This window comes from Nilaparvata lugens, chromosome X (assembly GCF_014356525.2).
Source record: "Nilaparvata lugens isolate BPH chromosome X, ASM1435652v1, whole genome shotgun sequence".
NCBI lineage: Eukaryota > Metazoa > Arthropoda > Insecta > Hemiptera > Delphacidae > Nilaparvata > Nilaparvata lugens.
In genome coordinates this window covers 1,322,058-1,394,146 of record NC_052518.1, presented here as the reverse complement: position 1 = coordinate 1,394,146, position 72,089 = coordinate 1,322,058, and the positions used below count along the sequence as shown (strand labels likewise).

Here is a 72,089-nt window from a genome sequence, read left to right as displayed (position 1 = left end):
GACATAATATAGGGTGTCCCACGAAGAGGTTTACACGTTTGATTTCATATGACGTGCCCATTCATGCACCGAGCTTTTTTAAATTTTACACAGTTTACAAAGTAGATTCTAAAAATATTCTGGGAGAATTTCAACTCCCTAACCTTCGTAGAAACAAAATGGCGGCTAATTGAAAAACGATACTTCAAAAACATTGAAAAAGTGTTTTTGTTTTTATAAAATATTTCTATTGTTGCACTTTAGGATAATATGAATTTAAATGAAAAAACTAGATCATTGTCAAATTAAAAACCTTGAGGTCCAAAATTATTCAAATTGAAACCCATCCACAGCAACACACTGATAACAGCACTTAAGAAATGATTCGTAAGCTCTTACAAAGAAACTCCGCGGTAACCGGAGAAGTTCCTCTTCTATTGATAGTTTTTGTTCCTCATCATTACATCATTATTGGAGCTAAAACTATAAAGATATAAATTTTTTCCTCTAACTAATCCCATAAAAAGTAGTCACAAACAGTTAAATCTGGTGATTGGGGTGGCAAATCTAAAAAATCACTTCCACTAACGGCCATGAAGTTTGTCATTTACTAATTACTTGACATGATTCGTGAAATGAGGTGGAGCACCACTGGAAGATTGCTTGATCCATTTCTGGTACCATCAAATGAGGCAAGACTACCGCAACGTAGTAAACAAATCAGATAATAACTCATCAAAGTTGTTTTTATAGGAAGCGAATTGATAATATTTTCAATATGCCGCCATTTTGTTTCTACGAAGGTTAGGGAGCTGAAATTTCCTCAGTATACTTTCAGAACCTTCTTTGTAAACTGTGTAAAATTTAAAAACGTTCGGTGTATGAATGGGCAGGTAATATAAAATTAAACGTGTAAACCTCTTTGTGGGACACTATATTATGTCGTATGGATAAGCAGTGACAGAAAATATAAAGGAGAAAATATTATCAAACAAAAATCCTAAACCTCTTCGTGGGACACGGTGGGACACGGAGCTGAAATTTCCTCAGTATATTTTCAGAACCTTCTTTGTAAACTGTGTAAAATTTAAAAACGTTCGGTGCATGAATGGGCAGGAAATATAAAATTAAACGTGTAAACCTCTTTGTGGGACACTATATTATGTCGTATGGATAAGCAGTGACCGAAAATATAAAGGGAAAATATTATCAAACAAAAATCCTAAACCTCTTCGCGGGACACGGTGTATAGGAGAGATGCAAACAAAATATTAATAGTATCAATATGACTGTTATCATCACAGTGCAGTACGGTACCAGATTTGTTTTGGTGTCCGTCGAATTGTCGACTGCAATCTGTCAGCACTAAACCATTGTGCACGGCAACACTGTTATCGCTTCATATTGTTCGAGACCACTCTTTTCTTCCTTCTGAATATGTTTTTTCTTTGTGCATCGACAACCTGCTGTTGTGTGATGGCTCATATCAACTTCATTTTTCAAGTCAATTACTTGGCTAAATCTGGATACGCCATTAGTGGGTAGGTCACACCAGGGAGAAGAAATGTTTGTCTCTGGTCACATTCTTTTCCAGTTGTCACCTTGACAACGGAGGCTATTATCTCCTTCTCCTCACCTGTCTAGTAGGACATACACGGATTGCGCCCAGCGGTCAAAAAGGAGTGATACATGACACCTATACACACGTACACTGTTTACGTAGTGACGTCATCACTGATAGTAAAATTCTCTCTCTCTCTCTCTCTCTTTTTGGTAGAGAGTTAGTGGGGAGGATATTTTTAATATTCTTCCCAAAGAATGGACATTGATATGTCCAAAGCTCCGCCAATTTATGTAGATGCATAACAATATGATTATTATCTATAGTTATTATATTACAAATTGCTTTTTCATATCATATACAGTTCAATAGTTATTTTCTTAGTCTATATTATGTAAATTCATCTATAACTTTGTTGTATTGTAAGCTATTGTATATAAGTGTATAAGCCAGTATATATTGTAATCTACATAAATAAAGTACTCAATCAATCAATACTCAATCAATCTCTCTCAATCCCATATTGATAGTTCAACTTTAAAGTTACCTGATCAGAGAATGCTTCGTATAATCTAACTTGTTAGGGACATTTTAAAATATGGTGAACCAATCTATTTTAAAAACGATTTTAAATTTGTATCTGAAGGTAGGAGAATTGATGCCTCCCACACTAGAACAGGTGAAAATACTCTAAGAATTCCAAATCATCGAACAACTATTTATACAAAATCCTTCCTTGTTAGCGGTTGTCGTGCATGGAATGCACTCCCAAATCAAATTAGGTCCATAGAGAGTCGAGCTGGCTTCACCCGTACATTGAGACATTATCTTTTAGAAAAAATGGCTGAAACTGTCCAACCCTAGAGCAGCATGACATTCAATTAAACCTTCCTTAATACCTATTCTTTCCTCTATAATAATTTCCCTCCACTCCAAAGTAAAAAGTATGTGTTTTCTCTTTTTTATTTATTTCATGTAAATTAGCATAAAAAGTGTATAGGCTACATTTAAGATTGTTTCTTATTCTAACTCTTCCTCGAGTGGATTTTAGCAACCTTATACTATATCCCTTCCCTCTTTTTTGTATTATAATTTCCCCTCATAATTCCCAATTAGAATTATTATTATTCTCCATGAACTTTCATAATCATATTATCTTGATACTTACATGAACTAATCTCTTTTGTACAATAATTTCCCTTTCCATCAACATTATTTTTGGATTTAAATCTACAAATCTTTTTTCTAATAATAAATTTCACTCCCTCATTATTCCAATTATTATATCATAGTGATTTTCTAATTATTGTGAATTAACTTTTTCTTTATTTTTCCCCTTATTATTATTTACTCTTTTCTGTTAATTGATTTAACTAAATGATTTATCGTTTCTATGATTTGGTTTTTACTTATTGATATTTTTTTCGCTTAGACATAATATTTCGTTTGAATTTTCAACTTTCTTTTTTCACGGTCAAGTGCTGAAGGGGAGGGTATCCTTTATACCCTCTCTGAGAATGGACTTCTTAAGGTCCAAACTTCACCGTTTCATGTGAAAACATTACAGTAGTATCTTAACTTTTGCATTTTTCATCATTATTCTTGCTCAATATTATTGTAGAACTCATCAGTTTAATATGATTCACCATGTCATTTTACCACTACTGGTATTTATTTTTAACGCTAGAACGTAAGTTGAATTATGTTTTGTTAAACACATGAATAAAGGAATCTGAATCTGAATCTGAATCTGAATCTCTCTCTCTAAAAGATGATCTTCAATAATTATTATGATCATATCACCCCATTTTTCCAGCAACTACATGTGCCAAAGCTCAAGCAAATGAGGGAGTATCACATTCTGATGCTGCTTCATGACCTGTTGCATGTAAAAACCCCAGGTTATTTAGCTCATAAATTCGTTTTTATTGGGGATCGTAGTGTGAGAGGTACCAGGCAGGACTCCCAACTATTGGTTATTCCAAACCATAGAACATCTATGTATAATAAATCATTCCATGTATCAGCTTGCCGGATCTGGAATCTGTTGCCTCCAGCTGTGAAGAGTATTGGCGATCGAGCTCTGTTTGGCGTGGCAGTATTGAATTGGCTGGGATCTGGTGGCACAGATTAGGCTTGGGTCGGGTTCAGCTTTATTATTTTTATTGTCTATTTACATTGTATCAATCTACATAAATTTAACTCATTTTTACCTTTTATGCAACTAATGATACAGTATATTTCATCTTATATTATTTTATGATAATTATTATACTTTGTAATAACTTTGTTTTCAGGGTTGTTTTGTGTGATGTGTGAGTGAATGGCAACTTGATTAGATCTCATTTCTTCATTTCTGATAGGTTTTCCTATATGATTTATCTAGTGAAAATTGAAATATTGTTTCCAATTGTATTAATAAATTAAGTTTAAAATTCTCTTTTATTATAATTATGTAATTGTATCTTGATTAAGAGTTTTATTTACTTATATTAATCTTATGTAATAAGATTACATAATATGCAATCTATTTTTTCTGTTTTCTTATGTGAATTTTTCTTCTATTGTAAAGGGTTGTGTGGTAGAGAGAACCAGGAGTCCTAACTACGCCCTAATAAAGACATATAATCAATCAATCAATCTCTCTCTCTCTCACTCTCTCTCTATTTAGTACTCAATCAATCAATCAATCTCTCTCTCTCGTTTGGTAGAGAGTTAGTGGGGAGAATATTTTAATATTCTTTCCTAAGAATGGACATTGATATGTCCAAAGCTATGCCAATTAATGTAGTTGCATAACAATATAATTATCTATAGTTATTATATTACAAATTGCTTTTTATATCATATACATTTCAGTAATATTTTCTTAGCCTATATTATGTCAATTCATCTATAATTCTGCTGTAATGTGAGCTATTGTATATTAATGTATGAGCCAGTATATATTGTAATCTACATAAATAAAGTACTCAATCAATCAATCAATTTTACCCGGTCGTGTGTTAATGGGGAGGATATTTTATATCCTTCTTAGAGAATAGACAATTATTTGTTGAAACACCGCCGATTTATGAAGTTAAATTACAATTTTATATTATCGTTATTCTAATTTCATTTAATATTATTATTCCCATTGATTGATTATCTACACTTTGTAAAATTCGTTGAATAATTAGCATTACCGTCATTTAATGTAAATTAGTGTATAAGCCAGTAAATATTGTAACATACATAAATAAAGAAATCTAATCTCTCTCTCACTCACTCACTCTTTCTCTGTTGGAGTGCTGCTATGCTGAGTGACAGTGATTCAAATTTATTAGTAATTGAAGGCTTTAAGTTTTAAAAATTATATATCTACTAGCCGTCAGGCTCGCTTCGCTCGCCATATCCGTCTAGCCAAACCCCCGACTGGATCGACCAAAAATGACATCAGCGGGCTCGATTCGCTCGCATGCATTTTTCATTCCATCAGAAAGTCAAAGTACTGAGAAAACGCAGAAAAGCTGAGAAAAAGGTTGGAGAACGCTGATTTTGGGCGTATATTTGATGAAATATTAAAGTCACCTCATCACAAAATTTTTATACCCTAGCTAAACCTCTGTACCAAATTTGAACATTTTCTGTCTATTACTTGATGAAAGAACTGAGAAAACGCAAAAACCGCTAATTTTGGGCGTATCTTTGGCGTTATTTCAAATTTCTTCTAACATAACATTATTACACCCCAGCTGAGCTTCTGAGAAAAACCAAAAGAAAAAAAACGCTGGAGAAACGTCAATTTTGGGGCGTATCTTTGACGTTATTGCAAATTCCTTCTAACACAACATTATTACACCTCAGCTGAGCTTCTGTACTAAATTTGAACAATTTCTGTTAATTTGTTCTCGATAAATCTGAGAAGAAGCAAAAAAAAAACGCTGGGAAAACGGTAATTTTGGGCGTTTCTCTGGCGTTAATCCAAATTCCTTCTAGCACAACATTATTACACCCTAGCTGAGCTCCTGTAGTAAATTTGAACATTTTCTGTTCATTTGTTCTCGATAAAGCTGAGAAAACGCTAAAAAACGCTGGAAAAACGCAGACTTGCGCCTATCTTTGGAAATTTTTTCAAATCCGTCTTAGTGCGCCTCTAAAGGCCAACTGAACATACCTACCAAAATTGAACGTTTTTGGTCCGATAGATTTTCAGTTCAGATGTCTGTACTGTCCATCAAAGTCAAAGTACTGAGAAAACGCAGAAGAAAAACCATGGAAAAACGCTGATTTGGGCGTATCTTCGACGTTATTGCAAATTCCTTCTAACACAACATTATTACACCTCAGCTGAGCTTCTGTACTAAATTTGAACAATTTCTGTTAATTTGTTCTCGATAAATCTGAGAAGAAGCAAAAAAAAACGCTGGGAAAACGGTAATTTTGGGCGTTCTCTGGCGTTAATCCAAATTCCTTCTAGCACAACATTATTACACCCTAGCTGAGCTCCTGTAGTAAATTTGAACATTTTCTGTTCATTTGTTCTCGATAAAGCTGAGAAAACGCTAAAAAACGCTGGAAAAACGCAGACTTGCGCCTATCTTTGGAAATTTTTTCAAATCCGTCTTAGTGCGCCTCTAAAGGCCAACTGAACATACCTACCAAAATTGAACGTTTTTGGTCCGATAGATTTTCAGTTCAGATGTCTGTACTGTCCATCAAAGTCAAAGTACTGAGAAAACGCAGAAGAAAAACCATGGAAAAACGCTGATTTGGGCGTATCTTCGACGTTATTGCAAATTCCTTCTAACAAAACATTATTACACCTCAGCTGAGCTTCTGTACTAAATTTGAACAATTTCTGTTAATTTGTTCTCGATAAATCTGAGAAGAAGCAAAAAAAAAACGCTGGGAAAACGCTAATTTTGGGCGTTTCTCTGGCGTTAATCCAAATTCCTTCTAGCACAACATTATTACACCCTAGCTGAGCTCCTGTAGTAAATTTGAACATTTTCTGTTCATTTGTTCTCGATAAAGCTGAGAAAACGCTAAAAAACGCTGGAAAAACGCAGACTTTGGGCCTATCTTTGGAAATTTTTTCAAATCCGTTCTTAGTGCGCCTCTAAAGGGCCAACTGAACATACCTACCAAAATTGAACGTTTTTGGTCCGATAGATTTTCAGTTCAGATGTCTGTACTGTCCATCAAAGTCAAAGTACTGAGAAAACGCAGAAGAAAAACCATGGAAAAACGCTGATTTTGGGCGTATCTTCGACGTTATTGCAAATTCCTTCCAACACAACATTATTACACCCTAGCTGAGCTTCTGTACTAAATTTGAACAATTTCTGTTCATTTGTTCTCGATAAATCTGAGAAAAAGCAAAAAAACGCTGGAAAAACGCATATTTTTGACGTATCTTTGGAATTTTTTTCAAATCCGTTCTTAGTGCGCCTCTAAAGGGCCAACTGAACATACCTACTGGATTTGAACGTTTTTCGTCCGGTAGATTTTTAGTTCTGCGAGTGAGTGAGTGAGTCAGTCAGTCAGTGAATGAGTGCCATTTCGCTTTTATATATATAGATAGATATCTATCACCCACAATGTCTTTGTCATTTGAACAAATTCAGAAATGAAAAGCCAAAACAATAGAATGATCGATTGAGACGATGTGTTTGCTAGAACCAATTTGACAGAGATCAAAGATGACTGTATCTTAATGAATGATTGATTGTACAATCATGGTTCCAGCCCAATATTTTAACATCAATTAGAATGGAATTATAGGATAGAAATCTGTATCTCATTAACTTGGCTGTATGATATATCATAATACATTAGTGTTTTGCTTGAAGTTTCCTTAGGATACTGTAGTGAATTTGTATCTCAATGGAGTCAATTTGTAGTGAAATCTGTATTTCATTAACTTGGCTAATATGTTGTCATAATACAGTAGTGTTTTGCTTGAAGCTTCCTTAGGATACTGTAGTGAATTTGTATCTCAATGGAGTCAATTTGTATCTGAATTTGTAGTGAAATATGTATCTCATTAAGTTGGCTGATATGTTATCATAATACATTAGTGTTTTGCTTGAAGCTTCCTTAAGAAACTGGAGTGAATTTGAATTTTGCTCCTTCAGTCGGGGAACATAATGTCAGCTGCTAGTGAGAACAAAATGACGTCACGGAGGTTCACTTTGTTACGTTCAATATGTGAGTGGCTAAACACATTCTGACCGCTGGGCCCAATCTGCAGATTCCCGTCTAGGACACCGGTATTGTTAAACACATACTGACCGCTGGGCGCAGTCTGCACTAGGACACCGGTAGTGTTCAATCACTAACTTCTATTCAAAAGTTATTTAGGCTGGTGAAGTGCTGACACATTTTATGTGCTCACCTAACTGTGATCTAGTTGGCATAGCCTCCTCACATTGTGTTCCGCCAATTTTCTATAAACCTCACGCCACACAAGCGTGCGAGAATTATGATGCTAGTCCTTTACAATCTTGCTAAACACGTGCAGTGTATTCAATACATGGATAACTGATTTCTATTATAGAAAATCCTACACCAATAACAGTCCATTTTGGGAATCTATCGAATATCAATTTACTTTTTTCCATATAATGTTAGACAGATTGCTTACTCTGCAAATTGAGTTTCAAGAGCAATATAGGGGACCGAGCTTTGCTCTGGAGTGTAAAAGCATAGAAAATTTGTAACGAAAGATTGAATTTATAGTTTATATTATTTTATTTATTCATTATCTCAGTCGTAAAATTATATTTTCGCCCCACTTGGATGTAATGAGCTGGTTTTCGTGCGTCATATGGAGGCCGAAAATGATTGTTTTCTGACCAGGCCGGTAAAAGTTTTACGGCCCTAGGGCTGTAAAATAACCTTGAAGTCAGCTGATTCTGATTTGATGTGAACGTGTTTACAAAATGGATTATGAAACGGAATCAGTTTATGCTTCTAGAATTGAATAAGTATTCTGCAATAAGATACTATCATTTTATTTGGATGAATAAAATACGGATAAGATATATATTATAAACTATTCAAATTCCATTTTCAGAGTAGGAAAGAACTTCTAACTTAAACTTCCGAAGTCAACGACAACAAGCATTGTTGACGTTGACATTTAGATTTGCCAAATTTCAAGTGTGCTAAAACAGCTGATCAAAAAACTTTTCATTATTTGTGTTTATTATTCAAGAATCAAAACATTTAATAATATATCTTATTGTCATTTGGAAGAATAAAAAGTATAAACTCATCCTTTTACATAATTGAACATAATCTTTTAGGTTATTTAGACGAATCAGAATAAAAAATAAACATATTTGGACAATTTCCTGATATTCAGATTACCTCAGATTTGCTAGAGCTATGACTTTCCTGTTTTGCTTTTGGAAGTGCCTAATAAACAATTATTCTCACATTGTTTATTTTTCTGTGTGGCGAAAAATAACGTTCTCACCATGGGCAAAAATGTTTTTCCGGCTCTCAATCTTTTCTAGTCCTCGGCCTACGGCCTCGGACTTGAAAACCGATTTCGAGCCGGAAAAGTCTCATTTTCGGCCCTAGGTGCGAAATATACTATTACACTTATATGAGGAGGCACAACAGGCTTATGCCCAAAACTGTCCCTTTTCAAATTCATACTACAGTCCAAATCAAAATCTAGGTTAAGCTACTATCACTCATCGAAATAACCATATAAACATATAACCAGATATAAAAATATAAACACATTTATACAGAAATTGCTCGCTTAATATAATAGGATATACCATAAGACTTAGGACCGAACACACGAGGTGTTTTCAAATGAGTCGGCACGTCACGACAGGATATAAAGCTTAAACAATAAGCTTCCAATCAATAATCATTATGCTTTTTCAAATCAATATTGACATCCACCTTTAGGTGGGTTCCAAACCACCAGGAAGCAATTCATATACTTATAAATGGTATGTAGAGTAGTTTATTAATTTATTGACCGAGCGAAGTGAGGTCTAAGATTCAAGTCGACGGTTTTGCATTCCTCTTTATGTTTAAATGTTTATATGTTGCGCATTTACAGCAAAACGCAGCAATAGATTTTTATGAAATTTGGCAGGTATGTTCCTTTTTGAATTTCGCGTCGACGTATACATAAGGTTTTTTAAAATTTTGCATTTTAAGGATAATACAAAAGGAAAAGGAGTTTCCTTCGAACTCCAATATTACCGTAAAATCAGACTGTAGAATTATTCATCATAAATCAGCTGACTAGTGGACTATAATACTACCCGTTCAAAAACATAGAACATCTTGAAAATGTATCTTTCCATCAACGTTAGTAGACAGTTTTCTAGTTGGGTTGATTGGATTGGCGTATCGACGGCAGCCAGACCTGATAACAGCACTCACACTCACATTCCGGGACAAAACGTCACGGTACGATAGGACAGAAAGCTCTATGTTTATTTGGGATTTTTTCTAGACATTTTAAATTGATAAATTATTTATTAATTTTTGAGAAAACATAACAACAGGTCAATGTAATTTACTGAGCGCGAGGTCTACTGTTCACAGAACTAGTAGTTTATTCAATGATCACACAAAAATCATTAAATGATTAGGGAAGGATTAACAAGCAGTTCGGCTCTTAAAGTGGTCACCCTTACAATGGTAAAAGCAGACACATGGAGCTTAACTTGTCGATAGAGCGACCACGAAACCAAATCGCTCCCAGTTTTAGTTTTTTACTTTCCTTGCCCTATTACCATAGGTAAGGAAAGTATTGCTTTCCGAAAAAATTAAGGTACCCCAATTTCCAAATTTCTATACGTTTCAAGGTCCCCTGAGTCCAAAAAAGTGGTTTTTGGGTATTGGTCTGAGTGTGTGTGTGTGTGTGTGTGCGTGTGTGTGTTTGTGTGTGTGTGTGTGTGTGTGTGTGTGGTGTGTGTGTGTGTGTGTGTGTGTGTGTGTGTGTGTGTGTGTGTATGTGCGTCTGTGTACACGATATCTCATCTCCCAATTAACGGAATGACTTGAAATTTGGAACATAAGGTCCTTCCACTATAAGGATCCGACACGAACAATTTCGATCAATTGAGATTGAATCAATTCAAGATGGTGGCTAAAATGGCGAAAATGTTGCCAAAAACAGAGTTTTTCGAGATTTTCTCGAAAACGGCTCCAACGATTTTGATTAAACCTGAAATAGTCATCGATAAGCTCTATCAACTGCCACAAGTCCCATATCTGTAAAAATTTCAGGAGCTCCACCCCATCTATGCAAAGTTTATTTCAGATTCTCAATTATCAGGCTTCAGATACAATTCAAACAAGAAAATTCAAGTGGAAAAGATTGAGCATGAGAATGAATCTCTACAATTAATGTTCAGTAACATTTTCACCTAAAATTGAAAATAAGCTCGAATTTCGAGAAAATGTGATTATCCAATTGCAAACTGTTGGCAATTGTTGATTCTATTAAATGATTCACTATGAAGAGATAGCAGACCTCGTATGTCTCCAGCGTTATTGTCATGTCACCAGCTGACTCAGATCTTTGTTTATAAGTAGACTTGAGATGCGCGGGAACACTAGCGTCAGGTGATCAATTCTCATAACGGCAAGGAAAGTTGTGTGAGTGCGCCACACCAGATTTTCTACTAAAAGGTGCAGTACTACCTAAAGCATGAAGCGGACAGGTTTAAAAACTGAATAATTGGTAAACAAAGATCAAGGTAAATTGAGCAGTTGTTGAAAGCTCCACCGTTTGGTGATTTCCAGTTGCCGCAAGTTCCGTCGTTTTCATTTGTCTTGAGAAACAATAATTTGTGCTCTTAGTCGATACTGAAGGAAGTCGAAGCTAAGACAGATGGAAGTGGCAATAGGCCTCTTTGTTTACAATGTCTAGCGCAGTCAACTGATCTGTGCATAAAGTTTTTCGGAGTCGTATATTTTTGACGAAAATCGATGTGGAGATCTGGGTTCCGGTGACTGGAGGCCTCTACAGTGATGGGGCGGCAGCTTCACAAAAGATAAGAGTTATGACAGGCTGTTCTACGGGAGATTGATGCTCTTATCTAATCCAATCTGAAGTTTATTGAAACACGCGATCTAATTTGCATGTTTCGAAGGCTGATCAGTGAGATCAGTTTCGGCCCGGTTTGCCTTGAATCATGTACTGTTTTGCCGAACAACAGTACTCCTGGATTCGTAAACAACAGTGAAAATATAATTCCCTTAAGTTGCAATGGTATTATTCATACTCACTCGGCCGGCTCAGTATGAATACTCCAATTAAAACCTATGTAAATTATATTATCACTGACGTGTGTGAATCCAACTTGAGCCTAAAATTGGTCTGTTTTGTATGAGTGGCAAAAAGCTTGTATTAGAAAACGAATAAACTAGAATTGATGAGATATTGGGATAAGTATTGTTAATTCTGGCTATAGTATCCTTTATCTGGAGTTTACTAAAACACGCTACATTATTGAAACATAGAGTGGACATATAGGAAGAGAAGAGAGAAAAAAATTTTATTCGTAGACCAATTCAATTCAAAAGTTGTTTATTTCATAAGTTATACAAGCGATTACCGTGGTAAAGCATAAAAATAAGAATACACTTTACAATATACTTACAGCACCACAGAAATGACAGCAGATATCTTTAAAAGCGAAATATCACTCACTCACTGACTAACTGACTGACTGACTCACTCACTCACTCGCAGAACTAAAAATCTACCGGACCAAAAACGTTCAAATTTGGTAGGTATGTTCAGTTGGCCCTTTAGAGGCACACTAAGAACGGATTTGGAAAAATTTCCAAAGATACGCCCAAAATATGCGTTTTCCCAGCGTTTTTTTAGTGTTTTCTCAGCTCTATCGACAACAAATGAAACATAAATTGTTCAAATCTAGTAAAGAAGCTAAGCTAGGGTGTAATAATGTTGTGTTAGAAGGAATTTGAAATAACGTCAAAGATACGCCCAAAATCTGCGTTTTCCAGCGTTTTTTTTATTTTTCTCAGATTTATCGAGAACAAATGAACAGAAATTGTTCAAATTTAGTACAGAAGCTCAGCTAGGGTGTAATAATGTTGTGTTAGAAGGGATTCGCAATAACGTCATAGATACGCCCAAAATCTGCGTTTTTCCAGCGTTTATTTTGCGCTTTCTCAGCTTTATCGAGAACAAATGAACAGAAAATGTTCAAATTTACTACAGAAGCTCAGCTGGGATGTAATTATGTTGTGTTAGAAGGAATTTGAAATAACGCCAAAGATACGCCCAAAATTAGCGTTTTTTGCGTTTTATCAGTTCTTTCATCAAGTAATAGACAGAAAATGTTCAAATGTGGTACAGAGGTTTAGCTAGGGTCTAAACATTTTGTGATTAGGTGACTTTAATATTTCATCAAAGATACGCCCAAAATCAGCATTTTTCCAACGTTTTTCTCAGCTTTTCTGCGTTTTCTCAGTACTTTGACTTTCTGATGGAATGAAGCATGCCCAAATGAAAAATGCAGGCGAGCGAAGCGAGCCCGCTGATCTCATTTTTGGACGATTCAGTCGGGGGTCCAGGGGGCGGAGCCGCCCCCTAGCTCGACGGATATGGCGAGCGAAGCGAGCCTGACGGCTAGTCCAAATATATTTTAAGAAATATATACTCTCGCAGAGGCATTACTGCCTGTGTGCGAGAATGAGTCTAAGGACATATATATATATATATATATATATATATATATATATATTATATATATATATATTTTGCAGTACTTTCATAGATCGGTTAATTCAGCTATTCATTGAAAAAATTATAAATTCTCCATGCTTACCATGAAGACCAAGTGGCTTTATCATTGAGTGAACCATTATTTTAGTGAATAGTTGCTTCATCTACCAGCAATATCAGTATTCAATTATTTATTTATCCACCAGTGGATTTACCAGTATCAATATCTATCAGAATATAATAAAATAGTTTGAACAGAACTTTGTAATTATTGCAGTTCAACAGAGCACCTCCAAATGATAATTCCAACAATTGGTTGGAATTAAACACTCCTTTCCAGTGTAACACTTCATCACTATTGGTATTTTTTGTTTAGACAGTCTAACCAAAAATGGGTAAATTCAAGAGAATTCTAATTCAAAAACATTATAATTAAAGATAATTTTAATTAAAAAGACAGTCTAACTAAAAATGCCACTGATGATGATGATGATACCTTAAGAACATTGAATTCAAAAACATTCCAATTAACGAGAATTTTTATTCAAAAGACAGTCTGACCAAAAAATACCACTGATGATGATGATACCTTAAGTGCATTGAATTCAAAAGAATTTTAATTCAAAAACATTCTAATTAAAGAGAATTCGTTTCCTTTGTTCCAATCACTGGGTATTTTCCCACTTCGGCATTTATTTGCTTTTAAAGTATTAAGAATTTTCTTTTTGCGTAGTGGTAATGATGGGTTTCTTAGACCCTGCTTTTCTGAAAGACGAAGAGAGGATTCCATCTCACGACTACCTAGAATAAACTTCAGCTTTTTTGCGAAATCATTTGTTTATCTAGGTCCGAAACTGTATAACATTATACCTAATGATGGCAGGAGGAAAACCTCCCTTACGAATTTAACGAAAATTATAAAACCTTGGTTGTTTCAACAACATGATTTAGACTGTTTACTTCAAGTGTTATCTTAACATGTCAGATGTAGTTTTAACCCCTTTGTAATCTCTTCATGAATATATTAGTGCTTTATAAATTTTCTGAATTGTATTTTGAACTGTTTCTATGTTTCTGAATTTTTTAGTTTTGTTATTCGACATAAAATTTTTAACTCTAAATTTTGACTCTAAGTTTCGTTCTCTGTAAACAGTATTTTTCTTATAAAATGATTATCATTGTACCGCAATGGCCGCAGATAATAATTGTTATTTATTTTATTTAGCAACTCTTACCTCTTTATTATGAAATTTATATATAGAATGAATGTAAACTGGCAGCGTATATAAAAAATTGCTGCTAGTATAATTCTGAAACTATTATTGTTTTTAAATGTTGTATTACTCAAAGGCAGAATAAAGTTCATTTTTATTTTCATTTTCATTTTCAATTTTAATTCAAAAGACAGTCTAACCAAAAAATACCATTCATGATAATGATACCTTAAGTGCATTGAAAAATGTTTGGTTCAAATAAATTATGTGGAAGTTACATCTCTTTTATTTCACCTCAAAAACTTTACTTTTGAAACAGCTACCTCTATACTTTATTTTGCGCTTTTGTATTTCCCAGAGAAAATGTATTTCTATATTTATTTATTGAAGATTTCATTTCAAAATTGAGTTTATTCTATAATTGCTATTGATTTGTTGTGGTAGGGTAGGACTCAGGTTGATGGGTTGGGCGTCGTACTCACTGTAGTTCGTTGACTGTGAGAATGATTGGCCAGTCAGCAGTAGATTGAATTGTATCACCCCCTACCCCTCTTCATCATCCCCCTCACCCCCCTACACCTCATTCCCATCTCCATTGGTGGAACCCTTGCAATTGCCAACTGTATTGTATTGTACCGCACTGGAAGTTGATACCCGTATTCATGGTACCAACCTATATGCATTTACAACGCACATAAAAAATATATATTCTATTGAATAAGAGAGAGAGCGCCGAAAAGCCAACGACTTCTACCTTGACAAGTAACGCTGGAATATTGTGGGAATACCACACACCGAAATGAGATTTCCACACACTCTAACATGCATGCATTTGCTTCCAAATCTGCCTCTTTTGTGAGGAAACTAATTCCTGATTTCAATCGAATGTGTCTCGTTTCGTTTCTAATCCAAGAACTCAGTCACAATGAGTTTGTTACAAAGTGATGGAATCAGAAATTATACCACCCACTGTGTGTGAAAGAGGATGGACAATATATCACTTGTACAGTAGAAACTTTTCAAGGCAATGTCTTTTTCGAAATAGGTTTTCCTCTAACCGACCTATTCAAAAAATGGAAGAAGCCTTTCAAAAACCTATATTCATAACTACATCCAAATTACTAGCTTCATTTATATCCGACACAATTTATTGTTCAACCTTAACTTCCCCATTTGAATTAAAGAATTCAATCACTTGAGTATTTGTGAAAGAGGATGGACGATATATCACTTTATCTTGTTTTGTAGAAACTCTTCAAGACAATGACTTTTTCGAAATAGGTTTTCCTCTAACAAACCTTTTCTAAAATTCGAAGAAGCTTTCAACATCTTATATTCATATCTAAATCCTAGTATAGTGAGGTCCACATTATAATGGCAGTGTTTGATTAGCAATGGTATTGCTATCCTTGTCTATCATTTAACAAAGCGGATTACGCTATCTCTTTCTTGCTTTGCTCTGTTGCCAGATCGTTATTTCACAATGTAGAAATATAATTAGTCAACAAAATATTTAATCTTAATTATGAAAATATAATTCCTTGCTTAATAAAATATAATTTATTTTTTTAAACGAGAATGAACAGTTATTAATACATCAATAAACCTCTATCAGCTACCGTCTATAGAAGGCATTGACAAGACAGAAGATCGACAACGTTATCTCCTATCTTTCTCCCTGCCATTATAACGTGGACCTCACCTTAGCTTCATATTTATATCCTACACAATTTATCGTTAACTTTTACTTCCTCATTTGAATTAAAGAATACATTCTTTTCAGATTTTGTTAAAGATGGTAGTAGGCCTATTCGTGAAATAAGTGGAATTAATTCAGTTATAGTCAAAAATTGAAGATTTTCATTTCCACTCCAACGTTTTCCAATTGAAGCTTCAACTGTTCTTCATTGTAAAAAAGAATAAATAAATAAAATAATATTTTGTATCAGGACTCATTTCAAGGGATTGATCCCCTCCCTCAGTGACTACATGATATAATGAATAATGAATTATTTAATCTCCACAAAAAAAAACGAGGAAATAAGATATATTCGGTCAATATTATCAATAAAACAAGCAAAAAAAGGTAGGCTACTCGCTACGATGAACTTGGGGTTCATTGCTTTAAAAAGCCTCCCGAATCTATAAAATTAAAATCGTGTTACATAAAAGTTGTAATTGATGAAGAAGTGGCTGAGATAGTGCCCACGCCTCTAAAACCAAGGAGCTGTCTGATTGGTCAATGGGTTGATGAGTCGCCATTTTACCTTCACAGCCCTCCACCAATAGGAAGCAAGTGGCTTGAGAATGTCACAAGTCATTGTCCAATGAGATAGCTCGTTGAATTTGGAGCGTGGCTTACATTAGAATAGCTACTATCATTATTTTTTGGTGTCTTGAGTTAGTAAGTTTCTTCACTATCTCTTCACTAATTAATGGCATTATTTATTATTTTAAAACTAGAATTATTTTCCTCTAGAATTCTTGAAGTGACCAATTCAGAATATTTTTCAATTATTATGAAGATGCATCGTGATATGGTTTGAAATTAACATAATAAGCCTGATATACATTTTGAAAATATCTTTCAGGAGAGTAACTAGAGTTGGGACGGAGAAATACTGGGCCTAGGGGTACCAAATTGCTAAATCCAGCTCTATATGTAGACCAATGAATAGCCTAAATAAGTGAAGATGTTGGAAAATAATCAATATTCTTTTCAGTTATGGTTCTGAAATACATTTCCAATGCTCCCTCCTGCAGTTCACTCCCGAAATACTGTACCTCCTCACACCGCTTCTTCAACACAAATCTCTTGTTCATACAGTTCCTCCCCACCCCTCTACATCAACACAAACCTCTTCTCCATTCAATACTCCCTCCTGCATTTTTTTAAATATTATACATTTATTTATTTATACATTGATACATTCAATATCATTCTCAATAATTATGAATGATTGGGAAAGAAACAACAGATATAATCTAATTATAATAAGATTTACAATAGTACTGTTTTACTGGATGTGTCGAGCGTATTGCAGACTATACTTACTGTATTTACAGTTTTGAGTACAAAGAAGAAGGAATTTTGTTATCAGTTCGGATCTCAATCTGTCTAAATTTAAAAATTAATTGTTTCAAGTGTTTGTGTTTTGCTTCAATGTGGAAATTAGTGAAGAATTGGAAAGTCGCACATAACCTTTATTTGGACAGTAAAATTTTTTTATGAAATTGGGATGAAAAGAAGTTTTGGACTGTAGTCTGTTTCTTTGTCCTTAAATTGATTGTAAATGATAAATATATAGATATATCTAGTCTACTATTAGCATTGAATGTTGTGGTTTGTATTCTATTTTATTAAATTTTTGGTTTGTATTTCTAATTAGTTCCAATCATTCAAATCAAGGTACATCTTATTCTATTCTCTTTAAAGGAAACAATTAACAAAATAATGTAAAATATACAGCAAAGTAAATAATAGTAATATAAGTTATTCAGTTTCAATAGGCGTACACTAAGTGCCGGTTGCACAGAAGCCGGTTAAATGTCAATCGTGATTAATTCACGAGAACCAATCAGAGAAGCCGTCTTTTCTAAAAAGCCTTCTCTGATTGGTCCTCGTAGAATTAATCACGGTTAAATTTAACCGGCTTTTGTGCAACCGGGCCAAATATTACATGTTCATTCATTTCCATGTTTTGAGCACTAGTTCAACTCTTCAGATCTGAATGCAGTTTTCAAGTACAAGGTGAGTACCGTATCTTGTTTTTATCTCTCAATGTCAGTTTTAATATCAATACCTGAAGTTGGGTAGCAATCACCTGCCGATAAACATCAAAAATCTTTGCGAATTTAGAAGGCCGTAGTCATACATTAATTTTGAATATTAGGGTTGTACGGCATGCTGTGCTGTCGAGTGTATAAACCTTGAGAAATCATTTAAGATCGGCTGAAAATTGTTAGTGGGTTGAGAGATAGCTTTTTAAACGTTGGTTATCTAGTATTAGTAGGCTATATTACTGCTTTAAACGTTGGTTACCTACTGTAGCTGGAGTTTGCCCACATAAGACACTCAGAATGAAACATAGCTGTGAAGGTTGTCTCCTGATTGAGGTAATGTCAGCTGATAAGAGATAATTTCGCCCTCCGCTGAAGCTACAAGGTTCGATGCTATTGATAGGCGGCATTCATAACTCATCTTTACTTCACGCCATTCAGTCAAATCGACATCGTTTCCGAAATTCTATATAATTTCAGCTTATATCATTTCCTGGAGCAGCTTAATTCATAGATATCATGGCTACTGTTCTAAAGCAATTAATCAATCAAATAGCAATCAAGATAATACAAACAAAACAATCTACTGTAGTTTGCAAAATAGAAGTTCAATGATGAAACATTTTCAACTAAAGATTAACAAGATTCGACTACGTGAAATAGTTTCATTCTCTCTCATCTCATTTTATTTTTAAGTCTTCAAAAACCATAGTTTGGAATCTAATGTTTATAGTACGTATGTTTAATTGCTTATTCATTTTCACATGTGCCTATTTGTCCATATCATATCTCAGCATTATTACTTTCCTTGCCCTATTACCATAGGTAAGGAAAGTATTGCTTTCCAAAAAAATTGAAGGTACCCTTCATGTTTTCTATACGTTTCAAGAGTCCAAAAACATGATTTTTGGGTGTTGGTCTGTGTGTGTGTGTGTGTGTGTGTGTCGTGTGTGTGTGTGTGTGTGTGTGTGTGTGTGTGTGTGTGTGTGTGTGTGTGTGTGTGTGTGTGTGTGTATGTGTGTGTGTCTGTGAACACGATAACTCCATTCCTAATTAACCGATTGACTTGAAATTTTAAACTTAAGGTCCTTATACCATGAGGAGCCGACAATAAGAAATTCAATGAAATGCTATTCAAAATGGCGGAGAAAACGGTGGATAATAGCTAAAAAACCATGTTTTTCACGGTTTACTCGAAAACGGCTCTAACGATTTTCTTCAAATTCATACCCTAGATAGCTAATTATAAGCCCTATCAACTGACATGAGTCTCATTTCTGGGAAAATTGCAGGAGCTCCGTAATATTCCTGAGAAGAATGAATTTTGTTAAATTTCTATCACGATTTTCTCAAAAATGACTTGACCGATTTTTTTCAAATTCATACCCTGTATAGTTATATGTCCGCTCTTTTAACTGGCATGAGTCTCCTCCCTGAGAAACTAACAGAGGATCCACCCCATCCTTTAGAAATTTACTTTGTAACCTCCTTCTCGTGCGTGAGGTAGGTAGGTAGAGCAGTTAATTCAAAAGAACACATGTCGATATTTTTCTTGTTGAACAGCTGTTTTGACAACTTTTAAAAATCCTCAAATTTCATAATTCAAACAAAGGAAAATGTACTCTGAAAACAATAACAATAGTATAATCGTAGTTTTAATTATTTAGCCGCCAATCAGCATAATGTTATTCCCCTAAATTATCCTCGTTTAAGAATGAGGAGGCTTATAGATCAATGAGCAAGGAAAGTTGTGTGACTGTACCACACCAGATTTTTTTTACATGTTATTTATTCAAAACTTACTTCTATCATAGAGAAAAGATCACATGAGAAGATTTTCCATGATATACGTCGTTTATGTTCCAAATTTCAAGCAGATTACTATTGGCTACTGTCTATTAGCACTGTTTTAGCCGGGTGTGAGTGTAAGAATGGCACAGTATGAGAGATTATCAGCGTCACATAGCTTCACGAAAAAGACGTAAGTCTATCGGCTTGAGTTTACAGTGAAATTTGGAACATAGGTGTTCCTTCTTTACCTTTACATATTACATTTTACGGGTAAACGAAAGGAGCCGGGGCCGCGCTACCTGTGCACTGGACTATTGTTCCAAAAAAGTGCATCCTCTAACTCTCGACTAGCATACTTCATTGTCCTCTGATTCTGCTTCATTACCCTTTTAATGGCCATTAGTGGCTCCGTGTGCTTTCTTGAAGGCAATTCTAGCTGGTAGCACCAACTTATCTATTACTTTGCACCTTACTTACATCTGTTACTTGTATTTTCTGCAATTATTGAATGTAAATCAGTAATCAAGTACTTGTATATTATTTCATTATTGCCAATGGTTCATTTGATGAAACTCAACTTGCTCACAAACTAACTTGAGTTACATACAATACGATACTTATTGAACTTATTTTATTGACGCGATTTTTTGGCGTCCTTTCAAATTCTATTAGATTAAACACAACTTCACAAACATATGTATACGTGTATTATGTGTATGTCAAGTCCCATTCTATATCGTAGAATTTATAAGGATGGCAAACAAATGTACGCCAAAAAATCGATGTGGGCTTTACTTACACACCACGAACGTTTGTCTAAATTTGTACTTATCATCGAAAGTAATATGTGTGTGTTTATCCAATCACTGTATCCTACCACTGATTTACAGCTGAAAGTGCCTTCAAGTAATCACACTGGTCCACCAATACAATGTCGAAAATAGACCAAGAAAATGTCGAAATTCAATAACTCGATGTTACTCGGGTCACTCGATGCTTGTGTCTCGGGTCACTAGAACTTCTACCTGTCCATCCCTTGTTTTCGGCGGCCCTGTCACATTTCTTTCACCCCATTTTACATTATCATATACCATGAAGATGCATAATGAAGGCTATGTAGAGAATTCTTTTCAAATTCCTCTAGGAAATAAACAACATTTTCAACTTCTGAAATTATTTATTCTATCACAAATTCTAATCATGTGTTCATCCTGAAACGTCGTGGACTGAAATTATTACTTATTTGTTCATGGTATCACTTTGAATGATTTCGTAAACATGTTCTTATAAATATAAAGAAAATAAAAATCTCAGTACCCATTTTTTGAAATATTTTATCACAACATGTCTCGGACATTTATGCCATTTTCTTTATATTTATATTACAAGTAGCCCTATACAGAAAAGAGATAAAAAAGATGTTCTTAAAAACATGTATATGAAATAAAGGCTAATCATATGCCACACAATTCCAATATATTATCATTTTTAAATATTAAACAACTTATACGAGTATGATACGGTTTTGACAGATAAAATTGGAGGTTAAGCTTGATATAATTCTTTGAATAATTATTCCTTGTCCATTCAATGTGTGAATCACAAATTTATGCATATTATTACTATTAAACGAAAATCCAAATTAAATGCTGTAATTCACCTCGAAGACTTCTGCTACTGCAAATATTGACAACAGGGTTGACAAATAATTTTTGAATAGTAGCGCTCATCGAATTTCCATGAAGCTGTTTACCCTGTTGTCAATATTTGCAGTAGCAGAAGTCTTCGGGGTGAATTACAGCATTTAATTTGGATTTTCGTTTAATAGTAATAATTAATTCATTAGCATTTGAATAATTGCAATGTATCAGTAATTTCCATCTTTATACATATTAATCTGTATCATCCATATGCCGAAAAACTTAAATTCTAAACTGTATCATTTCTCCCTATCTCTCACTCAATCTGATGCCAACCTTGGAGTTCCAAATATCCTTTTTGCTTTCAGTTTGCTCCCAGGAATAAGTGAATCAATAACACAACAGTCTAAGCCGTCTCTATGGTGAGGTCCACGTTATAATGGCAGTGGAGAAAGATAGGAGAACAACGTTGCCGATCCTCACGGTCTTGTCAATGCCTTATTGACGGTAGCTGATACAGGTCTATTAATGTAATATTTATTGTTCATTCTCGTTTAAAATAATCAATTATATTTTATTGAGCAAGCAATTATATTTTTCAATGATTTCATAATTAAGATGAAATATTCTGTTAATTGATTATTCATTCAACATTGTTAAAAGATGATCTGGCAACAGAGAAAAGTGATAGAGAGAGATAGTGCTATGCGCTTTGTTGGTTGATAGACGAGGATAGCAATAACATTGCTAATCAAACACTGCAATCATAACGTTGACCTCACTATAATTGCAGAAATTAGGGAACAGTGTTTTCGATTTCCCTGTTCGAAAAGTGGCTGCTTCAGGTCGAAAAGATAGCGCAGCGGCGAAGGTAGCTTTAAGCTTGAAAGTGTTGAATTAATGCATGTATTTGAATTGGTCAAAACTAGGGATGTCAATCCCAGGATATCGGTCCATTTTTGAAACCTAACAATCCCGGGATTTTTTAGCGTCAATCCCCGGGATTTTCGGGATTAGAAAACCTGAAATTGGGAATCGTATTTTTTCAAAAACAATTCAATACAGAATTTATTTACGGTGATGAATAAGAGTTTTGCATAACTAATTTATTGTTCCAAGTGTTTGACTAATTTATTCTACTTGCACAGCCTACAGTTGCATATACAATATGTAATATACTGTACCCTGTACTGGCTAAATTGATTTCGCATCATTCTCAGAATGTTTGTTGATCGGTTGTTTGTCATTTGTTGGTTGTGATTTGTTTCTGTCCACACAGCACGACAATTACCAGTCTAGACGGCGCAATATTTGCAAAAGTGCTGATATCATTTCCTTGAAATGCACTCAGAACTTTGAAAAGACTTCAGAAATCAGAAATAAACAAGCACCATCTAATTACTCGCTGTCTAATTATTCCTCATCTATTCTCTTTCTCTATCATAAGATCTAGTTGAAGTAAATATAGTTGGCTCTACGAAATTTCATTTAGTAGTGGTTCAGCTTTTAAAAACTTACTCCTAATCTTGGAAACATTTATAGAAATAGAATGTTTTACTAAGAATGGAACTATTTTTCCATTTCAATAGTATCCTCTCCCACTATATAATGAGCCCTTTTTCATCTCCACACACTGTTACTGAACATGTAATTGTAAAAAATGCATGAAACTGATTCTCGCCAATCCCGAGATCAGTCCCGGGATCCCGGGATTGATATTGGATAATCCCGTAATACAGGGATTGAAAATCAGTCCCGAGATTGACATCCCTAGTCGAAACATACCGCTTCACTATGTGCGGCACCATTTAAATACGTCCATTACATTCAACACTCTCAATCTGGTGCTACCTTCACCCCTCCACTATGTTTTTACCCTAACCGTTTTGAGCTTCAAGATCTTCTCCAAATCAGGAACATTTGAGATTATCATTGAAATTAGTTCAAAGGTTAGGTACATTAATCTACCTATATAAAAGCGAAATGGCACTCACTCACTCACTCACTGACTCACTCAATCGCAGCACTAAAAATCTATCGCACCAAAAACGTTCAAATTTGGCAGGTATGTACAGTTGGCCCTTTAGAGGCGCACTAAGAACGGATTTGGAAAAATTTCCTAAGATAGGCCCAAAATCTTCGTTTTTCCAGCGTTTTCTCAGCTTTATCGAGAACAAATGAACAGAAAATGTTCAAATTTACTAAGCTCAGCTAGGGTGTAATAATGTTGTTTTAGAAGGAATTTAAAATAACGCCAAAGATACGCCCACAATTAGCGTTTTTCCAGCGTTTTTTTTTGTTTTTTTTTTTGCTTTTTCTCAGATTTATCGAGAACAAATGAACAGAAATTGTTCAAATTTAGTACAGATGCTCAGCTAGGGTGTAATAATGTTGTGTTGAAGGAATTTGAAATAACGCCAAAGATACGCCCAAAATTAGCGATTTTTGCGTTTTCTCAGTTCTTTCATCAAGTAATAGACAGAAAATGTTCAAATTTGGTACAGAGGTTTTAGCTAGGGTATAAAAATTTTGTGATGAGGTGACTTTAATATTTCATCAGAGAGACGCCCAAAATCAGCGTTTTCCAACGTTTTTTCTCAACTTTTCTGCGTTTTCTCAGTACTTTGACTTTCTGATGGAATGAAGCATGCTCAAATGAAAAATGCATGCGAGCGAATCCAGCCCGCTGATGTCATTTTTGGACGATCCAGTCGGGGGTCCAGGGGGCGGAGCCCCCTTGCTAGACGGATATGGCGAGCGAAGCGAGCCTGACGGCTAGTACTATAATAAAGGAAAGAACTGGCTTATACACGTACGGGATAGGAAAATTATGTTTGACGCATCATTACGTCTGAACTACTGGACTGATTAACTTGAAATTTTGCAGATAGATTCTCTTAATTAACCGAGGATGGTTATAGGCCTATTTTTAATTCTTAAAAGATTTCATTACGTCAAGTTATCAGTTTGTCAAGTTCAAAAATGGACCCTTGAGGAGCACGGGTTACCTGCTAGTCAAAAATAATTCAAGATATAAAACACAGCTTTATTTCCAAAAACAATACAAATTAAATTCAATAGTCAGAACATTTATTAAATACATATTTTATATGTCTTTAGCACATGAAGTATAGATAACATACAAATATAATAGATAGAAAGCTAAAAAAGTCAGCACATTAATAAAATACATACTTTATATGTCTTAAGCAGATGAAGTATGGATAACAAAATCAAGTAGATAACATAAAAATATGATCTATAAAAAGCTAAAAAAAAGACTAGTTGATAGAAATTGAATGCCTGAAAAAACCTATCATTTATTTCCCCAATTAAGGAGTTACAGATAAAGATTATGGTTCCCAAGCAAACTGAAATACCCCGTATTTGTCAACCCCCAAATTATTTTATAACCCTTCCACCAGCCCACAACACCCATTGAAACCGAATTTTTCGTTCAACTCATTGTTTCTGTACATTTGTAAAGCTTATAATACAATGGAATCCCTTATAAAATATTTTATAAAATAGTCATCATTCATGAGTATTGTTCAAATATCACAGCTGTTTCATAACCGGAAATGATATCAATTCATTTATTGAGTTATTGATACACCCATTATTACATTATTGATACAATTATTCATTAAAATAATTCAGGCTCATAGTGTAATTCGGAAATTTAAGGATTATTGAAGTTACTAACCAATCTAGTTTGTAAAGTTTCCAGGATCAGGTACAAAAATGTTATCTGTCAGCTAAGGCTGGGCAAAGGCTAAAAATAAACTTTCCACTGGTCATATTTTTCGAAGTTTTTCGATTTGTATATCATCAAGCTATCAAAATGAAAAAGTTTTCTCAGGAAAACATTTTTCCCCATCATTACTTTTTGAGATATGATCACCTAAAGTTTAAGATTTTGGGACAGAACATTTGAAATTCAGTAAGAGATAAATCCATGAGATTTGAAAGATAAATTCTTCATGAATAAAACAAAAAAATTTCGAAAATACCATTTTTTGAGAAAGTTTTTCAATTTACTAAAAATGACCAAAAATAACATTTTTGGTAAATTGAATAAGTTTCTCAAAAATTGATACTTTAGAAAAAAAATTTGTTTTGTTCAATCAACAATACCATGGAGAATTTATCCTCTAAATCCCTTTGAGTAATCTCTTACCGAATTCGAAATTTTCTGCCCCGAAAATTTAAACTTCAGGCGCTCATATCTCAAAAAGTAATGATCGGAAAAAATGTTTTCCTGAGAAAACTGTTTCATATTGATAGCTTGATGATATACAAATCGAAAAACTTTGAAAAATATCACCAATAGAATAGTTATTTGTGCAACTAGTGCGCAAAGTGTCAGTTTGCTGCACCGAAAGAAACGTTTACGCCCGAGCCGTAGGCGAGGGCGGAATGGTTTCTTGAGTGCAGCAGAGGAACTTTGCGCACGTATTTCACATTAAGTTTTTCCTACAGTTACCATTGAATATGAAAAGTGGGTAATTATGAGTAAAATTGTCTGAAATCCATCAAATGTTTTTCTGTGTAATTTTATTATTGATAAAAACTTAATCCTAAAATCCTAAAGTCCTCGTTGTCCTTGGTTATAATATATAATGAATAATAATTAGCGCGTTGTGCTTGGTTGCACCTCTGCTCACTATAGCAGCCACAGCAGTCACTGTTACCAACTTCATTTTGATTTTGCTGCACTGTTGCTCCATATAACCTACTAAGTATTTTGCGTTGCCATGTTGCAAATCTGGAGTGCAGAAAAATTTTTTCCTACAGATACCCTGAAAAGTGACCATTTGTGCACTGATTGCAGGCTGCAAAGAATCACTTTTCCGCACTAGTGCGCAAAGTGAGTACTTTGCGTACTCCAGATTTGCAGCATGACAACGCAAAATAGTTAGTAGGTTATATGGAGCACCAGTGCAGCAAAATCAAAATGAAGTTGGTAACAGTGACTGGGCTGCTATATTGACAGAGGTGCAACGAAGCACAACGCGCTAATTATGCAACGAAGCACAACGCGCTAATTATTAAGTAGATATTATAACCAAGGACAACGACAGCACAGTGCCACCACAGCACACACCACACAGCTGCCCCCCGCCATTCAAACACACATACATTATTCAGGCAATTTTACCCATAATTACCCACTTTTAATATTCAATGGTAACTGTAGGAAAAATTTAATGTGAAATACGTGCGCAAAGTTCGTTTGCTGCACTCAAGAAACCATTCCGCCCTCGCCTACGGCTCGGGCGTAAACGTTTCTTTCGATGCAGCAAACTGTCACTTTGCGCACTAGTTTCACAAATAACTATTCCCGCACTAGAGCGGAAAAGTGATTCTTTGCGTTCTGTAATCAGTGCAGCAATGGCCACTTTTCAACATAACTGTAGGAAAAATTTATTTTTAACCCTAAAGAGACACACTGGGGTGTTTCACACCCAAGGGATATTTTTTTTCTGTTCTGCAGTTGACAATATCAAACAGATGGGGACTTATGCCCAGTATAAATTAGGTCTGTAGTATTGTTAACTACTCTCCACCACTTCCAGTCAGTAATAGCATTCTACAAGGTCACCAGCTCATCTTGTTCTTCGTTTGGGTGTCTAACACCCCAGAGTGTCTTTTACGTAGGAATTACATCAAACACTTTTATTACAAAGATTCACTTGTATTATCACTACGAATGTGGTATGGGATGATGGATCAGATTGGAATAAATGCTATGATTCTCTACAACTTGAGATTCAAAACAATAAAATGAAGAGACGTGAGTTTTTGATGAAGTTGTCATTGGCAATGATCAAGCCATTCGTTCAAATCGGATTAGGAGCTCCAATACTTAGGCGGAACATACGTACTTCAAAAATTAGTATAAATATTGATAAGCAGTGCTGTACTTTTGATTTCTGTATGCACTTGGAACAAAACTGATTAAGAAATGATGAAGTATGGTCTAAGTACTTGTTTTTTTTCATATTTTTCGAAGAAAAATGCAAAATTGAATAAGGGTGTTCAACACCCCAGTGTGTCTACTGTGTTAGCATAAAGTAAGTGTGTGTCTGTAGGGTTAACCTTTGCACAGCCTTCTTGTTCTCTCCTTAGAACAAAAAGGGTTCGATCAGAACATACAGGTCAATAAACACCCAATAAAGATGAGGTTTCCAATAGATGAATCTATTGAGAATTAGTTGGAATTTCACCAGACAAACGGTGGTACAAATAGAAGCCGATTGCGTTCGTCGGTAAGTTTTGTTTGTCGCATGCGCGACCTAATGAGAACACACAGCGAAGCGAGCAATGCCATCATGAACATTACGCCTGCACATGCCAACCAAACCGCCGCTGTGCGAGACGCTGCTATGCAGACAGGTTGCTCTCCTTCTCCAACATCCCATTTCTCCCCCAACTCACCACCTAAAACAGTACAATATTCAATTATACTACACATTTTCCAACTGTATTTGAGAATGTAATTCCAAGGTAAATTGGAATTAACGCCAAGAAAAATTCGAGTAGAGAAAGATTAAACATGAGATAGAAATGAGAGAATAGAGCCAAACACAAAATGACACATCCAAGAGAGAGGAAGTCTCGTTTGACATTGACTGCAGTTAGTCGATGAAAGTGTACTGCTTGTTTGGGGTGACTTCTCAATTTGAACGTTCTTTGAGTATGGAAAAATTGACTATAAGATATCATAGAGAAACAAAACCATAATTAGATATCCCATGGTATAGGGCGTTTATGTCGCAACTTTTACTGTTATCTCAAGCTGATAGTCCACGTAGTTCTTTCCTGTGAAGCTAAATAGACAAATAAGTCTAAAAGTGAATTTCAAACACATTTATAATTATGGAAGGATATAGAGGTTGAAATGAAAGACAAAAGAGAGTAAGCCTGAAATGTGACAGGGAAGAGATTGCTCAAATTTTAATTAGCCTTCAGGAATTGCTACTTGTGAACTTATGTGACATCACAGATGTTGTCATGTTGGTGATGTCGGAGTATGACGGACAAAAGACTGATGCTCTAACGGAGAATTTCTATCCAGGGACAAAAGCTTAAAATAAACCGGTGAGTCCATCCCAATTTATCAAATTAAGCTTTAAAGGTCCCTTAGGTCGAGTCAGTTTTCACAAAATGGCTAATGAGAAAGTATAAATTGTAATTGAGAGCAGTCATTTGTATTTGAGAAGACGTCAGATGTAAATGAGAATAGCCAATTGTATTTCAGAAGTCATCACTTGTAATTGAGAATAGTGAATTTTATTTGAGAAAGTATCATTTTAATTTGAGAACATACGATTTGAAATCGAGAAGTTGTCAGTTGTAATTGAGAAATGATCCAAAAAATCAGTACTGGCTACTTCCAGTAATTATATTTCTCGTAACTGTACTCAAATAAAATAATATGATATAGTATATTTCGCACCTGGAGCAGAAAATGAGATTTTTCCGGCTCGAAATCGGTTTTCAAGTCTGAGGCCGTAGGCCGAGGACTAGAAAAGATTGAGAGCCGGAAAAACATTTTTGCCCGTGGTGCGAACGCTATTTTTCGCCATACACAAAAATAAACAATATAATTTTATATATATATATATATATATATATATATATATAATATATATATATATATAATATACAGGGTGTTTCAGAAGTAGTGTCGAGAATTTTAGGGTATTGTACCTGGATGCTAGGAGACTACAAATGTCATATTGAAGTGTCCAAAACTCAGCGGTTATCCTTATAGCTGCCATTTTGTTTTTTTCACTTAAAAATTTTTATCTCAAGAACGAAATGTTGTATTGATCTGAAATTTGGCATGAATATTTATGCTATAAAGACTCAACTATAAAAAATAAAAAAAAATTTTTTCATTGAAATTTTTCAAAATGGCGGCCATTTTAAATTTTTGATGGCGAATATCTCGAAAACCGTCCATTTTACAGAAAATTTACAAGAGACAAAAAAGTTAGCAAATCTTTTCATGATTCCAATGATACCTAATTTATCAAGATTGGTCAAAGAATAACAGAGAAATTAATTTTTTTCGTACTGCATGCATGACCACTTTTCACCATTTAAAGATCAATATTAATTTTTTTTATAATTTCATGAAAACCGTTCTTATTACAGAAATATACAAGAATAAATTTCCTCCAAATTTTATTTTACATTGAAAAATATTAATTTCACTCAAATCGGTTCACTGATACTAATGCAGCAATTGCTCAAAATGCCGTCCTTCAACTTGATTACACAGTCTGCACCTTTCAATCATGGACCGTCGAACTGCTATAAAAGCATTTTCATCATCTTGAATGGCACCTGCTGCAGCAACCACTCTTGCCACAAGGTCTTCTTCGTTTTCTACTGGCGTGCTGTAAACAAGGTCTTTCATATGGTCCCAGAAAAAAAAATCTAAAGGGTTGAGGTCAGGTGAACGTGCGGGCCACGGTACTGGTCCACCCCGCCCAATCCACCGCTGACGATAGGTCATGTTCAGAAAGTCCGTAACAACATTTCCGAAATGAGCAGGGGCACCATCATGTTGAAACCAAATATTATATCTGTTTGCAAGAGGCACATCTTCCAAAAGTTCTGGTAGTATGTCTCTTAAAAAAGTAATGTACGTGGGAGAATTCAGACGATTAGGAAGAATGTATGGTCCAATCACGCGATTACCTAAGATACCCGTCCAAACATTCAGCGAAAATCTATGCTGATAACCACGCACTTTGACCTCATGAGGATTGTCTAAGGCCCAGACGTGACTGTTGCGAGAGTTGAAGATTCCTTCTCTTGTAAAGCTGGACTCATCGGTAAATAACACATTTTGAATGGAAAAGACAGAAACTGTCAAAAAAACCACAGATTTATTGATACTTAGAAAGACTGGTTTCGGTTATTACAGCATTGTCAATCTCTGATAAACTCAGAGAGTTTTGGTGTAATAACCGAAATTGGTCTTTCTAAGTATCAATAAATCTGTGTTTTTTGACAATTTCTTAGTCTTTTTCACTCAATATGAATAATTACCACAATATCAACTTCTCAACTACACAAAAAGTAACAGATTTTCATGAAATTTGACAGGTATGTTCCTTTTTAAATTGCTCGTCGACGTATATACAAGGTTTTTGGAAATTTTGCATTTCAAGGATAATATAAAAGGAAAAAGAGCCTCCTTCATACGCCAATATTAGAGTAAAAATCAGACTATAGAATTATTGATCATAAATCAGCTGTCGAATAGATTATAAATGCCATGAAGCATGCAATTCAATATCTCAATGTAACTTGGTAAAAAATCAGCAGCTGTATAGACTATTAATTGCATGCAATTTTTATGCACTATTAAATGAACTATTGATTGCGTGCAATAACGCATGCAATTAATAACTAAAATAACAGTATTGTCTCTCGAACTTTCTCTGCTTTGAACTTGGGCTGTCCTGTTGCCAGTATGTCTTGAAGGAGATTAGCTTTTGATGTTAGCATTTTTGATATACCAACCCCAACAGCCATTAGCCGTTTTCACACCGATATCTCGCCGACACGACATACAGACAGGATTTACTCTGATGGACAGTATAAGAGGAGGCTGCGGTTTATAACTGCGCGAGGTCTACTGTTCACAGAACTACTACACCTTTTCAAATTTTATTTGAGTTATTTTATTTAAGTTAATTTGAGAAAGTATCAATTGTATTTGAGACTTACAATTTAATTGTCACTTGTCACTTGTCACTTTAATAGTCACTTGTAATTGAGAGAATGTCAGATGTACATGAGAATAGTGAATTGTATTTGAGAAATCGTCAATGTAAATGAGAATAGTGAATTGTATTTGAGAAATCGTCAAATGTAAATGAGAAGATATCAATTGAAAATGAGAAAATTTTCCAATTGACATGTCGTGACTCTTCTGTAGCCTACAGTACAGGTTTGATTTGAGCAGGAAAGGATACTGTACTACATACACAGTATTCCAATTACTATCATAGGCTTTGCATGGGGGAAAATTAATATTTTCAATGGTGGAAGTATTTCCCCTGTACTGTTTACGAATGATTAATGAGAATTATTTCTATGTATGTATTGGCAACGTGACGTTTGTCTCCAACAAAACTTGATGAAGATAAAATTCTTTATGTTTACGGCGCAATCGAACTTTATCATCGATCAATCGAATCTCTTGATCAAACAATTTGGCAATTCTCCAATGGATTTTGGGGCTTGAAAATAATGTTTTCATTATTTTCAAGCCCCAAAATCCATTGGAGAATTGCCAAATTGTTTGATCAAGAGATTCGATGATCGATGATAAAGTTCGATTGCGCCGTAAACATAGAGAATTTTATCTTCATCAAGTTTTGTTGGAGACAAACGTCACGTTGCCAATACATTCATAGAAATAATTCTCATGAATCATTCGTAAACAGTACAGGGGAAATACTTCCACCATTGAAAATATTAATTTCCCCCATGCAAAGCCTATGATAGTAATTGGAATACTGTGTACGTAGTACAGTATCCTTTCCTGCTCAAATCAAACCTGTACTGTAGGCTACAGAAGAGTCACGACATGTCAATTGGAAAATTTTCTCATTTTCAATTGATATCTTCTCATTTACATTGACGATTTCTCAAATACAATTCACTATTCTCATTTACATTTGACGATTTCTCAAATACAATTCACTATTCTCATGTACATCTGACATTCTCTCAATTACAAGTGACTATTAAAGTGACAAGTGACAAGTGACAATTAAATTGTAAGTCTCAAATACAATTGATACTTTCTCAAATTAACTTAAATAAAATAACTCAAATAAAATTTGAAAAGGTGTAGTAGTTCTGTGAACAGTAGACCCCGCGCAGTTATAAATCGCAGCCTCCTCTTATACTGTCCATCAGAGTAAATCCTGTCTGTATGTCGTGTCGGCGAGATATCGGTGTGAAAACGGCTGATGGCTGTTGGGGATGGTGTATCAAAAAAGCTAACATCAAAAGCTAATCTCCTTCAAGACTTACTGGCAACAGGACAGCCCAAGTTCAAAGCAGAGAAGTTCGAGAGACAATACTGTTATTTTAGTTATTAATTGCATGCGTTATTGCACGCAATCAATAGTTCATTAAATAGTGCATAAAAATTGCATGCAATTAATAGTCTATACAGCTGCTGATTTTCTACTAAGTTACATTGAGATATTGAATTGCATGCGTCATGGCATCTATAATCCATTCGACAGCTGATTTATGATCAATAATTCTATAGTCTGATTTTTACTCTAATATTGGCGTATGAAGGAGGCTCTTTTTCCTTTTATATTATCCTTGAAATGCAAAATTTCCAAAAACCTTGTATATACGTCGACGAGCAATTTAAAAAGGAACATACCTGTCAAATTTCATGAAAATCTGTTACTTTTTGTGTAGTTGAGAAGTTGATATTGTGGTAATTATTCATATTGAGTGAAAAAGACTAAGCAAAGAACAGTTCTGTCAAATTCATGAAAATCTATTGCCTTGTTTCGCATAAAATGCGGAACATACACGCATTCATAAAAACAAACAAACATAAAGAGAAATTACAGATGGAATTAAATAGAGAATGCATCTTTAATTAAAAGATGGAATTAAATAGAGAATGCATCTTTAATTAAAAGATGGAATTAAATAGAGAATGCATCTTTAATTAAAAGATGGAATTAAATAGAGAATGCATCTTTAATTAAAAGATGGAATTAAATAGAGAATGCATCTTTAATTCCATCTGTAACTGGTTGGGCGCTGTGGCTTCGTATAAAATGAGCGCTGCTATCCAGAGATTGTCAGTTTGGTGTAAGGGCAAGCATTCCTGACTAGCAATTAGGGGGTACCGGGTTCGATTCCCGGGCTGGCAACTAATTTTTGGATAGTAGTTCTCATCGAATTTCCATCTAGCTGTTAACCCTTTTGGTCATGTCTGCAGTAGCAGATGTCTTCGGGGTGATTTGCAGCATTTATTTAGGATTTTCGTTAAATAATAATTATAAAGAGAAATGCAAAACCGTCGATTTGTATCTTAGACATCACTACGCTCGGTCAATTGATTTAGAAAAAATTTATCTTAATCGTGAACAGTTATTATTGAATGGTTGAAAAGTATATTTAATAAACGAATGAAAATATGATTGATTATTTTAAACAAGGATGTCCAGTTAGCAAATCAGCTATCCTCTGTGGAAGGAGGCAGTGACAGGGCAGAAAATCGGCAACACTGTTCTCCTATCTTTTTCCACTGCCATTTTAACGTGGAGGACGCTATAGTGACAGCTCTTGATCAAGTAGGTCGGTCCGACGGTCACATGCGAAACACTGTTTATTCATTCAACTGCAATGATATCATCAGTCACCGTGAAACTCATCGCTGTTTCTTCTTCTTCTTCTTCTTATCTTCTTCTTCTCCTTCTTCTTCTTCTTCTTTCTTCTTCTTCTTCTTAACTTTTTTTGTTTTCTTCTCAATCGGATTTTTATTCTTCTCATTTTCAACAACCGGACACGCCCAACCTTGACATCACATCTCGGATACCGTACGAAGAAATTCCGATATTCGTGAAAAGCTCATAATTGAATTATCGTACCGTTTCTATCCAAATTTAGTACCAGGGTCGGATATTTTGGTTTACTGCTAGCTAGGCTTCACCCGCAGTGGTTTACTGTACTCCAAGTTGGAGGAATTGCAATGCCTTTTGTAGCTGGCGGTCAAGGCTTTCAAAGAAATAAAAGAAAAAGACCCTCTATTAAAGGCGCATTACCGGCGAAGCACGATCAAACATAATCTGAACAAGACAACGTCAAAATTCGCGCACTGTAATGAGGTCCATGTTATAGTGCAGTATTTGATTAACATTGGTGTTGCTATCCTTGTCTATCATTCGTCAAAGCAGAAAGCGCTATCCTTTTCTAGCTTCGAAACTCTGCCAGATCGTGTTTCAACAATGTAGAAATATAATTAATTAGCAAAATATTTATAAAAAAATAAATAAATAAATAATTGACCGAAGCGAAGCTGAGGTCTTAGTTTCGACTCGATCTGCTTTTGTCTGTTTGTAACGCAGTTACAGTCGCAGTTATTGTCCGATTTGGATGAAATTTGGTATACAAGTTCTTTGAAACAAGGCGCAGTAACGTATGTGTAACGATTTTTGATAAGACCTCCGGTTTTAATATAAATTGTGCCGCTCTAAAATGTGCTGTATTGAATGAATGGTATCGTTGGAATGCTATCGATAGAGGACAAGAGTTGTCAGCGGTGAACCTTGAAACGTCTGAGCCGCTCCAAATTATACTGTATTTATTAATTGAAGAAAACTTCTCACGTGATTGGACCATTTATTTAAGTCCCTTTTCAACACGATATTTCCCTATTTCATAGATGAATAGTTTCTAGACCTACAGAACCGGCCGGAGACATCACAGCTTAGTTAGTTAGCTCTTGTTTCCGCTTTAGTATGAGATCGGAAACCGACTTGTGAGCATAAACATTCTGCATAGGCATAACAAGCCGCCATAACATTTAATCCACTTTTCATGAAAAACATTATTAGCAACCTCCTGTCATTGTAACCAACATACCCATGTTATTTAGAATCTTCACTATAGTCTGTGAGACGATTCATCGTCTAAATTGCCTACTGCATATTCCATTTTTCTGTCAGTTGACCGATTTCTTATGATCAATTGTTGGATAATTTGTAATATTGTAAATATGTGGACGATATGAAGGTACCTCCTTGAGAGACATTTATAAGTCCGGTGTCCCTGGAAACAATGTCTTTAGCACTTTCAATGGAGAAAATAATAGATGATATGTATAAATCTTCACAATATACTGTATTTTCTTAATGGCCCTTCTCATTAGTTTGAAAGTTGTAGGCTATTCATGAGCGAGGTCTACTGTTCGCAGAACTACTAGTAATTTTATTTCCACCATAAATTTCACTTGACATTCATTTTAAGTTTTGGAAATTATATGACCACTTTGACAAGTTGTGTGGTCATTGTTAGTAATGTATTTAATTGTAATTACTAAATAATTGTTAGACATATAAGTTAGATTAATTTTATTTTTGAGTTCAGTTCATCTGTTTTTTCATTATTCAGTATCAAATCATTTTTTATTTATTCATTTGAAATGCGAATGACACTAATGTAATAACATTGATAGATAAAAAATAAGGTAGTCATTGTGCTATTTTTCTTCCAAATCTATAGGTGACACTTTAAAAAAAATATTTCCTCAACACATAAAATATAATTGTTTCAAACAAACAGTTAATTGGATAATCGGTATCAGCTATCCTCTATAGAAGTCAGAGAATCGGCAACGCTGTTCTCTTATCTTTCTTCACTGCCATTATAACGTGAATCATATCGTTCGGTGTGAGCTGTGTCGGAATGCAATGAACACTATCTGCTTCTTCCGGATTCTTTCCCAATTTGTGACTCGTTTAAATAACATTGAATCAGAGACGTAATGACAGTAATAAAAATATTTTCCAAGCAAATGGCTTCTTCACGAATGTGTTGGACCCGGCGTGCTCCACGCCAAATGAACATGACCAATGAGAAAGGAAAGAAGAAGAAGAGAAGAAGAAGAAGAAGAAGAAGAAGAAGAAGAAGAAGAAGAAGAAGAAGAAGAAGAAGAAGAAGAAGAAGAAGAAGAAGAAGAAGAAGAAGAAGAAGAAGAAGAAGAAGAAGAAGAAGAAGAAGAAGAGAAGAAGAAGAAGAGAAGAAGAAGAAGAAGAGGAGGAGGAGGAGAAGAAGAAGAAGAAAAGGAGAAGAAGAAGAGGAGAAGAAGAAGAAGAAGAAGAAGAAGAGGAGAAGAAGATGAAGAAGAAGAAAAAGAAGGAAGAGAACAGATGACGAATAAGAAGGAATGGAAATGGAGATAAAGAGAAGAAGAAAAGAAGTAGAGTAAAAGGGACAGAACAGAATGACGAATGAGAAGGAATGAAAAAAGAGAAGAAGGGGGAGAACAGAAGACAGAAGATAGATTGTAGAACATTTTTTGAATGTTTCAAATTTTGGTGTGAAACAGTTTTGAGCTGAATGCCTTTTGGTTTCTCCCACTACACGATCAATAAGTAGATATTCAATAAATTATGATAATATTGAAAAATATATTAGGTTATAAGGACTTGGAAAGTAGGGTGAATGTGTCATGTCACACCAAATTTGTTAGGCTCGATTATATTTTCTCAACATAATGTTATCTAATGTGCTATGATGATTTGATGACAGTTGATTGGTTGTAGTAGTAGTAGTAGCAGTAGAATGTCTTTATTAATAAACAAAATATCATTCATACGAAAAATGTAATTCATACTAAGAAATGACAAAAAACAAAAAATAAAAATTTACATAATTTATAAATAACAAAAAAAAAACCACAAGACACTATTATGGCATAACCATGAAGGTTGTCTGCCAGGAGTCGGTATCTACTAATAATTAAATTCTATTATTAAATCATCTCTTAGTTTTAGAGCCGTTTCCAAAAATGTTGTCATTTTTCTCCAGTCTTTCCCATTTAGCCATTCAATCACTTCTAGTTCGGTAAGATTAAATTTTCCTAACCATTTTTTACGAGCACCCCCCAATATCGGACTCCCACCCAAAATTGATTGGTTGTCAAGAGACCAAAGTATTCCTATATGTTATTAATCTAATGATGTTTCAATAGATGTTGAGTAAAGGTGGACAATAACGACAGGACAAGTGTGTTGAACATGTGTGACCGGACATGTCTTCGAACGGAAACGACATTCACGCGAAAGGCTTCGAAAAATAGCTTTTCCAATCGAAAAACAGATGTTTGACAGTTGCTTCTAACAAAATAAAAAAAATCAATAACAATAAATAAACCACTGAAAATTTAAAAATTAAAATGATAAAGTCTAAATTTAACCTCGAATAGAACAGTGAATAAAAAATAAACCACAACAAATCGAAGATATGAAAACTTGACATCAAAACTTTTGTTCGAACCCTTACGCTGGTGACACAACATGCATGTCGTGCTAGTGTGTACACACATGTTCAACACACTTGTCTTGTTGTTAGTGGCCACCCTTGAGCCAGTTACACACACATCCATTTTTGGACGTTCGATTTTTTGTCGTCCTTGGAACTTGACAAACATCATTTGTTTGACATCATCTGTTTAATCTAATGGAAATTATTATAAGGTATGCGAAAATTTCTACGTCCAAAATCGATTAGTGTGTAACTGGCTTTTCTATGTAAGGCTCAACTCACACTTACGCGACTCAGGTCGAGAAGAGATTGGACTTTAGTGGAGAGCATGTGTTTTCAAATGGTGACGTCGCGGAGACTAGAATCGACTGGTCTGAGTGTGTATGCCACTTGATGTGGCATACTCAGACTTGGCAAAATAGTGTATGCCACTTGAGCACCGCTCAGAATTTGTGGCTTCACACAACAAAAATATAATAATAAAAAAAAAATAAGTGTCACCATTTGGAAACACTCATGCTCTCGACTAGAGTCTCTAATAAAAATCTTAATCTCTCTTTATAATTATAGATATAACGCATATTGTTATGATAACTCGAGCTTACGCACAGGCCTTTGTTGCCTATGTAAGCTCTTTCCTATCTGATACAAGAATTTTATACAAGAATAAAATTGTGATAGCTCAAGAGTTTTATTGTTTAGTATAGGCTAGTTCTACATTTTGTTGTTTGATTTTAGTAAGTATAGTATATCATTTCTTGAATTGTATAAACTTTATTGCTTAAGATTCTATGTAACTGCTTTGAATTGTATTCAGAAGGAAAAAATAAATTGAATTGAATTGAATTGAGTCGAGTCTCTTCTCGACCTGAGTCGCGTAAGTGTGAGTTGAGCCTTAGTCTTATATCTTTTCAGTAACTAATACAGTATTTATCTCTTTTTTTGTATAGGGCTACTTGTAATATAAATATAAAGAAAAAAAATTTCAGACATGTCCGAAACATGTTGTGATATATGAATGAAATGTTTTAAAGTATTGTCTTGAGTTTTATGTTTCCGTTGATGATCTGTGAGTCGCTTTGTCGACTAAAAATGTTTTTCGATTTGAATATTTCTCCATTGGTAATGTTCCATCTTTCACGCTACTCTCCCATGTGGGATTCGAGAGGAAAACAGGAAATCCCTTGAATATGCTATGTAATCAAAATTATTTTAACTTATTAGAAGTACTATGTCTCTACACTGTTATACAGAGTGTTTACGAACTCCTGGGTGAAAAACATATCTAGATATCATATTCAAATTGCCCGGAAGTCTTCAGTTACTCACACAGCGGACATTTTCCTTTTTTCACTAATTATTTTTTTCCAAATAATGGTTGAACATACGAAATTGAAACTTAGCACAGTCATTCATAACAACTAGACAAAGATACAAAAAAATTATGATGATTTTTCAAATTCATAAAACAAAATGGCGGCCATTTTAAATTTTGTTTCTTGAATAACTCAGAAACCGTTGGTTTAACAATGAGATTACAAGAATAACTTTTTTTAGTAAATTTGATTGCCTATTGATTGGTAACAGAGTTGTTGAGATTGGACTAATATCAACTGAGATATAGCAGCCTTAGTGATAGGTGACCACTGAAAGTTTGTTGCAGTGCAAACCAAGGCATGCTGATAGAGTCGCTTCAATGATGCAACAATCTACATTCGCATTGAATGTTAATAGTAAGCGATATTAGATCATTTCAAACAATGACATAACGTTAAATAACCCTCTAAAGGTGGGTGACCAACCACCAAAGCTGCCATATCTCAGTTAATATTGGTCCAATCTTGAAGAATTTGGTACCAATCGATAGGCAATCAAATTTACTAAAAAATGTTATTTCTGTAAAGTTTTTGTAAAACCAACGGTTCATGAGTAATTGAAAAAACAAAAATTTAAATTGCCGCCATTTTGTTTCATAAATTTGAAAATTTATCATAATTTTTTTCTAGCTTTGTCTAGTTCTTATAAATGACTATGCAAAGTTTCAATTGCGTATGTTCAACCATTATTTGGGGAAAAAATAATAAGTGAAAAAGCACTATGGCCGCTGTGTAACTGTAGACTTCCATACAATTTAATTATGATATTTAGATATGTTTTTCACTCATAAACAATGCCCTAGAGTGTATATATTCAAACTGGACGACATTCTTTTGCACGAGCGTTTCTGTGAGCTACCAAAAACTACCCCACGAGCGACCGGTAGCTCGCGATCGACTGTTGGGCGACCACTGCCCTAGAGCATTGGTAAAGAGCTCGTAAACACCCTGTATATGTGAATAATCTAATTATAAATACCGTTTTACCTTGTTGTAAGTAATCGAATCTCATCACAAACACATTTATTACTTTATCGCACCTTCAGTAGAATATAATCGAATATCAGTGCATTTCGTAGTATATATAAATAATCGGAGCGAATCGGTGCAAATATGTATCTGTATTGTCCATAAACTGGAATGCTGTTGGTGTCAAGGTGCTATAGAAGTACTGTACATTCTTTTCAGCTGATTCACACCCTTGGCTGCAGCATTTGTGTGTGTTTTTTCACGCTTCTATTAGTCGTTTACTGGCCACTTCTTTAAACGGCCGATTATCTCCCGATGTTGCGCGCATTTCTTCTTTATATTGTCAATCTGAATACTCCACATCATCGTCTATTCTCCACTGCAACTCGTGAACTCTAAAGAATAGCAAAAAACACGAAATCTTTCTCACGCGAATTGTATAACAAGCATCTGCATTACGACAGCAGTCCTGGTCTTGACACTTTGAACTCATTCTTCAAAAATTTCCCAAGCTTTATTCAAAATAGTTTGAATCTATCGCAGCATTGACTCGGCACTATGCCTTTACCGTAATGGTGACCACTGCAATACCTGATGTTCGAATCACCCAAGAATTTGAATCATCATCTAACCCTATGCAACTTAGTTCCAACAGTACTTCTCAATTGAATGAAAAAGACTAAGAAATTGTCAAAAAACCACAGATTTATTGATACTTAGAAAGACGGGTTTCGGTTATTACATCATAGGTTTTCTGTTTTTACCATTGAGAAGTACTTTTTGTGTAGTTGAGAAGTTGATATTGTGGTAATTATTCATATTGAATGAAAAAGACTAAGAAATTGTCAAAAACCACAGATTTATCGATACTTAGAAAGACCGGTTTCGGTTATTACACCATTGTCAAGAGCTTATCAGAGATTGAAAATGGTGTAATAACCGAAACCGGTCTTTCTAAGTATCAATAAATCTGTGGTTTTTTGACAATTTCTTAGTCTTTTTCATTCAATATGAATAATTACCACAATATCAACTTCTCAACTACTCAAAAAGTACTTCTCAATGGTAAAAACAGAAAACCTAATGATCTATGGATGGAAATTGATGAGAAAATGAAATTTATTAACAACACTGGCATGTTTTACAATATTATTATAATAAATATACAAAGTGAGTCATAGAGAAAGAAGGAGAAAGATGGCATCAACAAAAATGTTTTATAATACTTTTATCTAAAATGGCGGCTGATTTGAAGTTTGAGTTTTTAAAAAAATAATTTTCACTCAAAAACAATTTTGCTATCATTGTCCATCATTGAACAAAGAGGATAGCGCTATCTCTTTCTCGCTCTGCTCTGTTGCCAGATCGTCTTTTAAAAATGTAGAATTGATAATTAATTAACAAAATATTACATATTAATTATGAAATAAAATTATTGAAAAATATAATTTCTGGCTTGATAAAATATAATTGATTATTTTAAACGAGAATGAACAGATAATATTGAATCAATAAACCTGTATCAGCTACTGTCTACAGAAGGCATTGACAAGACAGAGGATCAACAACGTTGTTCTCCTATCTTTCTTCTCTGCCATTATAACGTGGACCTCAATATAGAGTGTGCTAATGAATGCATGTGTGCATAGGGAGCGATCAAGAGACAAGGTGCCTGTTGCACAACAGCCGGTTAAATTTTAATCGTGATTAATTCCACGAGAACCAATCAGAGAAGCCGTCTTTTCAAAAACTCCTTCTCTGATTGTCATTTTCTCACTGCTGTGTTTTTTAACATCTTGGCCCGGTTGCACAACAGCCGGTTAAATTTTAACCATAATTAATTCTACGAGAACCAATCAGAGAAGGCGTTTTTGAAAGACTGATTGGTTCTCTTGAAATTAATCACGGTTAAAATTTAACCAGCTGTTGTGCAACCGGGCAAAGTTGTTTCAAAACACTGCAGTGAGAAAATGACAGGACGCCATCTCCAATTAGTATTTACCCGAATTATAAGCGGCTCTTATAATTTTGGACAAAAAACTGTGGGAAGAATTAAAATCGCATTTCCGCAAAAGTGATCATCAAAGACTTGAGTAGAACCGCCGACCGCTGAGGTTACCTCCACCACACACCATCAATATAGACATAATATTATTTATACCGTAGTAGTTGAAGTAATGTACCGTATCGATGGTATACTGTCAACCAGGACTTATCCTGCATCAGAAATTAGTGTGGCGGAAACAGAAAAAGACAAGATGAGCGATGCCTTCAAAACACATGAATTATTTCGCAGTAATTGAACATCGACTTAATTTGGACGGAGCGGTATATAAGTTACTATCTTCTACACGTGTTTGTAGATAGCCTATTCTACAAAAACCTTTTCTACAGAAATGCATCCATTTTTTATCTTTTTTGGAAGAATCACCACCAAGGGAAAAAAAGGGAAAACAATTTTTTGTTGTATCTCAAAAAATTTTATAACGCCAATTTAATTAAATTAAAGAATATCATGCGTCTGCTACTCTCGTTGAAAGGATGAGCCAGCTCCTCTGAATATGATTCACGAATTGTAAAATCGCTTCCCGGTGGTTCGGAGCCCACCTAAAACTGTAGGTCCATCCATCTCTCATTATAATTCACCTCATCACTCACGCACAAGCTAGAGCTCATGTCGGCATCACCCTCAGCAAAAAAACTGTAATCTGCTAGATTCTTTACCGGAATTTAAAAAGAAATGTATCCTAAAATTAAGATAGTGTAATTTGATTTTTGTTATTTTTCTTTGTTATTTATTTATTTATAATTTCTACAAAGTAGCACTGATTGGGAGAGAAAAACTAAGGATACTCTCTCCCAAATTTAGATAACAAGTCCGAAATAGGGTTATGGTTTCACTTTTCTAAAATTTAGTCCATTTTCACTAAAAAAGCTACGAAAACTAAGAATTTGACATTCTGACGGTTGAAAACAGAATAAAAAACAAAAATATCACACTCAAATCACCATTAATTAATTGTTATCAAGTTTGAACTGTTCTTCGTTAATTATGTATTTCAATGTAAGCAGTTTTGGGCTTAATTTTGTATATACAATGTATTGTAAATATGTTTGGCGGATGAATAAATATAAATATTACTAATTAAAAATCTAAATGAGTGTATACTCTGTGTAAATCTGAATGAGTGTATTATACTGCTAACTAGAGAATCTTCTAAGGAACCACTTCTGTAACAATATTATTCCCCTGCCCTGATTATTCGATGTCTATAACATCGAATATAAATAGATAAATGAAGAATTTGTTTCTACTGTATAATGCCTACAATGTCACTCTCTTGACAGGAGAGATTGATAATTTTATTAAATAGAACATCTCTCAGATCATCAACAGAAAAATAGAATCAAAATATTTCAGTGTTGTTGTGGAGATGATATTTCGGTAAACTTTCATACTGAATGGTTCCATACTATCGTCGCTGGTCCCAACTGTCGCAGGAATCTTCTGTCGTTTGCCTCGTTTGACATCGACCCGGACAATATCAAGTAGTTTCCATTCAGTATGGAAGTTCACAATATCGGGTCGATTCAAACGAGGCAAACGACAGAACAGTACTGCGACAGTCGAGACCAGCGACGATAGAGACAGACCTGCGACATTCGAGGCCAGCGACGGTAGAGGACTCCTGAAAAAGAGGCCTCAAATGTCGCCTGCGTTAGGCGACAGTAGAGGACACTTCAATTTTCGTACAGGCGTAGAGGACTCCTAAAAAAGAGGCCTCAAATGTCGCCTGCGTTAGGCGACAGTTGAGGCCTCTTTAATTTTTGAACAGCCCCGACAGTTGAGACCTGCGACCGTGGAGGAATCCTAAAAAAGAGTCCTCAAATGTCGCCTGCGTAAGGCGACAGTAGAGGACACTTCAATTTTCGTACAACCCCGACAGTTGAGGCCTACGACCGTAGAGGACTGGAAAACAGTCCTCTACAGTCGCAGGCCTCGACTGTCGTCGTCTCGACTGTCGCGCCCCTATAATGTCAATTGATATTGAATTTGAGATACTAGTTTTGGTTGTTACAACATCATCAATCTACAGTAAACTGAAAGCTTAAACATTGAGCAGCAAAATGAATAGGTTTATGAGCAGCAGTATCAGTGAAGCCTTACGATTGGCGATTAGCTGTCGACCAATCAAGGTTGAGCTCTACTGTGATTGGTCGAGGCGAGAGACACGCCCCAAAGTATTCCAAATATGGTCATCAGAACCGTTAAATAGCAACCAATGAAGTAGAACTTGGTAGCAGATAAAACCAATGGATAATATAAGAGTATATTAGAGATAAGAGTATATAAGAGATATTATTGAAGAGTATACTATTTTTAAAGATCAGTGATCACGAAAATACAGAAACTAGAACAAAAAACAAAGGTAAACAAATTGATATGGAAGGAGAAGCTAAGGTCATACAAGAAGGTAGAAACAGAACTACTACACTAAGATAAGACTATATAGTAAGGTCCACGTTATAATGGCAGTGTTTTATTAGCAATGGTAATGCTATCCTTGTCTATTATTCAACAAAGCTGATAGCGCTATCTCTTTTCTCGCTTTGTTCTGTTGCCAGATCGTCTTTTGATGATGTAGAATAATGAATTAACGAAATATTTCATCTTAATTATGAAACTTTTGAAAAATATAATTTCTTGCTTGATAAAATATAATTGATTATTGTAAACGAGATTGAACAGTTAATATTACATCAATAAACCTGTATCAGCTACCGACTATAGAAGGCAGTGACAAGACAGAGGATCGGCAACGTTGCTCTCGTATCTTTCTTCACAGCCAATGTAATGTGGACTTCACTATAGATTAATGGTGTTTTACTGGCTAAATTCATTCAGTTAATTGCATTGTCTGTTCATTGAATCTAGTTTTAATGAACAGAACGTGACTCTAAATACACTTTCGCTCATAATTTCATTATAACCTTGAAATTTATTCATTTTGATTTAAAAATGATCTTTTGAATTCAATCATTCTAGTCTTCTAAGCTGGCACTTCAAAAGAGGTTTGGAAAGAAAATTGAAAGAAAAATTTCCATATATCCTGAAATCGTTCTATAGTGAGGTTCAGGTTATAATGGCAGTGTTTGATTAGCAATGGTATTGCTATCCTTGTCTATCATTCAACAAAGCTGATAGCGCTATCTCTTGTTCTGTTCTCAGATCATCTTTTAACAATGTAGAATTAATAATTAAATAACAAAATATTTAATCTTAATTATGAAAGTTCATTATGTTATTATTGATTTTAGTTTCAATAAATTTATGAAATTGTGAGATTTATGAAATCAATGAATTTATGAAAATTCATCTAAGTATTGAAAAATATAATTTCTTGCTTAATAAAATATAATTGATCATTTTAAACGAGAATGAACAATTAATATTACAACAATAAACCTGTATCAGCTACCGTCTATAGAAGGCATTGACAAGACAGAGGATCGGCAACGTTGTTCTCGTATCTTTCTCCACTGCCACTATAACGTGGACCTCCTATAGTCATTGGATTAATTAAAATCCTATTGAACTCTTTTGACCAATTCTTTTGTGAATTTATTTACTTTTGGCCAATTAAAAAGCTCGGAAAACACATTAAATAAGCAAGAAAACAATAAAAACTCATTGATTTTGGTCGTTACTCTGAGAAATTTCGATAACTCTTCAAAAATACTTACCTCATCAGTACCTGTGCACCAGAATACTTTACAGGTGTCGTTTTCGCACCTATTGCACCAAAATAGAAACCTTAGGCGACTCACACACTTGAGCAGCAAGCAACAGAAATTTTAATGCACGGCTACACGAGAATTTTTCTCACCTATGAATGCAACGCTGTTTTTTCACGTGTGAATGAAGTTGCTTCGCATGTGTGGACATAGTTTGCTCACATACAAGCTAACAAGCAAACAACAAGACGCAACTAGCAGCTTTGCTTCTGAATGTGTTTTTCCATTGAATCACCCACTAGAGTAATATGAGATCGATGTCACCTACGCAGAGCAGACGCGTCTCTCGCGACATAACAAGCTTTGTCGAAAGGCAGCAAAGGGCGCTCATATTGATGCCTGCTTGATATCTTCAAACGCTCATTCAAATGCCTGCTTGATATCTTCTCTCTTTTCTTGAACTCTTCTTCATTGAAAAATATATTTCTAAGATGAAAAATTCATCAAGACAAACGAGTCTCTCGTGACATAACAAGCTTTGTCGAAAGGCAGCAAAGGGCGCTCATATTGATGCCTGCTTGATATCTTCAAACGCTCATTCAAATGCCTACTTGATATCTTCTCTCTTTTCTTGAACTCTTCTTTATTGAAAAATATATTTCTAAGATGAAAAATTCATCAAGACAAACGAGTCTCTCGTGACATAACAAGCTTTGTCGAAAGGCAGCAAAGGGCGCTCATATTGATGCCTGCTTGATATCTTCAAACACTCATTCAAATGCCTGCTTGATATCTTCTCTCTTTTCTTGATCTTTTCTTTATTGCAAAATACATTTCTGAGATAAAAAATTCATGAATCGAATTATTGTACGACAAACAAAAAAGTCCAAAAATTTCATGAAAAGTGACCGCGCACTGAAGTCTCATGTTGCTTGTTGCTCAATGTGTGAGCCGCCTTAAGAAACATAATCAACATAAGCAATATGAGAATCATAATGTTTCCTAAATCAAATCTTACTAAAAAAAAACCTTAAGAAACCTGAAAGAAACAAGTCAAACTCCCAGCATTTTATTCTACAGTATAGAACCTCTATAATTCCTAATCCTCTATATTTCGTAGTAGGAGCTCGGTCCCTTGAAAAGCCCTTTATATTCGTGATAAAGCAATTTATTTCCAACACTTGATAATTCGTAGTAAAATCGAAAAACTTTGAAAAATATCACCAGTAGAAAGTTTATTTTTAGCCTTTGCATAGCCTTAAGAAATATTTTAATCAACATAAGCAATATGAGAATCATAATGTTTCCTAAATGCAAATCTTACCAAAAAAAATCTTAAGAAACAAGCGAGACACCCAGCATCTTTTTATTCTACAGTATAGAACCTCTATAATTCCTAATCCTCTATATATCGTAGTAGGAGCTCGGTCCCTTGAAAAGCCCTTTATATTCGTGGTAAAGCAATGTCATTCGAACCCTTGATAATTCGTAGTAAAATCGACAGCTAGTTTATCGTCTATCTCTATAATTAGTAGTTTTGTATGCGATTACTCTATATAATTCGTATTTTTTTTAATTCTCTTTACACCATGAAAGAGGAATTTAATTACAGTGTACTATGGTATCGCTAACTGATTCTCCAGACATGAAGTCATCAACCGAAAATTAAATAGACTGTCAGACGGAATTATTGTCTATTGAAAAGTTTGGTCAAATTTGAAATTTGAAAAATTCGTTTCAATTAAGTACAGTATTGGACTACAAAGTGAAGAATTCGTTAATCAGTTCTTGGATGTTAGTTATGAGCAGTAATATGCGCTAATTACTAGAAATGAATACCATGCGATCAAGAGCTTGAAATTGAAAAAAATTATTTCATTGAACATTCAAAAATCTGTCAATAATTCTGAACATTTTTCATTCCAAATTTTTAAAAAAACCTGTCAATAGTTCTGAAAATTTTTCATTTCAATTTTTTAAATCTGTCAATATTTTTGGAGAATCTCAAATTTTAAGTTTATAACTATTTTCATACTAGCAGTTCTTAACAGTAGACCTCGCACAGTTATAAACCACAGCCTCCTCTTATACTGGCCATCAGAGTAAATCCTGTCTGTATGTCTGTCTGTGTGTCGGCAAGATATCGGTGTGAAAACGGCTAATGGCTGTTGGGGTTTGTGTATCAAAAATGCTAACATCAAAAGCTAATCTCCTTCAAGATATACTGGCAACAGGTCAGCCCGAGTGAAAGAAGATCAAGGTCGAGAGAAAATACTATGTTACTTTCAGTTGCGTCACTGCATGCAATTAATAGTTCACACAACAGCTGATTTTTCCACTAAGTTACATTGAGATATTAATTGCATGCGTCATTGCATGCAATAATAATCCACTCGACAGCTGATTTATGATGAATGATTCTATAGTCTGATTTTTACGGTAATATAAAGGTGCGTACAGATATACGCGACGCGAACATGAGCAATTCACTTTTAATCAGCTGACTATATATCTGTATTTTAACAGAAACGGTAAGATACAGATATAAAAATCTTGGCATCAGCTGATTAAAAGTGAATTGCTCATGTTCGCGGAGCGTATATCTGTACGCACCTTTAGCGTTCGAAGGAGAATCATTTTCCTTTTGTATTATCCTTAAAATGCAAAATTTCAAAAACCTTATATATACGTCGACGCGAAATTCAAAAAGGAACATACCTGTCAAATTTCGTGAAAATCTATTGCCGCATTTCGCCGTGAATGCGGAACATAATTATTAGCATATAAACATAAGTGTGAACATATAAACAAACATTAAGAGAAATGCATAACTGTCCACTTGAATGTTAGACCTCACTTCGCTCGGTAAATTATTCTCCATTTAATTTGTATATATCTTCTTACTTGACTAGAATTGAAGCAGAATAAGTTAACCGCAACTGACTGCCAACACACAAGGACTCTTATGTTGGCAGTGCCGTATATTACATTGATAATATTGTTGTGCAAGTTATAATAAATGTCTATTTGTAAGTAATTGTATATTGCATACTTTAGTGATTGTATCGTACAAGTATTTGTATGTGATTTTTGGCAATAAATTCAATTCAATTCAATTCAATTCTTATCCATAATATCTGTGATTGCTTATAAAATATCCAGAATTCTATAAAATGATGATTATCTAACGAAAATCCCAAACAAAAAAATGCTGCAAATCACCCCGAAGACCTCTGCAACTGCAGACATTGACAACAGGGTTAACAGCCAGATAGCCCTGTATAGACTTTAAACCTGTCAATTTGTAATTATTATTAAACGAAAATCCAAATTAAATGCTGCAAATCACCCCGAAGACCTCTGCAACTGTAGACATTGACAACAGGGTTAACAGCCAGATGGAAATTCGATGAGAACTACTATCCAAAAATTATTTGCCAGCCCGGGAATCGAACCCGGTACCTCCCAATTGCTAGTCAGGAATGCTAAATGAAAGTTGGAATGCCTAGTTGAAAGTTGTGTGTATATTTTTGGCTTCAAAATTTTCTGAAATAACTTAATTTATTCAAAGTGCGGTGATATTATGTGCAAAATTTGACTATAATTTGGTATTTTAATCATTCTAAATTCAAAATTTCTAGCTAATATATATTCTTGGACAGAACTTTGAACTTTAAATTTCCTCAGTAAGAACATAACCTTTTTTTCGGACATTTCATTATTTATCAAAATTTGGGAACAGAATAGTTTTGGGCTATGCCTGTTGTTCTGTCCCGATCATATTCATATGATTTGTAATTATATCAAAGAATAAATAAATAAATAAATGCATTCTCTATTCAATTCCATCTGTAAAGAGAATTCTATAATTCGGTTTATTTTCATTCAATCTCCATCACCATCCATGATTAGCCCCTCCTCCTTCTCCTTATAATTTGTACCCTCCATGATTCGTAGTAAATTGACCCGTCAAGGTATGAATTATAGAGGTTCTACTGTACCGTGATTTGTATTTGACTGTCACAGCGTACAACTGTACTATACTCACTCTGATGACGTAGGTGATTAATTCTGGTGAGTGCATCAGTTTCTATGCCTGGCGCTACCACTTCTATGCTGTTGAACAATTGGACACGGTCCAAAACTTCCTGCAACCAAACAGTCATTCATTCAACCAAACTGCCAGCAATTAAACCATTTTGAAAAACAAAATTGATACCGAAATATTTTGTACAGTACGTTTGATTATAGCGAGGTCCACGTTATAATGGCAGTGTTTGATTAGCAATGGTATTGCTATCCTTGTCTATCATTCGACAAAGCAGATAGCGCTATCCTTTACTATAGTGAGGTCCACGTTATAATGGCAGTGTTTGATTAGCAATGGTATTGCTATCCTTGTCTGTCATTCAACGAAGCGGATAACGCTATCTCTTTCTCGCTTTGCTTTGTTGCCAGATAGTCTTTTATCAATGTAGAATTAATAATTAATTAACAAAATATTTCTTATTAATTCCTTATGAAATTATTGAAAAATATAATCTCTTGCTTGATAAAATACTAGTAGTTCTGTGAACAGTAGACCTCGCGCAGTTATAAACCGCAGCCTCCTCTTATACTGTACATCAGAGTAAATCCTGTCTGCATGTTGTATCGGCGAGATATCGTTGTGAAAACGGCTAATGGCTGTTCGGGTTGGTGTATCAAAAATGCTAACATGAAAAGCTAATCTCCTTCAAGACATACTGGCAACAGGACAGCCCGAGTTCAAAGCAGAGAAAGTTCGAGAGACAATACAATGTTATTTTAATTATTAATTGCATGCGTTATTGCACGCAATCAATAGTTCATTAAATAGTGCTTAAAAATTGCATGCAATAAGGCATGTAATTAATAGTCTACACAGCTGCTGATTTTTTACTAAGTTACATTGAGATATTGCATTGCATGCGTCATGGCATGCAATTTATAATCCACTCGACAGCTGATTTATGATGAATAATTCTATATTCTGATTTTTACTCTAATATTGGCGTATGAAGGAGGCTCCTTTTTCCTTTTAAATTATCCTTGAAATTTCCAAAAATCTTGTATATACGTCGACGTACGAGATTAAAAAAAAAGGAACATACCTGTCATTTTTCATGAAAATCTATTACCGCGTTTCGCCGTAAATGCGCAACATATAAACATTTAAGCATAAAGAGAAATATCAAACCGTCGACTGGAATCTTAAGCCTCACTTCGCTCGGTCAATAATTGATTATTTTAAACGAGAATGAACCATTAATATTACATCAATAAACCTGTATCAGCTACCGTCTATAGAAGGCATTGACAAGAAAGAGATCGGCAACGTTTTTCTCCTATCTTTCTCCACTGCTATTATAACGTGGTCCACGTTATAATGGGGAGTATTTGAATTGATCAACATTGGTGTTGCTATCCTTGTCTACCATTCGACAAATCAGATAGCGCTATCCTTTACTAGCTCCGCAGAGTTTCCAGATCGTGTTCTAACAATGTAGAAATATAAATAATTTTATTAACAAAATATTAAATTATGAGAATTTATTTTCCAAAAACTATAATTCATCGATGAATAGAATATAATTGATTATTTCAAACAAGAAGGAACAGTTTATATTACATCAGATATACTATTACTTGTACTTGTATCAAGTACTTAGTACTTGCATCAGCTTTTTCTTCATGAAAGTAGTGGCAAGCACTGTTCTCCTATCTTTCTCCTCTGCCATTATAAAGTTGACGATAGAATACATATATTATTTTTAAGTTTTTTTTCATATATTATTACGTGTATTATTTTCGTTGAGTTTTATTTTATAGATGGAATATTGAAATTGTAACTAAATTTATATTCATTGAACATGCAGTAACTATAGTTCTTCTATAACTTATGGAAATTATATTTTCACTGATCACTGTCATCATTATGTGCGAATCCAGCTTAAACGCGTTACACCCTTCAATCTGCTATATTGAGGTCCATGTTATAATAACTATAATGTTATAATAGTTATAAAGATGGGAGAAAAACGTTGCTGATCCTCTGTCCTGTCAATGCCTTCTATAAACGGTAGCTGATTCAGGTTTATTGATGTAATATTAACGGTTCATTCTCATTTAAAATAATCAATTATATTTTATTAAGCAAGAGATTATATTTTTAAATGATTTCATAATCAAGATGAAATATTCTGTTGAATTATTAATTCTACATTGTTAAAAGACGATCTGGCAACAGAGTAAAGCGAGAAAGAGATAGCGCGATCCGTTTTGTTGAATGATAGACAAGGATAGCAATATCATTGCTAATCAATCACTGCCATTATAACGTGGATCTCACTAAAGCTCAAAACTACAAGAAAATAACTACAGGCTCAAGTCCAAAACCTATTGAAATATATTTTTAGAAATGTAATGAAATATATTTTTAGAAATGTATTGAAATATATTTTTAGAAATGTATTCCAGGGTGACTTACTTTTAGTTTGCGATCTCTACGGCTGGAGTCCTCCTCCTCTTTGGTCGCCGAGCAGTCAAGCTGAAAAAATGAAACTTGAGTATACTAACAGAAAATGATTCAGTAAGTTTAACGAATTTGATTATTCACTTGAATATTTGACTGCATATCGTGTGAAATACATAAAAATCTGGTGTGGTACACTCACACAACTTTCCTTGCTCATTGATCTATAAGCCTCATTAACGAGGATAATTTAAGGAATAACATTATGCCGATTGGCGGCTAAATAATTAAAACTACGATTATACTATTGTTATTGTGTTCAGAGTACATTTTCCTTTGTTCGAATTATGAAATTTGAGGATTTTTTAAAAGTTGTCAAAACAGCTGTTCTACAAATAAAATATCGACATGTGTTCTTTTGAATAAACTGCTCTACCTACCTACCTCACGCACGAGAAGGAGGTTACAAAGTAAATTTCTCAAGGATGGGGTGGACCCCCTGTTAGTTCCTCAGGGAGTAGACTCATGCCAGTTAATAGAGCTACAATACAGGGTATGAATTTGAAAAAAATTGTTCATGTCATTTTTGAGAAAATCGTGAAAAACATGGTTTTTTAGTGATTAGCTGCCATTTTTCTCAAGAATATTACGGAGCTCCTGCAACAATCCCAGAAATGAGACTCATGTCAGTTGATAGGGCTTATAAATAGCTATCCATGGTATAAATTTGAAGAAAATTGTTAGAGCCGTTTTCGAGAAAACCGTGAAAAACATGGTTTTTTAGTGATTATTCGCCATTTTTCTAAAGAATATTACGGAGCTCCTGCAATTTTCCCAGAAATGAGACTCTTGTCAATTGATAGTGCTTATAAATAGCTATCTAGGGTATAAATTTGAAAAAAATCGTTAGAGCCGTTTTCGAGAAAACCGTGAAAAACATGGTTTTTTAGTCATTATCCACCATTTTTTCCGTCATTTTGAATTGAATTTTATTGAATTTCTTATTGTCGGATACTCATGGTATAAGGACCTTAAGTTTGAAATTTCGTGCGTGCGTGTGTGTGTGTGTGTGTGTGTGTGTGTGTGTGTGTGTGTGTGTGTGTGTGTGTGTGTGTGTGTGTGTGTGTGTGTGGTGTGTGTGTGTTGTGTGTGTGTGTGTGTGTGTGTGTGTGTGTGTTGTGTGTGTGTGTGTGTGTTCATGGTTAAAATTTAACAGGCTTTTGTGCAACGGGGCCACAGTGTTGGAAAGGTGATTTTCAGATCAAATAGATCAACATATAATTGGAATACATTGTCACATTGAACTCTTTGAAGTACACTATAATTTCCAAAAAAGAAAAATGACATTGCTTTGCCTTACTAAATAAAAACTACTTAGAAGAGTGGTCGGTTGTTGAAGAGCTTCCAATTTTCGAAATTTTTAAACAATCATTTCCTGGATGATGGTTTCTCGATACATTGCGATCTGCGATGTGTTAACACAGTTTTTACTTTCCTTGCCCTATCACCATAGGTAAGGAAAGTATTGCTTTCCAAAAAAATTTAAGGTACCCTAATTTGATGTTTTATATACGTTTCAAGGTCCCCTGAGTCCAAAAACATGATTTTTGGGTGTTGGGTGTTGAATGTGACAATGTATTCCAATTATATGTTGATCTATTTGATCTGAAAATCACCTTTCCAACACTGAGGCCCGGTTGCACAAAAGGCTGTTAAATTTTAACCGTGAATAATTTCACGAGAACCAATCAGTGAAGGCCGGCTTCTCTGATTGATTCTCGTGGAATTAATCACGATTAAAATCTAACCGGCTTTTGTGCAATCGGCACTGAAGCTGCGTTTACATTGGTCAAGTTTCCTTGTTTTTAAAGTTTTCTTCTTCTTGTCATACTTTCTTCTACATGATACTTTTCTATTTAGTTTAGAGCGGGAAGCTCTCCGATTGGCTAATCATCAGCTGATTCCCGAACGCCAACCCAATTAGAGAGCTTCCTGCCCTGTCAACTCATCCGCAAAACGCCCCATGTGGCTTGACCCTTGTATCCCTGTTCCTTCTCCAATTCAAGTCCTTAGTAATAGATATCTATCACTACATCTCCTTCAATACAATGAGATACGCCTCCTGCTTTGCCAAGGCAGATGAGTTCATTCAACACCTTTGTCCTTCCTTGTATCCCAATAATCACAGTTTAACGGTGAATAGAGATGCGTAAATCGTGAATTGGATAAGGAAATTATTGTGGTAGTCAGACTCTACAGAGTTGTTTAACGCTGTCATTAAAAGAGTGTTGTGAAGCTTTAACAGTGGGCGAACGAAAAAAAGGCTTCAGCATCCGAAACTTGCTCAGTCATTTCAATTAATATTTCACAGTCAATGGGATGGGACGTTTCTGTGTATCACTACAACGATAAACTCGGTGTGTAATTCGAGAACGGACTAGAACGAGCACAAATATACATTGCAGGAGTCTAGGTCAACGACCTTTAGTTTTTTATTCAACGGCATTTAGCATTGAGAGGACAGAGGACCGTGATCACAATTCAAGTTATTGCTGCAAGTATGCGTTTTATTTGTGAGCTCTGTCTTCTGACACCCTCTTCACGGCTAGGAAGCACTTGGCTGCATCAATGCTATAGTGAGGTCCATGTTATAATTGATTTTGATTAACATTCTGATTGTATTTTACTAGTAGTTCTGTGAACAGTAGACCTCGCGCAGTTTTCCCGAGACATATTATTATAGTGGGGTTTCATAATTGGTACTAAGTTTATTATTAGCAACTTTTGTATGTATATGTTTTGTCAATAAACTCCTCTGTTTGCAATCAGAGAAATTATTATTATTTTTTACTCTTATTATTATTATTATTATTATTCTGCTGGTATGCTTCTTCACAACCAGATGGTTGGTCTTTAGAGTGCTTACGGATCCAAGTCAAGTAAGCGCACTTTACTATTGAGTTTGTTGACTGATGAATATAGTTCGTATTATACATGTAACAATAACATACAGTTGTAATTGTTGACTATTGACAATATTAATGTATTATTGAAGTTCATATTAAACAAATATTAGTCGCAGTTGTTTGTCCCACTATTTTTCACTTAGTTGGTATGATGGTGTTGTGTAATAGTCACTAGTTTTCCTCACTGTTGTTTTCCGTGATGTTCAGGACCCTTCTTGTTATTGAACAGGTGTCTAAAACAACTGATTTCTGTAGTTGAGTGTACAGGTCAGGTGAAAGATTCAGTTGCTCTATGGATATTATTATTATTATTATTATTATATTATTATTATTATTGTTGTTTGTGATAAGCAACAACTGAAATCCCATTGTTTTATTATTCTATTGCTACATATTGCTACATAATACAATTAATGAATTATTATTATTATCAATGTATCAATTAATCTTTTTTCTACTCAAGATTGACAATTATTTCTTATTTTGATATGATTTGAAATTTGATTTGAAAATTATTATTTTGAGATCACTGATTGATTATATCAATGTACTATTTCCAAGGTTTTTTTTTAATATACTGTAAAACTTGACTCCTCCAGTCAAACCTTCTTTAGAAGGTTTTTGAGAATTTATATTTCGTCTGGTTTATAATTTTTGAAATTTTCCACTGAAAAAGAATTTTTCTTATCTTCTGTCATTCTTGCTTTTTTTATTATTCTTCATTTTGTTTTGTTGTAAGATTTATTTTTATAAGTGTATTTATCATTTTTGTTTGTTATATTTTCTATAATAAACTCCCTTCTTCTGGGGGTACCAGGACGAAGGGAAAAGGAAAGGAAATATTATTATTATTATTATTATTATTATTATTATTATTATTATTATATTATTATTATTATCATTATTACTATTAGTTATAAACCGCAGCCTCCTCTAATACTGTCCATCAGAATAAATTCTGTCCTGTCCTGCCCTGTCGTGTCAGCGAGAAATCGGTGTGTAATCGAGCAATGGCTGTTTGGGTTGTTGTATCGACAATGCTTATAATTTGTCGTAAACAACTATGCTACTATCATCAAAAGCTTACCGAGTTGAAAGCAGAGAAATGTTGGGAAAAAATACTATGCTACTTACAGTTATCAATCGCATGCCACATTGCATGCAATTGATAATACATTCGACAGCTGATTTATGATCGATCAGCTTTGAGTTAGACCATCAATTGAATGCCTCATTGCATCCAATAAACTACTCGATAGCTGATTTATGATGAATAATTTTATAGTCTGATCTTGACGTATGAAGGAGGCTCCTTTTCCTTTTATATTATCCTTAAAATGCAAAATTTCCAAAAACCTTGTAGGCCTTTATACGTCATGAAGACACGAAATTCAAAAAGGAACATACCTGCCAAATTTCATGAGAATCTATTGCCGCGTTTCGCAAAAAATGCGCAACATGTAATATATAAATATACAAACATACATAAAGAGTCGACTTGAATCTTAGACCTCACTTCGCTCGGTCAATTAACATTAGTGTTGCTATCCTTGTCTATCATAAGACACAGCAGATAGCGCTATCCATTTCCAACTCCGCAATGTTGTCAGATCGTTATAATGGTAGTATTTGATTAACATTGGCGGTGCTATCCTTGTCTTTCATTCAACAAAGCATATAGCACTATCCTTTACCAACTCTGCAGCGTTGCCAGATCGTTATAATGGTAGTATTTGATTAATATTGGCGGTGCTATCCTTATCTTTCATTCAACAAAGCATATAGCACTATCCTTTACCAACTCTGCAACGTTGCCAGATCGTTATAATGGTAGTATTTGATTAACATTGGCGGTGCTATCCTTATCTTTCATTCAACAAAGCATATAGCACTATCCTTTACCAACTCTGCAACGTTGCCAGATCGTTATAATGGTAGTATTTGATTAACATTGGCGGTGCTATCATTGTCTTTCATTCAACAAAGCATATAGCACTATCCTTTACCAACTCTGCAACCTTGCCAGATGGTTATAATGGTAGTATTTTTTTAACATTGGCGTTTCTATCCTTGTCTATCATTGGACACAGCAGATATAGTGCTATCCTTTTCCAACTCCACAACGTTGCCAAATCGTTAGAATGGTAGAGTTGAATAAATTATTTCAACCACCCAATTTTTTCAAGTGGAAAGATTGGCTCACGGGAAAAATAAAAAATTGTGGTTTCACAGCAAGTTTGACCCGGAAGAAGATAGAATATTTTATCTCTGTTTAAACAAAGTGAGATCTGTTACATAATATCATCAGTTATGATGATCGTCTTATGATGTCTAGCCAGGCGATTCCGCCCCATAGACCCCTGGCTGAATGGGACATACACCGATAGGTATGATACCATAAAATGGGAGTGATGGGTGAGATGGGACATAAAATGGGAGTGATACATAGCTCCCATACACACGTACACTGACACTGTTTACGTAGTGACGTTATCACTGCTGGTCACATTATTAATTGGACCCGTTCTCTCTCACACACACTCTCACTCTCTCTCTCTCTCACTCTCTCTCTCTCTCTCTCTCTCTCTCTCTCTCTCTCTCTCTCTCTCTCTCTCTTACTTCCTCGAGTAATGCTGGCCAATCATGCTCTGCACTTTGAAAGTTGTGTGAAAGTCTTGGGCATACAGCTTGATAAAAACATGAATTGGTCGAATCAGATTGGTGAACTGACAAATAGGGATGTCAATCCCGGGACTGATTTCCAATCCCGGTATTTCGGGATTATCCAATATCAATCCCGGGATCCCGGGACTGATCCCGGGATTGAAAAAAATTCAGTTTTATGCATTTTAACCAATTTTTCCTCCTCAATTACATGTTCAGAAACAGTGTGTGGAGATGAAAAAGGGCCCATTAAAGAGGGAGAGGCTATTATTAAAATGAAAAAAAAACTTGGGAATAATATTAAAATTGATCATTTTATTTCTATAAATGTTTTCATGATTAGGAGTAACTGCTTCATTTCATGTCCTACCTCAAATTTGCTGTATCCCAGATGATAGTGAGAACTGAGGAAAGCAAGATAACTCATCAGAGTATTTTTTATGTAGAACAAAAGCATTTCTATCCTACATCAGGACGGGATAGAGCTCACACTTGAATTACGTCAATACTGTAAAGTGAATTAATATCACTTGAATTGATAATATTAATAGAAGAATAGAATACTTTTTGTAAGACCGTAACGCCATACCGACCAAACAACACGAAAGCTGAACCACTACACTATCAAATGAAATTTCGTAGAGCCAACTATAATATTTACTTCAACTAGATATTCTACTTATGATAGAGAAAGAGAAGAGGAGAGGAATAATTAGACAGAGAGTGAATCGTTAGTGCTTTTTTATTTCTCATTTCTGAAGTCTTTTCAAAGTTCGGAATGTAATCCAAGGAAAAGCCATCAGCACTATTGCAAATATTGCTTCGTCTAGACTGGTAATTGTGGTGCTGTGTAAACAGAAACAAGTGTAGAGACATAACAAACGATCAACAACCATTCTGCCAATTATGCCAACTGATAATGCGAATTTTATTAAGTTAGTACAGAGTACAGTATACAATCAATATTATGTATAATATGCAACTGTAGGCTGTGCCTGTAGAATAAATTAGTCAAACACTTAGAACAATAAATTAGTTATAAAAACTCATATTCATCACCGTAAATAAATTCCATATTGAATTGTTTTTGGAAAAATATGATTCACAATTTCAGGTTTACAATCCCGAAAATCCCGGGATTGACGCTGAAAAATCCCGGGATTGTTAGGTATCAAAAATGGACCGGGATCCCGGGATTGACATCCCTACTGACAAAGCGAGTGTTTGCCACTATGCACCAATTGAAACGGTTGAAAAATTTCCTTCCAACCCACCTTCGTGTTTCACTAGTACCAGAGAAAACTCCTATAATGCTATTATTAATTCTGTGCTAGTACAGAGCTTGGTAATTCCCATCATTGATTACTGCAGCATCGCTTATAACGACATTACTGAGGAGCTGAATTTGAAATTACAACGATCGCTCAACTACGCAATTCGGTTTATTTTTGATGCGAGAAGAGATGACCACATCACTCCATATTACAGGAGGTTAATTGGATGAAGTGAAGGAGAGGAGACAATACTTCATGTTGAGTCTTGTTTATCAGCTGATTGTCAAGGGAGAGGTCCTCAGTATTTGAAGGAAAGATTCACACTCCTGCTCGTATTCACAGCAGGAACACGAGACAGCATGAATACTTCCTTCAAATACCACGTCACCGCACAGTAATAACTCATTTACGGTCACGGCATCAAGACTTTGGAACGATCTGCCCAATGATGTTATTTTTGCGGCAACCTTGGGTACGTTCAGGTCCAGGCTTGTTGCTCTGTTGAATGAGAATACATAGATATGTTTTTAGCCACAATCTTTTTGTAGATGTTGTGAATACTTTTTTATTGGAAATTTGCAACAATCGTTGTACAGTAACAATATTATTTTGCTTGTTTTGCTGGAGTATTGGAGCGTTTGATTGACACCTACTAATACCTGTAAATCATAATATCCAATGGCATTTTATTTTCGTTTATTGTATGTATTATTATGCATCTTACATTTTTTGTTAATTATTTTAGAGTTATATGAAATTATTATCTATGTATTATCATATCTCTTATTATTACGAGAATGTAATAAAATAATTTATGTTATGTAGCTGTGTTATCATTTAAGATGATTTGTAAAACTGTAATTTTGTAACCATGTTACCATAGGCGAGAAGCCTAGTAACGATTGTAAAATAAAATCTATCTATCTATCTATCTATCTATCTATCTATCTATCTCTGTCGAAGTGATAACGGTATTATGTACTTCCGATAACCCTCTGCTTTATAAGGACCATTCCTTCCTATTCAACTCCAAAAGTGTTCCATTGATTTATCTCGACTGACAAATTTGAAATCATCAATACAGCTCTAACAGCTTATTAGTGTTTGAAGGTTTCAAGTTTTCAAAAAATATATATCTATATGTATCACCCACATTATCTTTGTCATTAAAAAAAATCAGAAATGAAAAGTCAAAACATTAGAATAAATTATTGAGCCGATGCTAGAACCAATTTGACAGAGATCATTAATTCAAGATAACTATCTTAATGAATGATTGATCGTACAATCATGGTTCTAGCCCAATCTTTTAATATTAATTAGGATGGAGTTATAGGATAGAAATACGTATTTCATTAACTTGGCTAATATGTTGTCATAATACAGTAGTGTTTTGCTTGAAGCTTCCTCAGAATACTGGAGTGAATTTGAATTTTGCTCCTTTAGTCGAGGAACGTAATGTCGGCTGCTAGTGAGAGCGAAATGACATCACTCGTGATGACGTCACGGACGTTCACTTTGTTACGTTCAATATGTGAGTGCCCAAACACATTCTGACCGCTGGGCGCAAGTTGCGGATTCCCGCTGAATCATCCAGGAATGAGCCCAGCAGGCTCGCTGCACTCGCATTCATTTGAGCTTGCTTGCTTCTGACAAATAGTCAAGATTCAATCACCAGTTGACTGAGACATACTTGGAAAAACGCCGTTTTGGGAGTATCTCTGGCGAACCCTCCAAGCCCTTTTTCGAAAAAATTCTGGACCATATTTGATACTCTGTAACGGATATTGACTTTTTCTGTCCATTAGTTCTGTAAATATGTAGAGCTTTATAGCTCAATCAATATTTGTGGGAAATGATAGACACGCTCAAGATATGAGAATTATTCATTGTATTACTTTAAAATTTATATAATTCATAATTTGAGGTACGAATTAAGGACCAAATTCACCAAAACGAAAACTTAGTTTCAGGGTCAGTTGATTCTAAATGAACAAAAAATCATATGACAAAACCAATTCAAAATCATGTGACTTAGAACCAACTGCCGCTCGTTTTTGGTGAATTTGGGCCTCAGTGTAACTACCTACAGAACTAACAAAATATTCATATTCAAGCCTTTCAAGTTCCATTGAAGAATGCATTGAAAACTAGAGAAGAGGAACCCTCTTAATTAGCACCTCTTTTCCTAAACTAAACCTGTATAATTATCGAGTTTTAGACTGTATAATTTGTGTGGACGTTCAAGTACAGTCGCTTCTAAAACCCACTCTTTACCAAGTTTACAGACTCCAGCTAAACCTCTGTTACAGATTTTATAACAGAGGTTGTTACAGATTTTGAAGATACCATTAATTCTCGAAAAAGCTTTAATAACGCAGGAAAACGCCGACTATCTTTGGGCGTACTATCATTGGTGTCATTTAAGCTCTCCTCTAGCACAAATTTATATACCTTAGTTTAACCAATGTACCAAATTTCAAATATTTGCTGTCTATAAGACTTGAAAAAAGCAGAAAAGCGTCATAAAACTAAGAAAAAACAAAATAGCGCTGAAAACGCCGATATTTGGCGAACATTGATTGATTGATTGATTAATTGGTTGACTGAATACCTACTTTATTTATGTAGATTACAATATAATATACTGGCTTATACACTTATACGATAGCTTACAATACAGCAAAATTATGAATGAATTCACATAATATAGACTGAGAAAATAATAATTATTGAACTGTGTATGATATGAAAAAGCAATTTGGAATAACTGTAGATAATATTGTAATGCATCTACATAAATTGGCGGAGCTTTGGACATATCAATGTTCATTCTTTGGAAAGAATATTCAAAATATCCTTCCGAATAACTCTCTACCAAAGATCTACATTTGAAGATATTTTAACACGAATTCTCTAGAATGTGGAACTGATTCATTGTAAGTGAATCATACAATAAAATTATCTAGTAACAGATGGTTTCAAGTTTTAGTCACTGTAGAATGGTGCTAAAAAGCAAAAAAAAACCAAAAGCCAGTTTTGTTAGTTATTTCTCATCATTACAGTAACTCACTTGATTCTTAAGAAAAAAATACAAAAACGAAGGTTTACATAGAATCTAACATTGAATTCTGAGCAAATTATATCCAAGTGGAGATCAATTTTTTCAACAGGCCCTTGTTTCATAACATACGATGGATGTTAATTTTAATTTATCTATTAGAAGTTCAACAAAAAGTTTATTGGATTACCCACTGTTAATAATTGAACCTTGAATGTTGTGTTAAAAGAACAGCAATAAGAATGAGCTATCTTCACATGGAAAATTGAAGATTTTTTTTCAAGAAAAATGAATAAATTAATTAAATGGAAAAAATATTATTTAAATAAATTTTATGAGCGCAATAAAAAATGTTTAGGTAGCTTATGCTATTTTAGTCAAAACTGAATTGTAAGGAAAAAACTAAAAACAAAAGAGAATAGAAATAATAATGCTTTTGTTACATTCTATACTCTATGGACTACAGTTGAGAATGATTAGTTACATTCTGTACCCTCTGGAGCTCTGGACTATAGTTGTGAATGAGTTTGTTAAATTCTCTACTCTCTGGACTCTATACTCTCTAGTCTTTACAGAGTGGGTGAAAAGTCCGAGAACGACTTAATATTTCATAGACAAAGGTAATTTGATTTTGGGTGTGACTGGGGATCCTACTTAAATTGAGAATACTACTTTACTATGATTCAAAAATCTGGTCCGCCATCTTGGATCCGCTATATTGAATGCAACTTCATTTTTTTTAAATATGAAGGTAGTCATGCGATACATGATTTCGATACGAAATTTCAAGAAAAAAAGAATGGTGGAAACCGCATATCGATATCTCAAACCATTCAGAAGATATTCACATTATTTATCAATACTATTCAAAGCAGAAAGGAGAGAAAAAAGTATGAGAGCGGCTTAGTATCTCATAAAAGATTGTGATTCCAAGGTGGGTGTGATTGGGGATCCCTCTCAAATTGAAAATACTACTTTACTATGACTGCAAAAATCTGGTCCGCTATCTTGGATCCGCCATATTGAATGCAACTTTTTTTTGGTTGAATGTTAATTATTGTAAGCCTATATTATAATATTTTATATATTAATATTAATGTACAAGTGAATAAGATATATTAAGACACCACGTCGGCGCACAGGTTTTCTTTTGCAAATGTGTAGCACAAAGTTGTTTTCCTTTTTGTTGTATTCTGTATATATTTTTTGGGCAATAACGATTTTATTTGATTTGATTTTTAAAAAGGAAGGTTGTCATGCGATACATGATTTTGATACGAAATTTCAAGAAAAAATGAATGGTGAAAACCGCACATCGATATCTCAAACCGTTCAGAAGATATTCACATTATTAATCAATACCACTTATGTATTTTTCATTTCTGATATGCATGATATTGATTAATAATGTGAATATCTTCTGAACGGTTTGAGATATTGATATGCAGTTTTCGTCATTCTTTTTTTCTTGAAATTTAATATCGAACTCATGTATCGCATGACCACCTTCCTATTTAAAAAAAATAAAGTTGCATTCAATATGGCGGATCCAAGATGGCGGACCAGATTTTTGCAGTCATAGTAAAGTAGTATTTTCAATTTGAGTAGGATCCCCAATCACACCCACCGTCAAATAATCTTTGTGTATGAGATATTAAGCCGTTCTCGAACTTTTCACCTACTCTGTATAGTTGATAATAGTTTAGAGTGACCTACCATTGAGCAGGCATGCGAGCAAACCATGAGGCCGCATCTAATATGGAGAGCACTCCGATCCGGGAACTTGAAAGCAGGGAACGATGTGGAGTGCTGGTGTAGATTGAGGGCTGATGAGGATTGTGTGACTGTCTGTTCGAAGGCTGGAACCAATATCCTGTCCACAGGACACCCTTCGGCATCCACCAGTGATTGAGAACTTTCTCCTGCACCGTCATGCGCTATACAATCCACCACACGAGAGTCCACACCATCTGCCAACCAAATTCGTTCATTTTTCATTCAATCATTATTTCTACAAAAAAGGACTGACCGGGAGAGAAAAACTAAAGGTACTCCTTGTGCTATAGTCCAGGCAATGTATGCTCAAAAAAGGGTATAGAGGAAAATGTTGGGGAGACAATATTTTCGACCCCACAGTTCCGTTAAGGGTAGTAAGAAGGTAAACATGTCAAAAGTACCCCTGCCCACTGTGCTAAGGGGGTGTGGGTGGTTTAAAGGTACCATTTTTTGATTTCTCGCATAGAACTCAAACACTATTTATCCTAATGACTTAACTGTCATATAACAAGTTAAAGCTTACATAATTTCCTACAATATTCATTCCACAACTTTTTTTATATCTCCTCTAGTTTTCGAGATATCCGCTATTGAAGGTGTGACATTTTTGGAAAAACATGGTTACCACCAATTTTTTCTATTTTTGCTGTTATAACTTTTTAAACATCGACGTGAAAAATCCATGCTGATTATGAGCTTATAAGGCATTGAGTTCTCTTCAATTTGATGTATAATTTTACGCTTATACGAATTTCCCCACACCTTTTGCAACAGCTTTAGTGTTGAGTGTGGTTTAAAAAAGTTGCATTTTTCAGCGTTTTGCTTCCACGCTCATATCTTGAGAAAAATTCGTTCAACAGACGTAACTAATTCAAAATGAAGCTTGATAAATTCTCTACACTTTCTGTTCAGTGGAATTTCTTGATATTCCCAACAGTTCCCGAGATATTTGCTCTTGAATGTGTGTAATTGTTGAAATAACAGGTTTTTATACAATGGTTTGCTCTTTCAGGGCTTATAACTCGCCAACAATGCATCATAAAAACTGATGCTTATCATATGTTTGTTGAGCATTGAATTCACATTGAAATGATGTATTATTCCACTATTCCAAGTTTTCCTTTCATTGTTATAGCAGCTCCAATGTAGGGGGTGATATTTTCATTGCTGCAACAATTCATCGTTTGCCAATGACATTTGAAGGGGGTGTCTATGACACAATTTTTGACTTTGCAGCTTGTTTTGGAATAGTTAGTAGGTGAACATAGCAGAAGTGCGCATCTTTATCCCCTATGTTGAATGGTACCTTTAAACCACTCTCACCCCCTTAGCACAGAGGTAGGGGAGGGGACTTTTGATATGTTTACCTCCTTACTACCCTAAACAGAACTGCGGGGTCAAAGATTGTCTTCCCAACTTTTCCCTCTATAACGTCTCCTTGACTGGACTATATTTCTCTCCCAAATTTAGATTACATTTGAAAGTTAGAAATAGGGTTATATCACAATTCTTAAATAATTTAGTCCTCACTTAAACAACAAAAACTAAGAATTTGAAATTTTGACGTTTGAAAAACTAGATAAAACAAAAAATATTACCCTCTAATAACCATTGACTATTTAACTGATTAAATCACTCATTAAATCGTTTTTTCTACTGTTATTTTTCATGTAAAACTCAATTATTTCATGTAATACAACTTTCAGAAAGGTACCACTGGCTTAAGCCCGAACCAGAGAAAAGGGAAGTGTACTCTCGTTCATATTTATTATATACTATATGATACTTCGTTATAGGATAACATAAAATATTTCGTTCATCTCTGACAAAACGGTTACAATTCTAATTTATACGACAGTCCAAATTATAATGTAGTTAGGTTATGTATTCCTTTCACATTTTTGAAGTACCCTACACACTGCAATTTAGAATCCAATAGAAACCAAAAAAAAAACAGATTAAAAAGGTTGATTGTCGTAAAAAAGAGACTCCAATGCTATCATAGTTAAAATAAAACAAAAGTAAAAAACCAAATATCAATATCAATGTGGAAGAAAAATTTTGAATCAATATATTATAGGCTATGCTACAGCCGGACAAGATCCAATGATTGATATAGTTTATTGATTCAATTATGTATTAAATTATTCATGAAATCCCATATGATTCTAAAGCATGCTCCAATCAGTCAGTAAATATTTTATATTTTTCACAATTGATTTTGCCTGCAAGTAGTTCTAGTATAAAAACTATATTTATTTTGTACAAATCATAAAACATATGTTAACCATTTAACCATTTATTTATTTATTTATTTATTTATTTTTTGAGTATTACAATAGTGTGATAATATCCCTCTAGCTGTAAGCTATTTGAGGGATATATAAAAAATAATCCTTTACATACAATAAAAACAATCAATAACAATAATTATACGTCTTAATCAACCTGATTATATTTCTTCATTTTTGTAACTGATTGTTCTCTTATGGCATTCTCCTATACATTCTCCTATGAGTTTTTTCAATTATTTGATGCTATATCATCACTGAAGTTGATGTATTTACAATTTCTCCCTCAATGATTTTTACACATTAATGAAATTTTTCAATTTCCTATCAGTTGATACTAATAGACTATACATGTATTATACTTTTTTATTTTTAAATCTGAAGTGTACTTTCTTCTCAACTAGGTACTGCTGGTAAATTGTATAAGATTTTTTTTAAATACAGAAGAATATAATATTTTTGAATCTTTTCTGCAACTCCTACAATAGTCTTGCAATAAAATTAATCAAGGATTATTAAGATTATATTTTTCCTCTAGTTGTGTGATTCAATTTTCACATGTGAACCAGTAGTATTCTTTCATCATTTATTTATTAGCCTATATATTTTTCCAGTTTCAGTTTGTATTGAAATTTGTTGGCTTTCATTTCTTAGCCCATATCTATTATGCAACAAAAGATAAAGTATACAGATCTATTTACTATTGTGAGGTCCTCATTATTATGACAGTATTTGATTAACATTGGTGTTGCTTTCCTTGTCTATCAATCGACAAAGCTGATAGCACTATCCTCCACAACGTTGCAATAGATGGGTTTTCAACAATGTGAAATAATAATTAATTAACAAAATATTTTATCTCAATTATGAAGATTCGTTATTGAATCATTGAAAAAATATTCTCTTAGCCAATAAAATATACAGTAATTGATTATTTTAAACAAGAATCGTTAATATTACATCAGATATACCGGTATCAGCCATTCTCTATAATAAAAGGCAGTGAGTGGCGAGGTAGAGAATCGGCAACGTTACTTTCCTATCTTTCTCCACTGCCATTATAACTTGGAGCTCACTATAGCCTTGATTGCCACCTGCGTTTGGTATTTTTTCATCCTTTTTGGATTAGTTTTCAAAATCAAAAAAAGATTAAAATTCAATTTCATTTTTCAAAAAAACATATTAATACACGAATATGAAATACAATATACAGCAATATTTTGGAATCTCCCTACTAGTAGACTATCCATCTGTGTGTATTTTAAGGTAAACTAGAATACAGTCATTTTATGTATGAGTATTTTTATGAAAATAAAAAATTGTAAAATACTAGCCTGGAAGCCATGCCTTGAGTCTCAATGTAGTGCTTTCGCCTACTATGACGCTTTTCACTTCACTGTCTCCGGAGCCTTGTATCTCTAGCCAAGCCTTAGCTGTTCCATCGTGATCATCTACATTGGGATTGGTGTGATCATCTTCCTGCATATTTCTTCCAGATCTGAGAAACACATTAAAATATTATTATTTTAAATAAATATAATTTTACTGCCATAATATTCATAGAATAAAAGACAACGTCAATACAAAAAATATAACACACTAATAGAAGTGATATATCACTGCTTACAGCATGAGCTGTGACTCTTTACCACATTTATTTATTTATCACATTGTGTACAAATACTTAACATGAGGAAAGGCACAACAGGCTCATGCCCAAAACTGTCCCATTTCCAATTTATACTATTCTGTCTAAATCAAAATGTTGGTTATGTCACTTTCACTTTTTAAAATACAATTTACGCTCTTCAATACTCAGATAAACGAGCAAATTTTGAATCAAATAGATACTATCAGAGCCTAGAATCAAAAACTCTAGAACAGTAACTTAATAATTATTCAAAAAGTCACAAAATAATAATAATAATAACTAAAAGGGCATGTACACAAAACAACAAATAATACATCAAAGTATATATATATCAACATACACATACATACATACATATAACATGTCACTAAGCAATGATTAATGGTTTTTCAAGGATTTAGTTATACAATAGAAAGGATTCAATAACAGCCAATTTGATAATCTACATTTAATTTTTTTCTTTGTCTACAATATTAAGTCCGGAGGTAGTTTATTGTACTTTTTGATACCGATAGTGCCATAACTGTTTCTGTTTTGGATAGTTGATGGTAGGGTGTGTCAATTCTATTATATAAATTATATAATCAGCTGTGCTGATCAGTGAGTTATGTTTTTTCAGGCTCTCAATTTTGTAAAATTACTCAAAAATTTTCCAATTAATGGTGATTTGAGTGTGATATTTTTGTTTTTTTATTCTGTTTTCAACCGTCAAAATCTTAGTTTTCTTTGTTTTTTTGAGTGAAAATGGACTAGATTTTAGTAAAATGAAATCATAACCCTCTTTTGGACTTTTAAAGTGTTATCTAAATTTGGGAAAGAAATAGTACAAGGAGTATCCTTAGTTTTTCTCTCCCAATCAGTGCTTCTCTGTAAAAAATATAAATAAATATTACAATTCCTTGTGTTATAAGAATATCTATCAATCAAGTCTCAATTTTAAATTTGATGAATTTTTCTTTACATGTAATAGGACTGTGTACATGTAATAATTAACTACTGTCATTATATTTAGATCAATAAAAAGGGCTCTGCATGTGCTAATCTATCAGAACCCGTTAATACCCTGATCACCCTCTTTTGTAAAAGTAAAATTCTTTATTCGATTATAACAGATGAACAGATGACAGTTAAATTCATCATTTCACCACTCCATACATAATAAATTAACAAGGTAAATACGGTTATTGATATCAAAATAATCTTATATAACTTCCATTCTGAATGTCTCTTGAAAAATAATTTTCTTCACATATTGTTGAAGGGTCCTTATGATTAGAATTATGATAGAATTAGAAATCCTGGAGTTCATCATTTTTTTCCTCTCTTAATATTAGGGTGCTGCCCCTACTGGCGGACAAGTTCTCACTTATGCTAGTAGATTTTCACCAAGCTCATGTTATTAGGTTCATTGAATAATAATGTTATGATAAAATAATCCTCAATCAATTCAGCATTGAATTCTCTTTGAAATGATGCATATTTCTCTATACGAAGTTTTCCTTTCATTGTTATAGCAGCTTCAATGTAGGGGGGGAAATTTCCATTGCTGCAACAATTAATTGATCGTTTGACAATGACATTTGAAGCTGTCTGTGACACAATTTTTGACTTTGCAGCTCAATGTGGACTAGTTAGAAGGTGAACATAGCAAAAGTACGCATCTTTATCCCCTCTGTTGAAGATGTAGAACCGCTAAGTTGACACTTGTTGCAGCAATGAAAATTTCACCCCCTGCATTGTAGCTGCTATAACAATGAAATTAAAACTTGGAATAGAGAAATAATACATCATTTCAGAGAAAATTCAATGCTCTACAAAGCTACGATAAGTATAAGTTTTTATAATGCATTGTTGGAGAGTTATAAGCCCTGAAAGAGCAAAACATTAGATAAAGATCTGTTATTTCAACAATTAACACCTTCAAGAGCGAATATCTCGGAACTGTTGGGAATATCACAAAACTCCACAAAACAAAAAGTATAGAGAATTTATAAAGCTTCATTTTTGAATTGTTAGTTATGTCAGTTAAACGCATTGTTCTCAAGTTATGAGTGTGGAAACAAAACGCTGAAAAATGCAACTTTTAAAGCACCCTCATACCATTAGCACATGAGATAGGAATTATGACTTTTGATAAGTTCTCCTTCTAAATAGTCTCAACAAAGCTGCGGAGTCAAAAATTTTGTTTAAACATTCCCTCCAAGTTTCTTTGTCAATTAGTCTATTGTTGCAAAAATGGAGATTTCACACTCAACACTAAAGCTGCCGCAAAAGGTGTAGGGAAATTCGTAAAAGCGTGAAATTATACATCAAATTGGAGAGAATTCAATGCTCTATAAACTCATAATCAGCATGGATTTTCCTCATCGATTTTTAAAAAGTTATAAGAGCATAAATAGAAAAAAATTGGTGGCAAACTGTTTTTTTTTTTCAAAAATGTCACAACTTCAAGAGTGGATATCTCGAAAAGTAGAGGAGATATAAAAAAAGTTGTGAAATGAATGTTGTAGGAAATGATGTAATCTTTAATTTGTTAGATGACAGTCAAGTCCTTAGGAAACATAGTTTTTGAGTTTTATGCGAGAAACCAAAAAATGGTACCTTTAAACCACCCCCACCCCCTTAGCACAGGGGGTTGTGGTGAGGACTTTTGATATGTTTACCTCCTTACTACCCTGAACAGAACTGCAGGGACAAAAATTGTCTTCCCAACTTTTCCCTCTATAACCTCTCCTTGACTGGTCTATTATTATAGATCATATTATTAATTATATTTTTTATAGAATGTAACATAAGGTGCATTCTATACTCTCTGGCGACAACAGACCGAGCTAGTCTGATGAGCTGTTTACTATCATTAAGGACAAATAATCTAGGTATCGTTAACTCGATAATGAAAAAAATCCTGATATGGAATTCTGAAATGGATGATTATGAATATGACTGGAATATTTCAATTTTTGAAACCTAAGCCCTTAATTTATACCTTGGGGCTTAAAAATCTTTAGAAGCTGCAGCACTGGTTGTAGGAACTAACAGATGAAGTAGGATCTAAGGAAGTAGGAAAGTAGGAAATAAAATAATATATATATGTCTAGATTTTGGACATAAAACGAACCTACTTCCATAATAAGTAAGAGAATCGTGAAATTTTCAATTCCTTCAATTTCCACATTTTTATAAACACAAGTCAAGAAAGTAGGAAAAATTTTAAAATTTAAATTTTTTATAAAATAGAAAACCAAATGTGCGTTCATGGGAGATGGAAAATTGTAAGGCATTCGCATCATGAACCAAGTACTGTGGTATCAATTGAAAGTACTGAAAAATTATTCTTATAATTTTTTCACACATACTTTCCTCAGTTTCACCCACCTTGTAATTTAGTATACGACCAATACAAGGTCTCTCATGTTGATTAAAGGTCGGTCGGGGGTGGACGTAAAGCATTAGCAGAATCTCACAGATATTACAAGGTTAGCAGAAACTACATGTGTTGATTTAACTATTGTAAAACTAGATGGAACCCATAAAAAGTAAATTCCTCACCAATAAATAATTAAAAATTATACAAATTTTTGGTATTTTATAGTAGTAATACTATTATTATTTATATGTAATTGAAGCATTCAAATGTTTGAAGTTATTCTCGCATTTAAATTTGTAAAGAAGCAAAAATACCAAGTTAGTACCCATTTTAACACAACATAGAATTTCAAAGCTTTCAATTTTTAAACGTTCCTATCATCAAAGTGAATAGGATACATTGTGAATAGAATAGAATACATTTTATTGATCAACAAATATATAACATATCCATGGATCTCGTCACGTATGTATTTACATAGATGAAGTAACTCAGATAGGCTATGGTACAATATAAAACAATGTCAGATAGCATAAAACAACATCATATAACATAAAACAGCATAAGATAACATGGAAGAACTTTGCCATATCAAGACTACTTTACAATTTATTCATTATGTGGTGACAAATTCGCTGCTGAGGTATTCCTCTAATTTATAAAACACCCTAGTTTTTAGTAGCTCCTTCACTTTTTTCTTGATTACATCTTTTGGA

The 72,089-nt window shown here is 34.2% G+C and overlaps 1 protein-coding gene across 1 annotated transcript; it reads right to left on the bottom strand.

Moving 5' to 3' along the window:
- Window positions 1-27,905: 27,905 nt before the first annotated feature.
- Window positions 27,906-67,853, bottom strand: LOC111045075. Its single transcript, XM_039442211.1, has 5 exons — window positions 67,690-67,853; window positions 64,005-64,258; window positions 52,339-52,398; window positions 49,879-49,978; window positions 27,906-28,134 (listed from the first exon to the last, which is right to left on the bottom strand). Exons 1-5 carry the CDS (start codon window positions 67,838-67,840, stop codon window positions 27,917-27,919), a joined length of 783 nt encoding a protein of 260 aa, XP_039298145.1. The 5' UTR covers window positions 67,841-67,853; the 3' UTR covers window positions 27,906-27,916.
- Between the last annotated feature and the right edge of the window lie 4,236 nt (window positions 67,854-72,089).

Coding starts and splice junctions, on each gene's coding strand:
- LOC111045075 (XM_039442211.1), bottom strand. CDS start 67,840: ATGCAGGAAGATGATCACACCAATCCCAATGTAGATGATCACGATGGA. Junction 49,979..52,338: donor GTAGAGATCGCAAACTAAAA/GTAAGTCACCCT, acceptor GTTTGGTTGCAG/GAAGTTTTGGACCGTGTCCA. Junction 28,135..49,878: donor TAATCACCTACGTCATCAGA/GTGAGTATAGTA, acceptor GTACTGTTTTAG/GTGGTGAGTTGGGGGAGAAA.